Here is a 61,061-nt window from a genome sequence, read left to right on the forward strand (position 1 = left end):
ACAACAAGGAAACAGTTGTTCCCTCATTTTAAAAAGTGAAAGAAAATTCAGTCTTACCTACAGCATTGAGGTTCCTGTAGTTCTCCAACATCACATCTTTGTAGAGACTCTTCTGTGAAGGATTCAGCAAAGCCCATTCTTCTTGAGTGAAGTTCACATACACATCATCATAGGTCAATGCATCCTAAAATATTCCATACATGTGTACAACAGAAACCATGACACTGACATTACTGTAAATGTATACTTCACTGACAACATACTTGTATGATTCTGGTGCTTCCCCCACTTATTTCATGGCCAAGAAGTTCTAATGCAATTACCAAGTCATCTTAGAAGGAAACTGAGTAATAAGGTTCAATTCTGTCATTTCTTTGCTCTTTGAATAGGATATAGTCTTGCAAGAGAAATGCTAATTAACAGAGAGAAACAAAGAGAAGGGGAACAGGCAAGCAGTACTGAGCATACATCAGAGAAATTGTATGAACAATTACTAACTACAAAAAATGATGGGCAAACTGAGCATATTAGTTCATGCCTTTAATCGCAGCACTGAGGAGGTAAAAGCAAGTATATCTGGTTTATTCAGGACAGCTAGAGGTACATATTAAGACCCTGTATCACCTGTAATAATCAAACAAACAAGAAAAATAGAAAGAACTCAGAGGTTTTTTTACTGGAATTCCTACAAAGAATTACACATTCGGGCTGGTGAGATGGCTCAGTGGGTAAGAGCACCCGACTGCTCTTCCAAAGGTCCAGAGTTCAAATCCCAGCAACCACATGGTGGCTCACAACCATCCATAACGAGATCTGGTGCCCTCTTCTGGAGTGTCTGAAGACAGCTACAGTGTACTTACATATAATAAATAAATAAATAAATCTTTTTAAAAAAATTACACATTCACTCCAGTTCTCTATTCATCTTCCAGAATCCTGAAGTGTCCCAGTTTAATCTGTAACAGTAATGAGATCTTACAAAAAGAGGATGCATCTTTAAACAGATACAAATGGACAGATGAAAATATTGGCAATGTAAATGTAAATAGGACAGGAGATGGCTCAGCAGTGAAGAGCTCTTACTGGTCTTGCAAATTGGGCTCAATTACGATTAGTTACAAGGAGGCTTTACAACTATCAATTACTTCAAGTTCAGGAATTCTGAAGCCATTCTGACTACTTTGGAGACCAGAAATACATGATGTGCATATACATGCATACAGTCAAATACTCATATTCATTTAAAAAATCAAAACACACACAACAGGTAAGAAGAATGCTATGCACCTGCAATCCAATGAATCAGAAAGCTCAGGCAGTAAAGCTCAGGCAGTATTAATGTCATGAATACATGCCAACCTGAGAAACATAATATTCTCTCTGCCAAATTTCAAAATTCAAAACGTGCATGAAGATCAACACAACAGCATATGCTTGACATGTACCAAAACCTACATTGCAAGCCCATCAGTCAATGATATAAAAACAAATAAAAAACAAAACAAACAAAAAGCTAGTCATGTTGGCCCATATTTAGTCCCTGTACTCGGGAGCAAGTCAGGTGGACCTTTAAGTTTGAGGCCACATGTTCTAAACACCTACTTTCAGGACAGCCGGGGCTATACAAAGAAATATTGTCCTCAAAAAGAAAAACAACAAAATTAAAAGTATAAAAACACCAGGCTTGCAAAATAGTTTAACACTGAATAACAATTGCTTCAACTGCATATTATGCGACTTAGGGATAGAGTCTATACTGGTGAAGGCAAAGCAACATAAGAAGGAAGCTGACCAGGTCCAATCACAACACAGTAGACACACACACACACACACACACAGGAAATGGGTTGAGTCTACAGACACTCAAATTTCATCCCCAATAAGCAATTTAGAAAGGTTCATCCTACCAAAGCCTCGACTGAGAAGACTGAGTTGGCCAGAGCCAGACTGACTCCATGACAAGATGCAAACTGAGAATAGAAGACTAGGCCTAAGTTTCTGTTTCTCAGAACTGGAAAAGTCTAAACAAGACAATTCCAGGAAAACCACCCTCACAGACTGCCAATCAGGAGCTTCCAGGAGCTGCCCCTGCCACCAGGCCTGAGCCAAGCCTAAACCAAGAATACTTAGCATTGGTTCCGGAAAGTCTCCCAAATGCCCCAAAACCTTAACCAATCCCAAAGACACCCATAGCCCTGTAAATTGAGTCAACCAATCAAAATAAAGTTCACCTACTGCTCTCTAGAGCATAGGGAAGGAAAAACAGTGCTCAGGATTTATTGTATGAGAACCTACCTTCAATTTAAAAATTAATTCAATATTGCTTAAATGAAAATGCAAAAGAGGGAAGCAATAATGGGTAAAAAAAAAAAAAAGCAAAATAGTGAAGACAGGACAATATGATTGTGACAGAAACAGTTTTCTTTCTGTTTTAATAGACGGTGACCCTCACACAGGAGTGTAAACATATCATCTTGGAGGCTCAATTCCTCCTGATCTTTTAGACCTAGTCCTGAAAGCTTCTAACCTCTGTACAATCTTATCTAGGTCTAGAATGTTTTGAGTATCTGAGACTTAACTGCTGAATAAAATCACCCTTTATTTTTCTTTCTGAACTTTGACTGGCTGGTCACATCAGTTGTTCTGACTCTAACTCCTCTTCATGGTAACCGATTCAAAAGGGTATCTTTTACTTCTGACTGAATTGCTGTGCTTGGCATCAAATGAACTCCAGCAATCTGTTCTCATCTTCTGGCACATTCTCATTCTCTGGCTAATTCTTACTTCACCTGTGACAAGTTTGTTTTCTCTTTAGCCTGACTCTGTAAAACTCTCCAGGTAAAACTGCCTCAGCCTCTCACCCTCTGAGAGGGTGCTGCTTCCTCTTATGTTGCCTCTCTTCTCTCTTCTCTTGAGAGTTGAGCATATCCTATTCTGTCAGATCTTTCTGTGATTCATCATTTTTTCAGCCACTCAATTAGACATTGCTTTCAAACATGACTTCTTCCTTCTGAAAGTAACTTTATCTTCATCCTTTGGGAGCAAATGTGTATATTAAGGGCTGAGCCACCCCACAATTACAAACAGTTTCCCACACCTCATACCAAATTGGATACACTGTGGTTTCACAGTGTGATCAAATACATGGCAAATAAGGAGTTCATGATAAGCTCTTCTTGGGCCCAGTCTACATCTATGAAGTCAGAAGTTTTCCTCTCAATAATGTGAAATATATATCATGTAGGAAACAAAAGCAGTCATTTTCTTGTATTAGCTTCACTAGTTTAGAATGTGGAATTACAATGCTTCTCATTTCATCCCAAACAAATAATCTTGGTTGTTTTCAAGAAAAACTAATGTTTAAATAAGTATTCAATAAAAATAAACATGTGATGTTGTACAAAATTGCTACAATAATGATATTATGCATTAAGAATAAACCAATGTATAAAAATGTTAAGTGTTTAAACACATTCTCCAAAGCAAAAATGAAAGTGTTACTATCTAAGATAAGTGACAATGCAGAGAAAACAAAGAGATGATTCAGTTATTTAAGATAACTGTGTGTTCATTTGTGTGTTCAACTGTAATATATCATCAGTATTTAAATTCAAACAAAACAGTCAGTCTGTTTCTTAAACTCATTTTTACTTTTTCATGGAGCATGACTCATAGACAGAAAGCTCTCATACCATCCAAATACAGCCCCTCTCTGCATTTTGACAGTATACTATAATACCACATTTGCTTCCCATCTATAACAACTCTTGCTACAGAAAACTTGCGAGTTCATTTCTCTTCTCCACATAATGATCTAAATAAACATTAGAAAAAATCTTTGAATGTGATTTCTTCAGCTAGATTCTGTGCTTTCTGCCCTTCTGTAGGAATTTGGCAGGAATTGGACATTAAGCTAGGACATGGAAGTAGGCTCAGAAAATAATATTTACATTTGGGCTAATACAAAGCTCAAGCTAGGCAAACTCAGCCAAGGAATGTGTGGCATTCCTTTTATCTTGGTCATCCTACTAAGCCCCTAAAAACAACCATCCCTGGACTTTGTTTACTGTCTTCTCAGTTCCTTGACCTAGAACTGACCTTATTACTGCTATGGACTTAAAATGGTATAAGAGCAGGCTTAAGAAAAATAGAACCACTTCAGCCTCAGCAATGGCTGGAGTAATGTTATCGTGTTGTCTAATGGTCTTCTTCTTTTCAATCCTTGCTCTCCCTTGAGATCCTGTTGACTTGACTGAGCTGAATGGTCACCCTTCATTTTCCATTCCTACATGCAAGGTAGACAAGATGGTTCAAGTTCTCATATCCATAAGAGAACACTAAAGATTAAAATTATATGGAAAAAGAAATGCATTGACAATGCTTAAGCTGTAATTACATGCCGTTTTTAAGACCAATACAGCACTGACTATGAGAGTCTTTACAAGTACCTAGTCCTTTAACCATTACTATTGTCTTCATTCCTTTAGCACAACTTCTCCTTGAGGCAGCCAGTTTGTCCTCAACAAATGAGCACTGAAGTAATTCTCATATTTAGGCTACCATGAATACAACTGCAATGAACATGAGAATTCTGATTCTTCATAAAACTAATTTCAAGTGCATGGAAACTATACTGAGAAAACTGTTGGGATCCATGGCAACTCTGTCATTTTTATAAGAACTAGGTACAATGGGGTTGCTTGAGTGTAGGTATTATATCCAAATGTATCAAAATACATATATTAGCGTATAGTTTTATATCAACTATAACAATGTGGCCTAAACTAATTTTAGTTCATATCTATGGAAAATCCCAACCTGCTGCTATCAGAATTTATTCCTAATACACAATCATGTGCCACATTCATATTCAGTGTTCAATACTGGACAATGTCGTATTTACACTCTCTTTGTTTTCTCAAGTAAGTTATAGTTAGTGAGATATCATTTATGTGACTCTAATACTGTATTCTGATGTATTCTGTGTCACTAAAGTCTATGCTAAAGTCCTCTTTCTATAGCCTTATACATTATTTCACATCAGCTTCAATTTCACACACTTACAACTGTAAACAACACCATTATAGTGATGTTTAAAAATTGGGGTGGGGGGGGTTGGGTAGGTTTAATTTGCAGCATTAATTCTAAACAATCTTAAAAAAAAAAAAAAAACTCCTAACAGGAAAGCTGATTCCAAAGCTACCTGCCATGTGAAAAAATCTCAGAATTGTCACTAGGATGATAAAGAAATAGTACACATTTTGGCACAATGTAAATTCCATCCCTACTTATCACAATAATCAAAAGCTTTACAACATTTGTGAAAAAGTAATGAAATGTACAGAAAAAAAAAGCCAAAAAAATAAGCCCTAAATTATAGTCAAGTTTCAATTAAAAGACCTAAGGAAACTCAGCCAGGAAACATGTGAACATGACTAATATTACCAATGATTGCATGTGTATACAAATGGAATGAACACGAACTTCACAAAACTCCACAAAACTAACTAAAAGTGACCCCTAACTGTTATATTTCTGACCCTCCAGCCACTACTGACCTCACTTATAAACAGAGGCTCTAGAGCTCTCTCTGTATGGAGGTGATCAGAAAGCTGGGCTATGGTTCTGCAGCACCTAATACCCACTAGAGATCTCACACAAACCCAGTCCCAATGAGCCCACAAACAAACCAAGGTTGAAGAATAATTTAATGTCTGCTTCCTGCCACATGGATTATAGCACATGATGTAGTATCTGCCCTACCCACCTGCACACCACCAGGCACACTTGAAAATCCTCTGCATCTCAGAAACTCCTTGGCGACCCTGGAACTGAATTTCCCTGAATCACTCCATTCATTGTGACTGGTGATGGTGGAGAAGAAAAAGGATTTTAATCAAATATGGCCGAAGGAGGATCCCCATAACTTCATCTCTAACAGTTTCTAAACTATTTGTAAAATTTATCACACAAAACTGAATTTGCAATGAAATGTTCAGAACTTCTACAAACCAGATTTTCAGTTTTGAAATTTATCTTCTGCACACCAAAAGCACTGCTCTGTGTGCACAGCGGGCAGTGAGATTATAAGCAACACAGCTTCCTATGGCCAGAGCTGCAGAACCTCCTCCTCCCCAGGGAATCCACACAGAGGCCAAGGCCTTTTGCCCAGGTCACCACATGTACCAAAAGAAACACAGTCTGGTTCACAGTCCAATCAGATTGTTTAGCCAACCTATTCTTCCTGGTGGCTGCCACAGTCACAATGTGGTCTCCTCAAAGCTCTCTGATGAACTGCATCAGAAGAGAATTATGGAAAGAACTTGCAAGCTACTACTCCTGATTGCTAGGCTGCCCAGAGGACAATAGCAGCCCTCCTACTGGAGAAGTAGAGATTAAATGACTCAAACAGCACAGACCTTCCCAGCCTCCCCTTCCAGCCCACCCTAGGGGCAGACAGAGCCCAAGCATTGAAAATGTGTATTTTATTAGAATCTTCTACTCTCCCAGGTGTGGAGTATTCTTGGTAACACTTCTAGGAAAAAATGGCAAGATTATTTGATACTGGGCTAGGTCAAGGAAGTAAGCTCAAAAAAAGTACAGCTGAGGAATGTATTCCTCATATCTTGTCATATCTTCATCCTCTTGATAAGACCCTGAATACAGCGACACTGGGAACTTTGTTTACTCCCTTTTTCTTACATTTCTACTTTGTTTATGCCTTTGAACTAACCCTAATCTTTGTTTGTACCCAGGCAGTCAAGGTGGATTAGGGTCAGTTGGCAGATTTCCCTGTCTGATGAGGCATGGAATAATAAGAACGTATACCTGAGGCTCAAAGGAGGTGCCTCTGGAAAAGAATGGATAGTCTGTGTATATTTCAGGAAATTGTTTCTGTAAGCTTGTGGCTTTGCTTTCCACGGTACTGTGGGGTATAAAAAGAATATGAAAAATAAACACAAGGCTGGTGGTTGCTGCTGGTTGCTGCAGCAGCAGTATTAACCAGCAGTTCTCCCAACAAATCTAATTCTTGGCTTTGCATCTTCCTTCTGCCTTTCCTATTTTTAATCCTTATTCCCCCATCAAAGACTGTTTGACTCATGCTGGGTCATGGGTTAGGGGGTGAAACAGTGGGAGGGGTGTGTCACTGAAGGGGACTAAGGGAGGGAAAAAGAAGAAACCATAAAGTAGCAAAGACCAGCTACACTGATTAAGGCTAAAAGAGGAGCCAGACTAGGATGGATTTTGCATTCCACATATGCTGCCACCTTTAAGTCTCTTTTAGGTTCAGGTTCCAGGTTAAGTTTTGAACAACTTAAATACAGACTGGAGACTGCAAGTCTAGCCACTAAGACACATGGGAAATTTGCACAGCAAGCATATTGCAGGATCGTTTATTAAGGACACCAGTGCCCTACCACAGCAGGTTAGTGACAGTGTCCTAAGTGGAAGGTTCCAGATGATGAAAAACATCGGAAAAGGAAAAGGTAGAGAGTATGAAAGCTGGGGTGGGGAGGTCATACACAAGCTATGGCTTATGCTAAGTCAGCTTCTTAAGAATACCATCTTGTACACGATTGACATAAGGGAAAAGGAAGGAGATGGGAGACACCTCTGAAGTCAGCAGGAAGATGAAGAAAGTAGGAAGTCCGCAGAAACATCAGACAATGGGACGCACTCAGGAGAAGGCTAATCAAACACTGCTGCAAGAGGGGAACTCAGTGTAAATCAAAAACATTTCTGACCAAACTTCTAGTGGCCTTGGAACTGATAACCACAGCCCCATATGGTGTGAAGTTGTGCTCTCAGAATCTGATTCAACCCCTCCCAAAGCCCTGGCCCCAGACCATTAACCACCCTCCCAAGCACATTCCTGAATTTAGAGAAGGAGCTCTGCAAATACACCCAAGAGGAGGAGATGTCAGGAAACAGTCAAACTCGGGGCTGAAATCAAACTAATAGAAACAAAAAGAACTATATACAGAATCAACAAAACCAGGACCTGTTTATTTGAGAAAATCAACTAGATAAACCAGACTCACTAGAGGGCACAGAGACAGTATCCTAATTAATAAAATAAGAAATGAAAAGGAGGATATAAAAGTGAAATATATCTTAAAATAAGTATTCTCTTTTGAAAATATTAACAATTGAAAATATTAAAATCATGTTCTACAAAACAAAAACAAAAAACGAAGTAAAGGAGCCCTGTTTTCTCTCTATAACCAGGGCCTCAGGGAAAGCTCCCAAGGACTAGGCCCAGGCTGTGACTGGCTCTGCCAAGCATGTTCCTGGGTTTCAGAAGGAGCTGTGTCCTGCTCCAGACATGGGGACCCCAGGGAAAGTGTAGCTGGATCAGGCCTGCACTCAATGCACTGGTAGTGGGTTGTTTTGTTATTTTAAGTTTTCAAATGGTTGTCACTAGATGTCATCTAGCTAGTGTGGCAGAACTATGCTTTTCTCAAGAAGAAAACTGAACCTTATGGCACAAGAGGCCTTGCTGGTGGTTGTGATCCTGTAATGCCCCATTGAGCAGCTGGTTAGAGGCCTGCTCTTCGATAAGGAGATGGGCCTAGTGGCAGATTATAAATCAAGTTTGTTTCCTTTGTTATGATTTCTGGACAATGCTGGTGAACAAGCATGTGTATCCTAGCATCCTAATCTCTAACTGCCCTGGTTGGCATAGTACTTATCTGTGAGGTGTGAGGCAGTCCTCCCTCAGCTAAATTGTACTTGGTGTGCCTTACTATTTCCTAAGCTTTACTAAATCCTTTACATCATCAATTCTACTCTTTAACATCACAGCTTGACACTGATTTGCTACCCAGGACATGAGATATCTTTTACAACCTCCACAAAATTAACTCCAAATGGATTGTCCACCTTAATCTCAAGTGCTAAGAACAGAACTGGTAGAAAGTCCTGGACTCTGAGTTTGGGATCACGCCAAAGATCTTTCTACACACAAGCCAAATGCTCTGCACACATGCAGCCCCCACAGTGAAGTTATTCAGACGCTACAGCTGGGTCCCACAGGTGGCTAAGACTTCAGGGGACCTCACAGGTGGCCGCGGATTCCCACGCAGCCCCCCGGGAAAGACCCACCACAGCAGCTCGCGCCGCTCAGACCCCGGTTTCTCCCCATTGTTTTCACTGACCCTGTACTCACCATGTCCCAACTTCGGAGCATGTAGAGCACCCTCCACAGCATTCAGCCTCAGGAGAGAAGAGCACAGACAGGGGAACGATCTAGTCTGCTCTGCAACTAAGGGAAACAGAAGCCACTGCACCCGGAAAAACCCGCCTTCCTTTTGATTTGCAGGTCGGCCGAGAGTTCTGATTGGCCCATAAGTCTTGAGTGACTGGAGCTCCTCCCTTAGGGTTAGGGTGTGCTGAAGGTACACAGTGTAGAGGTTCTCAGCCCAACAAACTGCAAGTCCAGACCTGCAGGGATTTCCAATTCTGTAGTATTTTGTTGGTCCTCCAATAGGCTACCCATCTGTCTCCCCGCGCAGCCCCAGGGAGGCCCCACCACTCCCCTGCCACTGCTCCGCCCCTTGCTCCTCCCCTAGGTGGGCAGTGACCTTGTGATCGCCAAGGCCTGACATCAGCCAGAGCTTCCCTCACTCACTAGCTTGTTTGCCTTCTTCCTCCTTGAATCTAGGTAGGGAGCTTGCATAGCCCATTCATTACTCAACTTGCAGAGGATTTATCAATCTGTCCCACAAGCGGAAGGGTGCCCAGGATATTAACAATTAAAGAGTGTCATGGGCAAACAATAGTTCTGTTTTCTTGCTGTTGGGATTCAGACCCAGGATCAGAGGCTGATCTGCATATTATTAACACACCAAAGGAGTCATCCACCTGCAATGGGCAAACTGGGTTTACCTGAAACAGGAACTGGAAATGAATAGGTATTGGGGTGAGAGAAGAATGAAGCCAATCAAAGATTCTGATCAAGGCTCAAAGTTTAATAATAAGGTTTGCGTTTATAAAGGGAAAACCTACAAACCCCCTTCTTCAGCTGCAGTATGTTGTAGAGCAAAGTCAGTGCAGGCAGCCAAAACAGCTAAGTTCCCATGAGAACCTGCAACTGCAACAAAGACAGATGTCTCTGTCCTGGGTTGTCATGGTGAATGTGCAAGGTCTGCTCAGTCTGCTCAAGGCTGGGAAGGTTACAGCTGGGCCTCCAGGTTCTCCCAGCACTCCTCACTCTCCACCTGTTACAGGGCAAGGTGGCAGACCCCACCTTGTACCTTGAACTTCCAGCCCAGAGGCCAGGCTTTCTCTTTCCTAGAAGCCCTTCCTACATAATCCAGACATTTTTGTACTCTGTCTCTCTGTTTCTCTGTCTTGATCTCTCTCCCCTTTCTTCCCTCTGCAGTCTTTCTCCCTCCTTCTCCCTCCACTTTCCCTCCCAATCCCTACTCCCCTGCATTTTTCTCTCCCAGCTTGCCTTGCTGGCTCTTTCTCCCCACCTCTGCTCCTTATTCTCCCATCCCATAACTTCTCTGACCTCCTTGGGACTAGTGAACTCTCTGCTTCCTTGGGATCAGTGAATCCACTAGAGAGCTGCCCCTAATAAACCCGAAAATACTCTAATTTCACTTGGGTTGTGTCCTTCATGCTGGGCTTAGGTAAACTGCAGCTAGTTTTCAGCTGGTAGGTATGTGAAGCCTGGGAGACACACAAGAACCACATGACAAACCCTGTGGAGCACTGTTGTTAGGCAGCACACCTTCCTCCGTGGGAAGGTGAACACACATTCACACATAGAACTGTATTAGTGAAGGTTCTCTAGATGAACAGACCTGATCGGGTGAATCTAGGTATGTACAAAGTGGATGTATTGGAATATTTCACAGGCTGTAATCCAACTAGTCCAACAATGGCTAACATAGCATATGCAGGAAGAGGAGTAGGTGTAGGAAAACCTAGATGTGAACGTATCCAGACTCCCTCTGTTCTTTCATCTTGTCCTGCATTGAGGCTTTTCCTGTAGTCAAACTGACTACACGTGGAATTAACTAAAACTGAAAGAGTTTGGGTACTCTGGAGGGTTTTTCTTTATTATAGCTTTTGAACTGGGAAAACCCGTCTTTAATCTGGATTTTTTTGAAGTGCTAAGACCCCCCTTTACTCTAGGCCACAGCTTCTGGTGGTGGGCTACATAGAGAAAAGACACTGAAGATGGGAGCTGGTTCTCTTTGTCTACTTACCTTACATCTGGCTAACAACTAGCTTGCTTCCTTCCTTCCTTCCTTCCTTCCCTCTTTCCTTTCTTCTTCTTCTTCTTCTTCTTCTTCTTCTTCTTCTTCTTCTTCTTCTTCTTCTTCTTCTTCTTCTTCTTCTTCTTCTCCTTCTCCTTCTCCTTCTCCTTCTCCTTCTCCTTCTCCTTCTCCTTCTCCTTCTCCTTCTTTTTCTTCTTCTTTTGTGTGTGTGTGTGTGTGTGTGTGTGTGTGTGTGTTTCGAGAAAGGGTTTCTCTGTGTAGCCTTGGCTGTCCTGGAACTCACTCTGTAGAGTGGGATTAAGGGATTAAGATTTCTGCACAATAGCATTCTTTCTTTTTTTTGTTTTGTTTTGTTTTTGTTTTTTGTTTTTGTTTTTTTATGTTTTTGTTTTTTTGAGACAGGGTTTCTCTGTATAGCCCTGGCTGTTCTGGGACTCATTCTATAGACCAGGCTGGACTCCAACCCAGAAATCCACCTGCCTCCCTAGGTCTGGCATTAAAGAAGTGTGCCACCACTTCCTGTCTCACAAAAACAATCTTGACTCTCATAAATTGCCCCTCTCACTAAACTTAGCGATGTTACTACAAGCATATAAGTAAACTTAGCTTTACTATGGACTCTTTGGGTATTATAAGAGTTTGGACATCTATTTATCACCTAGTCAGTGTGATTGACCTTTTGCAACCTGAGTTGTATGAGACTAAACAGACTGGCAGATCTTCAGCATAGCTTTAATGGGACTGTGATACAAATGGTGATATCTGTTAAGGCATTGCTTCTTTCTTAAAAGAATGCCTTACAAACACAAGTCAGATATCTGACATTGAGGTACATGGCTTTGTGAGAACTTAGTAATCACCAATATACTTATAACAGTACTTTTTACACTGATGCTTTCCTTTTAAACTTCCAGAACACATTGAAATTTCATCAGAGGCATATTCATATCAACTTGCACATGAAAATTACCTTCCATGTCTTCTGGAACTTTGACAATGTTCTTCAATATTACAGTCTTCCCAATTGTAGCCTAAAATATAGTGCCAGAAAATGTATGATATATTATTGGAAATTAGGAAAAATTTAAGTTACTATCTTCAGTGAACCTTAGAACAATGACTAGCTTATTCACTTACTCTTCTTCACTCTCAACTGAATTTGCAGAAAAGCATCAATAACAAAGAAACAGTCATGCCCTTATTTTAAAGAGTGAAATAAAATTTACTGTGTCATCTAAGCAGTCAGGTTCCTGTAGGTCTCCAGCATCACATCCTTGTAGAGACTCTTCTGGGAAGGATCCAGCAAAGACCACTCTTCCTGAGTGAAGTTCACATACACATCCTCATATGTCACTGCATTCTAGAACATCCCATACATGTGTATGAAAAAAAAGCACAGTACAACAACACAATACATGTATACTTCATTGACGATATTGTCATTTAATTCTGATGTATCCTCCACTTATTTGCTAAGCAGAAGTTTTATGTAATCCATGACATTTTAGAAGAAAATTAAATGAGGTTCATCTCTCTCATTTCTTTGCTCTTTGAATAGGATATAGCCTTGCAAAAGAAATGCCAACTAATAGACATAAAAAGAGAGAGAGAGAGAGACGCAAACAGATCAATAGTACTAAGCACACATCAGGGAAATTGTAGGAACAATTACTAATCACATAAAAAGATGGGTAATCTGGGTACATTGGCTCATGCCTTTGATCTCAGCACTCAGGAGGCAGCAGCAGGTGTCCCTCATCAACTTGGATGTGAGCATGGGCTGCGCAATGAATTCCAGGACAGTCAGTACCTACATTAAAACCTGACTCCGCAGTCGTGGATTGGTACACTGCACCCCACCCCACAACACCACCTGCCTCCTAAGAGGTCTCCTCTAACCTGAGACACACACATGGGACATCCTCTCACCCCCACCTGCTGGAACTCTAGCAAGTCCACTAGTAATGGGCTCTGCCCTGCCCTATGGGAGCTCCATCCTCCTTCTGGTCTGCACCTACACCTGCAGTCATGATTGGTGCACTGCTCTGAACCTCACCCTATGGCTCTTCCTGCCTCCCAGAAGGCCTACTCACACCCTGGACACATGGCTCTACCTACATCCCAGGAGGCCTGCTCTAACCCGGATAACCAGGCTAGCCAACACCACTGAAAACCAGACGGCTAAAGGCAAGTACAAGAACATAATCAACAGAAGCCAATGTATTATGGTACCATCAGAACCCAGCTCTCGTACTACAGCAAGCCCCAGATATCCTTACACCTTAAGAGCAAGACTATGACTTTAAACCCCATCTCATGAAGATGATAGAGGCCTTGAAAGAAAATAAATGATTCCCTTAAAGCAATACAAGAAAATATGATTAAGCAGGTAGAAGAATTTAAAAAGGAAACAAATAAATCCATTAAAGAACGGCAAGAAAATACAATCAAACAGGAAAAGGATATGAATAAAATGGTTCAAGACTGAAAAATTAAAATAGAAGCAATAAACAATATGCAAACAGAAGCAACCATGGACATAGAAAACCTAGGGAAGAGTCCAGGAATGACAGATGCAAGCATCGCCAACAGAATATAAGAGATGGAAGAGGTACTCTCATGCATACAATATACCATAGAAGAAATTGATGCATTGGTTAAAGAAAATGCCAAATGTAAAACATTCCTAACTCAAAACACTTAGGAAATTTGTGACATTATGAAAAGATCAAACCTAAGAATAATAAGAATAGAAGAGGGTGAGGATTCCCAGGATGGAAGGCCAGAAAAATTCTTCAACAAAATCACAGAAGAAAACTTCCCTAACCTAAAGAGATGCTTAACCTAAAAAGAAGCTTACAGAACACCAAAGAGATTAGACTAGGAAAGAGAGTCCTTCCTCCCCATAACATTCAAAACATTTAATGTACAGAGCAAAGAAAGAATATTAAAAGCTGTGCTGGAGAGATGGCTCAGCAGTTAAGGGCACTGACTGCTCTTCCGAACGTCCTGAGTTCAAATCCCAGCAACCACATGGTGTCTCACAACTATCCGAACGAAGACCACAATGTGGATACTTTGGTCCTTTTTAGAAGGCGGGTTAAAATACCCATGGGAGGAGATACAGAGACAATGTTTGGAGGAGAAACTGAAGGAATGGCTATCCAGTGACTGTCTCACCTGGGGATCCATCCCATATACAGTTACCAAACCCAGACAATATTGTGGATGCCAATAAGTGCTTGCTTACAGGAGCCTGATACAGCTGTCTCCTGAGAGGCTCTGCCAGTGCCTGACAAATACATAAGTGGGTGCTCATAGCCATCCATTGGACAGAGCACAGGGTCCCCAATGAAGGAGATATGGAAAGTACCCAGGGAGCTGAAAGGGTTACAACCCTTGAAAGAGCAATCCTCAATTTCTTATAGAAAAATTCTAAAAACCCCAAGATAGCTAAAACAATCCTGAACAATAAAAGACCATCTGAGGGAATCGCAATCCTTGACTTCAAGCTGTATTACGTAATAGATAGCTGTACTTGTCATAAAAATTGCATGGTATTGGTACAGAAACAGACAGATTGATCCATGGAATCCAATTGAAGACTCAGAAATAAATCCATACACCTATGGAGACTTGATTTTTTTGACAAAAACAAACAAACAAACAATATATTGGAAAAGGGAGAGTATCTTCAACAACTAGTGCTGGTCTAACTGGATATCTGCATGTAGAAGAATGCTCAGGTCCAAGTGGATCAAGGACCTCAACAAGCTAGATACACTAAATCTCATAGAAGAGAAAGTGGGAAATAGCTGTGAATGCCTTGGTACAGGAAACAAATTCTTTTGGGGGGTGCTCCCTCTGTCTTCCCTTGTCCCTCTTGCTCTGGCCCTACTTGCTCCAGTCCTGCTCTCTCTGCTCTACCACCCACACTCTGGCCTGTTTACTAAGGAGACAAACTCTTTGGTTTTTCTTTTCTTTTTTTCAAGACAGGGTTTCTCTGTATAGCCCTGACTGTCCTGGAACTCACTCTGTAGACCAGGCTGACCTCAAAGACAAATTCTTAAAGAGAACACCTGTGGCTCAGGCTCTAGGATCATGAGACCTCATGAAACTGAAAGTTTCTGTAAGGCAAAGGACACTGTCAATAGGACAGAATGGCAGCCTATGGATTGGGAAAAGATTTTCATTAACCATACATTTGGCAGAGAGTCAAAAGTATAGAAAATATAGGCAAAAGATAGAAAGAAATAAAATATTAAACCAACAAACCAAATAACCCAATTAAAAAATTGGCTACAGAGCTAAACAGAAAATTCTCAACAAAGGAATCTCAGGTGGCCCAGAAGCACTTAAAGAAATGCTCAACATCCATAGTCATCAGGGAAAGGCAAATCAAAACAACCTCTCCACAGCAACTTTAACAGTTATAGCTTCTTTTTCCATTGTCTGGGATCCACAAGTGATCTTCTGTCCTCCTACAAAGGCTTTGGGTCACACCCCCAGCTCTGTCCTCTGTAGCACTCTAGGTCCTAGTTGACCCTTGACCCTTACCCCTAACTCTTAACCCATAACCCTAACTCTTAATTAACTCTTACCCTAACCCCCAACTCCCTAATTCTCTAACACTCTAACCCTAGCTCCTAAACCTAACCTCCTACCCTAACTCCTAACCTTAACCCAATCCCTCAAACCCTAACCCCAACCCAACCCTAACCACAATCGTAACCCTAAACCTAAGCCTAAACCTAACCTGTAGTCCTTAACCATAACCCTGTAACCTCTAACCTTATCCCTAATCCTAACCATAACTCTGTAACCCTAAATTAATCCTTTGTTACATCTGAATGGAATTCATTATTTATATTTATACCATAAATAAATTTAAAAATAGGTTCTACATTTTCTAAACACAGTTTCTGGACTTTGAAAAATGGCTGAGCACCCACCCCAATTGTCAGTTTTTCAAAACCTTACCTGCTGATATTAGCTAAGAATGAGAAAACACCTGACAGAGTGAAATCATAGTCAGACACATGTCAGGACATTTTCATCAGTCTCTCATATGAGATCTGAGGACTTAGAGGACTTGGAAGAAAGATCAAAAGCAATAGAGTAGGGGGAAGAGGGCTTACCTGGAAAAAGGACATGGATTCAAGAACATGAACATTTTTACAACATACTTTAAAATGCAAGCCCACACAGAGTTCTGCAATATTTATTTTAAACACCAGAGGCAGAACACCTGTGGATCCAGCGCTTTCCAGTAGGATCATAAGCTGTTGTAGTCACATGATTCATTTCCTTGTATTATGGGAGCCACTGCATTTATGGTTTACTACACCTTGGCACATGTCCAACATCAAATGCATAGTTAATTATGTTTTGTTTTATGTTGTACTCATTTGCATAAAAGCATGTTAGTTCCTTTTATTTCAAATGTAACTAGCCTTTTATCATCATCCCACCTTATTATTATAATTATTGTTTATTTTATAAGAATTTTTACTTGTTTACAAGACATTAATTTCTGATTTGTTATATTCATAGTGTAAGCTATTAAAGTGCTTTATATTTTTAATTTGCAGATTTATTTATCTTTTTAACATTTTATGAGTTTTTAAGTTATGTAGCTGGTATCAATCTTAATTTTTAAAGTTTATCAGCAATTGCTTCTTCAAATATTTCATATATGTATATATTAAATGCAAGTTTATTGGGAAGATGCTTTCTGGTGGGCAAGTTCACTGGCCCCAAGGACCAAGGCCAAGGAAGTTGTCATGGGGAAAGAAGGCATGGGGGGGGGGGGCGTGGAGAGACACAGAGGGAGAGAGAGACAGATTGGGGGGGCATGTGCACTGAAGATGAGAGCAGAGGTGAGGGGAGGGGAGGAGAGGAGAAAAAGAGCTCCCCCCTATTTTTTTCAAATAAGTCTTTCTTCTGTTCCTTTATATTCCTATTGTGAATGTATATAATCTATTTGGGGAGGCCAAAGAAGGGACAGACTGACACAAGCCTCACCTCTGTACTGCAGATCTGTGAGAAAGCAATTCAACTCTCAAATGAGAGACTCAAGGTGCTTGCCATTCACTCTCATCACCATGAACTCCTACCGCTCTATTCTGTCTTTATAATATCCCAACATCGACTTTAGTTTTACACAGAGCCTTGTGTGTACAATAACCTTTCAAAGTAGACCATGTCACCTTAACTTTGGTAATAGGATAAACCATACATTATACACATTAAGTTGTCTTTAACTCTCAAAAACATTTATTTTATGTGTCTCAGTTTAACACTAAACTAATAAAAAATATTATAAATCCCTTCTTGAAAGACTCCCAGGCTAAGATCCAAGCATACTGAACTAAAATGAAGAATTTAGTAGTTAAGATAACAGATTTTGGGGCTGACGAGTTGGCTCAGCATGTAAGAGCACTGATGGTTCTTCCAAAGGTCCTGAATTCAAATCCCAGCAACACATGGTGGCTCACATCCACCTGTAATAACATCTGACATCTTCTTCTGGTGTGTCTAAAGATAGCAATAGTGTACTTATCTATAATAATAAATCTTTGGGAGAGAGCGAGCAGGGCCTGAGCAAGCAGGGCCAACAGAAGCGAGTGCGGTTGACCTGAGCAAGGTCCCAAATGCAATTCCTAAAAACCACATGAAAGCTCACAACCATCTGTACAGCTACAGTGTACTCGTATACATAAAGTAAATTAAATGAATAAATAGATAGATACATTGATAAATAAGATCTTTTTTTTTAAAGGAAATCAGATTTTCTTTTTTAAAAAATTATTTTATATATGTGAGTGCACTGTCACTGTCTTCAGACATACCAGAAGGCGGCACTGGATCCCATTACAGATGGTTGTGAAATGTGAGATGGTTCTCTTAACTACTGAGCCAGCCCCCAGATTTTCATTATAGGTTTATTCTTCAGAATATTTTTTTGGTCAACATTTATGTTCTGGCAAGTTTTATGTTAATTTGACACAAACTGGAGTCATAAAATGTTCCATAGTGGCTGGAGAGATGGCTTAGCGGTTAAGAGCACTGACTGTTCTTCCAGAGGTCCTGAGTTCAATTCCCAGCAACCACATGGTGGCTCACAACCACCATGGATCTGATACTGCTGTGTCTGAAGACATTGACAGTGTACTCTCATATATAAAATAAATAAAATCTTAAAATAAATAAATAAATAAATCTTTTTTTAAAAAAATGGGGGGCTGTGGCAGCTGGATAGATTGCTCAGTGGTTAAGAGCACAGACTCCTCTTTCAAAGGTCCTGAGTTCAATTCCTCACACCCACATGTTAGCTCACAACCATATATAAAGGGATCTGATGCACTGTTCTGGTGTGTCTGAAGACAGCAACAATGAACTCATATACATAAAATAAATAAAGCAATCTATTAAAAAAATTCCATAAGATTGGGCTGTAGGCAAGCCTGTAAGGCATTTTCTTCTTCAGTCACTGATGTGGGAGATCCCAGACCATTGTGGATGGTGGTCCTTTGGGCAGAAAGAAAGCAGGCTAAGCAGGCCACAGTAAACAACGAAGTAAGCAGCCCCCTTACTTGCCATTTAGGAGACTTGGTTAGGTTCATTTTCTCTACCAATTAAAGAATTAAAAGACTGGAACAACATTGAGAGCCTGCTGGTGGAAGAATGCATTCTACAAAAGCTTTGTTTTAAGCTGCCAGTCTTTTGTCTAAGGTCAACAAATTAGCGGGACTGAAGAGATGGCTCAGTGGTGAAATGAGTTTTGTACAAGCATGAGGATCTGAGTTCAAATGCCCAGAACCCACCTGTAAAACCAGAACCCACCTGTAAACTAGGCATGGATCCAATGTGTTTGTAATCTCAGTTCTGTGGAGTATGAGGGAGACAGACAGATCTTAGAGCTGGCTGGACACCAGTCTCACAGAATCAAGGTGTATACACATGTGAGTTTTGTGAGTCTGTGTGTGTTTGTGTGTGTTTGAGTGTGTATGAGTGTGTGTGATGTAGGGTGAATTTGGGTATAGAAGCAAATGGGTGTGACCTGCCTGAAAGGCAAATGGGCTAACAGTAGGGAGCACTAGATTTCTGCCATGTCCACAAAGTGAGAGCTCCTAGGAAAGCTTCATAGCTTCTGTGTGCATGCAGCCAGCAATGTGGAAAGACATGATACACACCTGAGCCACAGCATCCAAGACAATGGCCTCTGATGAGACTGCCTTTCCAAATTTCATGAGGTTTCTTATTATTCAAGTCCACCCCAAGCAGAAAAAATGAGAGGGTCCAAGTCTAACACAAACAACCCAGGCATAGTTTGGACATTTTTATGGGACAGACCTTGAGTTGATTCAAATGTGAGTGCATAGCATCCGCCATTAAGTCATCTCACCCCTACTTAGCTACAGAGCTCATACAGTCTTCCACATTAAAAATCCACTTAATAGAAAATGCTTCTAGCATGATTACCGAAAATATGACCACTGTCCTGTCAAGTTACAGTCTATTTTTATGTTTTATTTTTTTACCTTTTTTAAAGATTTATTTATTTATTATATGTAAGTACATCATACCTGCCTTCAGACATTCCAGAATAGAGTGTCAGAACTCATTACGGAGCGGTTAAGAGCACCTACTGCTCTTTCCAAGGTCATGAGTTCAAATCCCAGCAACCACATGGTGGCTCTTTTATTTTTTAAAACAGAAATGGATTCCAAGTAGTTGGTGGGCATCTATTAAAATGAATTACTAATGCTGCAGTCTACGATATGCACAGAGAGGATGGTTAAGTACCTGACACAGTAATTCACAGCTAGAAGAGGCATTGTTAATTTTATTTAAAATAAAGAATGCACCAGGGGGTTGCCTTCAGGCCATTTGCCTTATGAATTATTTTGTAATGCACCTCTTGGGGCAGCCTAATTGCCATGACCCTGGTGTATCTGGGTTTATTGTCTAGACGGTCATCCTTCTGCTATCAAAAGCCCATGTGCTCTGACCCTCAGATATATGATGATTGCTTCTCACGAAACTTGACAACCCCTTATCGAAAACTGGACTAAGCTTGAACAATTGAATCTGGAACGAATGGATACATGCTGTAGAGTCTTTTTGAAGGCAAAAACAAACAAACAAAAAAAAACAATATAATGGAAAATCGAGAGCATCTTCAACAACTGGTGTTGGTTTAACTTGATATTTGCATGTAGAAGAATGCTCAGGTCCAAGTGGATCAAGGACCTCAACATAAAGCTAGATACACTAAATCTCATAGAAGAGAAAATGGGAAATAGCCTTGAATGCCTTGGTACAGGAAACAGATTCTTTTTGGGGGCGGTTCCCTGTCTCTTCCCTTCTCCCTCTTGCTCTGGCCCTGCTTGCTCCAGTCCTGCTCTCTCTGCTCCACCACCCTCACTCTGCCTGTTTACTAAGGAGACAAACTTTTGTTTTTTCTTTTCTGTTTTTTCAAGAAAGGGTTTCTATGTATAGCCCTGGCTCTCCTGGAACTCACTCTGTAGACCAGGCCGGCCTCAGGAGACAAATTCTTAAAGAGAACACCTGTGACTCAGGCTCTAGGATCATGAGACCTCATGAAACTGAAAGTTTCTGTAAGGCAAAGGACACTGTCAATAGGACAGAATGGCAGCCTATGGATTGGGAAAAGATTTTCATTAACCATACATTTGGCAGAGAGTCAAAAGTATAGAAAATATAGGCAAAAGATAGAAAGAAATAAAATATTAAACACCAACAAACCAAATAACCCAATTAAAAAATTGGCTACAGAGCTAAACAGAGAATTCTCAACAAAGGAATCTCAGGTGGCCCAGAAGCACTTAAAGAAATGCTCAACATCCATAGTCATCAGGGAAAGGCAAATCAAAACAACCTTTAAGATTCCATGTTACACCAATCAGAATGGCTCACATAAAAAACTCAAGTGACAGCACATGCTGGCAAGGATGTGGCACAAGGAGAACAATCCTCCATTGCTGGTGGGATTGCAAATGAACAACTACTCTGGAAATCAATCTGACAGTTTCTCAGAAAATTGGTAATACTTTTACCTGAAGACCCAGCTATACCACTCCTGGATATACACCCAAAAGATACTCTACCATACAACAAGGACACTTGCTTAACTATGTTCATAGCAGTTTTAATCACAATAGCCACAAACTGGAAACAACCTTGATGTCCCTCCACCAAAGAATGGATACAAAAAATGTGGTTCATTTACTCAGCTATGAAAAACGAGGACTTCATGAATTCTGCAGGCAAATGGATGGAATTAGAAAATATCATCCTGAGTGAGGGAACCTAGATCCAAAAGGACATGCATGGTGTGTAGTCACTGATAAGTGAATACTAGCCATAAAGTACAGGATACCCAAGATACACCCCACAGAAACAAAGAAGTTAAACAAGGAGGGCTGAAGTGGGGATGCTTGAATCTCACTTAGAAGAGGGAACAAAATAGTCATAGAAGGCAGAGGAAGGGAGGGAAGTGAGTGGGAGAGGGGAGGAGGAGGGGAATGGGGGCCAGGATCAGGTGTGCTTATAGACAGGAGAGAGACCCAGAGGGCTAGGAAGATAAATTAATGATCCAACTACTATCCTCAGAAAGAACTTAGAGGTGTAGATTGTTATTAATAATCACCACCTTTTCAAAGAGTTTGGTTATGCAGATGGTTAGTAAAGTTATAGTAAGATATTTTTGCCAGTGACTTGGATGTAGAAAATATTGAGGAAAATTTAACAGAAAAGCACACTCTTGATAGCCTAGCTAGGGCTTTTCTGAAGTCAGGGAGCAAGAACAATGGCAGCCTGGCTAGTACTAGCAGACAAAACTTGCTTGCCTAAGATGGGTTGGTGATCAACATGATGACTGATTTTTTTAATACTCATTTTTGCCCTCAGCTTCTTGATACGATTCAATAAAAAATTGCTAGCACGAGGCCAATTGACCTGTCAGGGTGGGAGATTGTGAAGGGCTCGCTTTCTCACGGTATGGTCTCTGAAAAATAAGTGTTACTGAGTATTTTGTTGTTGTTGTTGTTGTTTTCGAGGCAGGGTTTCTCTGTGTAGCCCTGGTGAAGGAAGATGAAATATTGTAACTTGTGAGTTGTTTAGGAGTCCCTGCCCCGGCCTGGGGCTGAGAACAAAGCAGAGCAGGCCCAGGCATGCCAGGGCAGGGGCAGGGCTGTTGTTAAGGCATTCCTAAGAACATCTTGACTGTAAAGATGGAAAGGTATGCAAGGACAAACAGGGCTATATTATCTGAGTCAACACCATCTGGCCGGAACCTCCCCTCAACCCGAGGACAAGCAGGGTTATCTTGTCTGAGTCAACACCATCTGGCCGGAACCACCCCTCTGTCTATTATGTGAACAAAGATAAGCCCCAAGCCCACCACAACAAAGTCCTGATGCCCCTTTTTGCTGACATGTAATCTTTCTGTTAATATTTAAATGAACCAATCCCGTACCTTTGTCAAAATTCCTCGTTCCCCTAACCCTTTGCTTCTTTAAAAAACCCTAGCTTCTGAGCCCCAGGGTCGACTCCCCTGCCTCCTGTGTGAGGTACCTGTCGGCCCAGAGCTCTGCCAATAAAGCCTCCTGCGTCTTGCATCAAGAAGGATTCTTGTGTTTGTGGGTGCATCCTGTCCCTGGACTAGAGTGGTGGTCCCCATATCTGGGGGCCTACACTGGCAGTCCTGGAAATCACTCTGTAGACCAGACTGACCTAGAACTCAGAAATTTGCCTGCCTCTGCTCCCCAAGTGCCACCACTGCTCGGCTAAAATTAAAGGTTTAAGTATTAGTGTTTAAAACTGAGGTTGAAGCAGGGCATGGTGGCCCACGTCTTTAATCCCAGCACTCGGGAGGCAGAGGCAGGTGGATTTCTGAATAGGAGGCGAGCCTGGTCTACAAAGTGAATTCCATGACAGCCAGGGCTATACAGAGAAACGCTGTCTTGAAAAACCACTAAATAAATAAATGAATGAATAAATAAATAAATAAATAAATAAAACTGAGGTTGACCCCTCTGAGGTTCAAACTCAGGACCTTCAGATTATGAGACTGACGCACTGCCTACTATGCTAAGGAGGCACCTGTAGTAATTTTTAATGTGAATTAAGTGTACTATAGGTCGGTTCATTAATGAGGGTATGAGCACAAGGACATCTTGGAAGTGACCAGGAATTCTGGGGTTGTTGGCACCCGCACAAAACAGCTCCAATGTGAGGGATGTTTAATGGTGAGAATGGCTGTCAGCTAAGTACTACTCACGCCATCAAGCTGTCAGTTCTTATGGCTGTCAATGTGCCTGCACTGGCTATTTCAAACCTCACAATTTCCTAACACTAAGCATCTTTGAGCTGAGACACAGAGGCCCCATAGAGCCGTGCTAGACTTGTGGTAAATGCTTGCCTAGTGAAACCTTTTCTCTTATTCTTTCAGCCACATCCTTTGAATGTCATTCCTGAGAAAAGACTTAGGCATTTGATTCTGATTCTTCTGATATCACACAGGCTCATGCAGGAAGGAGGAAGGGCACTGGTGGCTGCCAGTGGAGAACAGGCCCATTATTGATGGCAGGAGTGGTGTGGGGCCTCGTCATTTCTGTTCCTCCTGAGGATGCTATTTTAAAGAAAACTGTTCCTCATGACTGAAGATTTTCTCACATAAGACATAGACCAGCAGCAGGTGTGCCAGTGACATGTCATGACATCACTCTCCACATAGGCATAGGGGAGTTCACACATTGTGGATATGGTAGAAGAGACTGTTGCTGGGTAGGAGGTGTGAGAATTGCAGTTTCTTGTTTTCACCAGGATCTCTATTTCTCTTCCACAGTACTGAATGACTCATTCTGTTTCATTTTCTCTTTGTTAAAGTTTATGGGTTTTTTTCCTGTTGAATTTGTCAAATAGCAGGCAGTATTCCTAGAGAAGTCTATTTTCTAGTGTCACCTTGTGTCCAGGACCTTGTTTGCATGACCTTAAGTAGGACACAAGTGGAAGACAGCATTGAGGGTACCCCCTGGTGGCTTCTACTGAACCAATTTCATATAATAAGATGATGATGAAAGACGAACTCTAAGAAAGGTGCTATACTGTGTACAGTAAATTTCCTTTAAACAAATATTCATGTGTGGTGCTTATTTTATTAGAAATATTTTATAATTGCTTTATAAAAAAATTAATAGTTATATAATATGTATAAATACATGTTAGAAATAAAAAAGTTAAAATAAAAATTAAATTAAAAAAAAGTATTTGAGTCTTTAATTTAAAAAAAAAAAAAATTGGCCGGGCGGTGGTGGTGCACGCCTTTAATCCCAGCACTTGGATGGCAGAGGCAGGTGGATTTCTGAGTTCGAGGCCAGCCTGGTCTACAAAGTGAGTTCCAGGACAGCCAGGGCTACACAGAGAAACACTGGCTTGAAAATCCAAAAAAAAAAAAAAAAAAAAAAAAAATTGTTTCACGGTGAGTCTTTGAAGCACATTTTCAGTAGCCTATTCCCAATGTGATCAGTCCTCTAGCTGGAGGATATAATGTGCAAACTCACCCAATTCCATGTATTTTGAATGACTGCCCTCCCACACAAAAGTGAATATTATGATCTGTATTTTGGATGCTAATTTAAGCATCTGGGTAACATGTCATCTTCTTCAAATACCCATAGAGCCTTTTGCCATCTCAAATAAATTTCACCTACCTTCTTAGGAAGACGAGACAAGCATTCTCCCTTTTTTGGGGGGCAAGGGTTTTGCATTTTCTTTTTTTATTATTATTAAAGATTTATTCATTTATTCTGTAGAGTGTTCTGCCTGCACGCCAGAAGAGGGCACTAAGATCACATTACAAATAGTTGTGAGCCACCGTGTGCTTGCCGGGAATTGAATTCAGGACCTCTGGAAGTGCAGTCAGTGCATTCAACCTCTGAGCCATCTCAACAGTGCAGTTTTCTTCTTCACGTAACTTCACAGTATAACTGTATCCATAATTTAGCTAATTACTTAAATTAAATTTTCTAATAATGAACAAATTTGTAGTAGATCAAGATGACTAGACCGAAGAAATATACATTGCCCTTAAAAACAGGTTTCAATACCATACTCTGTTAACAATGAATGTGTGCGTCTGAAAGCTGCTCTCTTAATTTGCTAATACACAATTAATTGTTGAGCACACTCTAGAGAAATAACACTTTTTAGTTTAAGGTTTGCTAGGGCAAATTTCAGGAAATAACACACTGTAAAGTTAGTTTCAAGCCAATCACAAAAGAACTCACTTGATATGCACTCACTGATAAGTGGATAGTAGGCCAGAAACAGAATACCCAAGATACAATTTGCAAAACACAAGAAAATCAAGAAGGAGGAAGATCAACACGTGGATCCTGCATTCCTCCTTAGAATAGGGAACAAAATACCCATGGAGGAGTTACAGAACAAAGCTTGGAGCTCAGATGAAAGGATAGACCATCCATAGACTGTCCCACCCGGGGATCCATCCCACAATCAACCACCAAACCCAGACATTATTGCATATACCAGCAAGATTTTGCTGACAGGACCCTGATATAGCTGTCTCTTGTGAGGCTATGCCAGTGCCTTGCAAATACAGAAGTGGATGCTCACAGTCATCTATTGGATGGAACACAGGGCCCCTAGTGAAGGAGCTACAGAAAGTACCCAAGGAGCTAACAGATTCTGCAACCCTATAGGAGAAACAACAACATGAAATAACCAGTACACCCCAGAGCTGTGTCTATAGCTGCATATGTAGCAGACAATGGCCTAGTCGGCCATCATTGGGAGGAGAGGCCCCTTGGTCTTGCAAACTTTATATGCCCCAGTAAAGTGGAATGCCAGGGCCAAGAAGTGAGAGTGGGTGGGTAGGGTAGCAGGGTGGGGGGAGGGTATAGTGAAATTTCGGGATAGCATTTGAAATGTAAATAAAGAAAATATCTAAGAAAAAAAAAGAAAAGTTAGTTTCATTGTATAATGTGCTTTCTGGTAGTTATATGGTCAATAAATAATACTGAGCAGCCAAAACAATGTAGTGAAGTTAAACTACCCTCAAGCATGTAGAATTGTGTAGTAACAGCACAGAACCCAGACACATCCTACTTACACTGTAAATCAGTTTAGATGTTTTACATATTCAATACAATGTTGACTCTAAGAAAACACACTGAATTGTTAGGAAATCATGATCTCTGCATGCACAGTAAAGACCAGAATTCATTACCTGCTAGCACATCAGGCAACATTACCAAGGAGAAACAATGCAAGAACTCAGAGACCAATCATAGTTCAGGCTTTGCATGATGTAGAAGAACCCAGGCGGGAAACCTTTTAGGAAAACTCACAAGACTTTTCTTTCCCTTTTTAATCACTAAAAAGCCAAAGGAATTCTGGTCATTATGTGTTTGTTCTTCCTATGAACCTTACAAATTGTGAAGAAGCTTGGGATTAAACATTTCAAAACCTAATAGTCACATAACAGTGATCTTTCTCGAATTGCTTCAATGCATCAGCAACACATCCCATGGAACATTTTGGAACTTTCTCTTAGACCTTATAACACAATGGGGTGGTCCTCTTCAGAGAAGGATCATTTAATCTGTTAGAGCATCTACTGGACTCCTTGTATGGCTTAAGAGGCCTTCACGGTGCTTCAATCTCTAGTCCATCTTGGTCACCTCTTATTGTCTCAAGTGAAACAAGCTGCTTTATAATTAATGCCTAAGCTTACTCCATATCCCTACAGTAGTGGGATTGCCAGAGCTAACAGAAGTAGAGGCATGATTGTACTTTCTGAGTTTACTCATCAATATTGTCATCACCTTAGCAATTTCCCAAAGATTAGACAGTTATTTTCTAGCTCAGGGTTCAACATCCATGAAAAACCTAGGCATGACACACACAACTATAATCTTAACCTTCAAGAGGTAGACGTAGGAGGACTTTTAATTCAAGACAACTCTCGACTACATGTGAGATTCTATCTTAATATATACTGTCCTCATGGGGGCCGGGAAATGGAAAGGGAAAGGAGATATAGAAGAATATACATGTGGAAAATGGAAGGAGAGGGGAAGGAAAAAAGAGACTATTTAAAACATGTTATTTCTGTTATCAAACATGCAGAGAAATATCTGCTTGTCAGTTTCTCTCCAATCTGTTATCTTTTATGCTATATATGTATATTGGTTTTTCAAAACAAGGTTTCTCTATGTAGCCCTGGCTGTCCTGGAAATCATTCTGTAGAGCAGGCTGACCTTGAACTAAAAAATCCACCTGCCTCTGCCTCCCAAGTGCTGAGATTAAAGGCATGTGCCACCACTGCCTGGCTATGCAGTTCGTCTTAATTTGGGTTTTATTGATGTGAAAAAAGACACCAAGACCAAGGCAACTCTTATAAAGGACATTTAATTGGGGGTAGTGTACAGATTCAAAGGTTCAGTCTATTATCATCAAGGCAAAAAGAACAGCAGTGTCCAAGCAGACATGGTGCTGGAAGAAAGGAGAATTCAACAACTTGATCAGAAGGCAGCCAGAAGACTCTTCTGCCCTGGGTGGAGCTTAAGCATAAGATCTCAGAATCCAAGCCCACAGTGACGGACTTTCTCAAATGCCACATCTATTCCAGAAAGGCCATACTCACTAATACAGCCACTTGTCACAGGCCAAGTATATTTAAACCACCACACCTTTCAATATCACTGTAAAGGCTTTACCACATTGTCTACATTAATAAGTTTTCTCTCCAGTATGAATTCTTTCATGTTTTCCAAGTTGACCACGAGAAGCAAAAGATTTACTACATTGCTTACATTTATAGGGTTTCTCTCCAGTATGTATTCTTTTATGTACTTGGTAATAATTTTGATATGCAAAGGCTTTACCACATTGCTTACATTCATAGGGTTTCTCTCCAGTATGTATTCTTTTATGTATTTGGTAATAACGTTGATGTGCAAAGGCTTTGCCACATTGCTTACATTCATAGGGTTTCTCTCCAGTATGTATTCTTTTATGTACTTGGTAATAATTTTGACATACAAAGGCTTTGCCACATTGCTTACATTCATAGGGCTTCTCTCCAGTATGTGCTCTTTTATGTACTTGGAACCTTCTATGATGTGCAAAGCCTTTACCACACTGATCACACTTGTAAGGTTTCTCTTCAGTATGTGTTGTTATTTTATGCACTTTGAGATTGCCGTGTTGTGCAAAGGCTTTGCCACACTGATCACATTTGTAAGGTTTCTCTCCAGTATGAATTCTTTCGTGTATTCGAAGTTGACCATGAAAAGCAAAGGTTTTACTACATTGATTACATTCATAGGGTTTCTCTCTAGTATGTGTTCTTTCATGTATTCGAAGATGACCATGAGAAGCAAAGGTTTTACTACATTGATTACATTCATAGGGTTTCTCTTCAGTATGAATTCTTTCATGTATTCGAAGTTGATGATAAGAAGCAAAGGATTTACTACATTGATTACATTCATAGGGTTTGTGTTCAGTATGCATTCTTTTATGCATTCGAAGATTACCAGGGTATGCAAAGGCTTTAGAACATTGATCACATTTGTAACATTTCCCTCGAGTATGAATTCTTTCATGTTTTCGAAGTTGACCATGAGAAGCAAAGGATTTACTACATTGCTTACATTCATAGGCTTTCTCTCCACTATGTGTTCTTTCATGTATTTGGAGAGTATGGGGTCCTGCATAGGCTTTACCACATTGACTGCATTTGTAGCGTTTCTCTCCAGTGTGTGTTATTTTCTGCATTCGGAAACTACTGTGATGAACAAAGGCTTCACCACACTGAATGCCTTCATAGGGATTCTCTCCAGTAAGACTTCTGTCATTCCTGCAAAGGTAATTGGCACATGTGAAAACGTTGTCACATTCACTGTACTGGCTATTTTTGTGTCAACTTGACACAGCTGGAGTTATCACAGAGAAAGGAGCTTCAGTTGAGGAAATGCCTCCATGAGATCCAACTGTAAGGCATTTTCTCAATTAGTGATCAAGGGGGAAAGGCCCCTTGTGGGTGGGACCATCCCTGGGCTGGTAGTCTTGGGTTCTATAAGAGAGTAGGCTGAGCAAGCCAGGGGAGGCAAGCCAGTAAAGAACATCCCTCCATGGCCTCTGTATCAGCTCCTGCTCCCTGACCTGTCTGAGTTCCAGTCCTGACTTCCTTTGGTGATGAACAGCAGCATGGAAGTGTAAGCTGAATAAACCCTTTCCTCCCCAACTTGCTTCTTGGTCATGATGTTTGTGCAGGAATAGAAACCCTAACTAAGACAAATTGGTACCAGCAGAGTGGGGTATTCCTGTGACAACCTGACCATGTTTTGGGGAGGACTGTGGAAGGACTTTGGAACTTTGGGCTTGAAGATCCATTCGTTGTTAAGGGCTCTGTCAGATGTTGTGTAGGAGCTTGGAAGATAATGCTGAGAACAGTGCAGAAGATGGAGGCCTGGTTTGTGAAATTTCAGAGGGAAAATTAAAGACTCTCTTCAGGGCCATTGCTGTTTTTATTGTGAAGATTTTGTAGTTCTGGTTAGCTGGGGCTGAAGAATCAGCTGTGATTAACAAGATACTAGAACTACTAAAGCAAAAACTTTGCATTACTGGGACTATTGATGCTGGTTAGCTGGAGCTAAGAAATTAGCGGTGATTAAGAAGAGACCAGCATCGTTGAGGTGACATCTTGTGGGAAGTGTTTTCTGAAAGCACAAAGAGGCTGTGATCCAGAGATAGGGAAGGTTGTACTCCTTCTGCAGTGGGACTTGGTAATGTGTAAGGGTCACCCAGGTGGTACTGGTTTTGAAGGCATGAAGGGGTCATGCAGAGGAGCTGAGGCTCGGCACTGTGAGAGGCCATGGAAGGCCATTGGTGAAGGTGCAGCCCCAGTTGTAATTGAAGGCCCAGGACTGAAGGGTTCACGCAGTGATTTGGAGATGCCAGTACCATGAGATGACCACCAAGAGCAGCAGCAGCAGTGGAGTACAGGCATCTGGAGCCCAGAGGACGACGTGTGTGCTACAAAGGGCATGGCTGGAGAAGTGACCCAAGCCCTTGGAGGAGCCCAGAAGATCGTGAGTTGGATCCCAGACGTTGGACGGTTGGAGATTGATTTTTGCTTTGATTGTGACTGTGCCCTGATATTTTCCCTCTTGAAGGAAGAAACTGTTTTAGTGGAGCCCACAGTTAAGAGACTTTTAACTGTAAAAAGACTTTGGATTTTAAAAGAGATGGATATTTTAAAGAGATTGAAAATTTAAGAATATGTAAAGACTGTGGGACTTTTAAAGTTATTTAGATCTTGGGGATGAATAAGAATGTAAGGGTTGAGGCTTACTAGTGATGTGTTTGTGTGTCAAGTTGACAAGGGGTCAATTGTACTGGCTATTTTTGTGTCAACTTGACACAGCTGGAGTTATCACAGAGAAAGGAGCTTCAGTTGAGGAAATGCCTCCATGAGATCCAACTGTAAGGCATTTTCTCAATTAGTGATCAAGGGGGAAAGGCCCCTTGTGGGTGGGACCATCCCTGGGCTGGTAGTCTTGGGTTCTATAAGAGAGTAGGCTGAGCAAGCCAGGGGAGGCAAGCCAGTAAAGAACATCCCTCCATGGCCTCTGTATCAGCTCCTGCTCCCTGACCTGTCTGAGTTCCAGTCCTGACTTCCTTTGGTGATGAACAGCAGCATGGAAGTGTAAGCTGAATAAACCCTTTCCTCCCCAACTTGCTTCTTGGTCATGATGTTTGTGCAGGAATAGAAACCCTAACTAAGACATTCACTATAACAATGAATATTTTTTATCTGTAGGAATTAATTTTACACTTTGGTCTAATTGGAAAGAAGAATCACATCTTAAGATTTTTATCACTTTGTTTACATTCATGGGTTCCCCTTCATTATGCTTCGTTTTGCATGCCTGTAATGGTACGAGTGTTATTGCATGGCTTACATTTGTAGAATCCTTCTTCTCTATAATATTTTTCACAAATTTGAAGAGAAATGGAAGAACTCAGACCTTTACCACACTGAGTACATTCATAAACTCTCTATATTGAGAAACACACTACATTTTCACACTACATTAAAAAGAGTAAACCAGGACAAACAGAAAAGAATTTCTACAATCCTAGTACTCATACGGATTTTCTGCAGTGTGAGTTTGGGGATATATTCCCACTGAAATTGGAAAACAAACGTATTGTAAACTTGTATCACACTGAGAAAGGTTGCTCAAGTGTGGACTACTACATACATTTCAATTGTTCTGTGAGAGAGAGAGTTACATTGCTTACTTCAATATCCCTATGCTCACACGGCTTGTATCCATTGTGACCCAGGATATACGTATTAAAAAAGGAATAACAAATGAAAGATTTCGACATTACATTCATAAAGTTTGGTTGTTTGTCCATCATAGTCAGATGGTATAAGCATTAAGTTTTCTCCTCAACAACATTCCTGACTCTCATAAACTGCCCCACTCACTTAAACTTAGCAATGTTACTATAGGAGTAATCAGCTTTCCTATGAAACATTTGCTTATTACAAACATGCACTCATCACCTAATATATATCTTGGCAGTATGTGAATGGTATGAGACTAGATGGGCATTTCCACAGAGTAGCTGGAATGTGGCTATGATTCAAATGGTAATATCTGTTGAGGCATTGTTTGCTTGTCTTCTCTTTCAGAAAAATGCCTTGAAAACACAAATCAGACACCTGACATTGAGGTATGGAGATTTGTGAGAATTTAAACAACACACTTAAAGAACTACTTTCTTTTTTTTTTTTTTTAAACACTGTTGCTTGTCTTTAAAAGTTCCAGGACACATTAACTTTTCTTTAGAGGCATATCCATACCAACGTGAACATGAAAATTACCTTCCATGTCTTCTGGAACTTTGACAATGTTCTTCAATATTATGCTCTTCCCAATTGTAGCCTAAAAGATAGTACCAGAAAATGTATGATATATTATTGGAAATTAGGCAAATTTAAGTTACTATCTTTAGTAAATCTGATTTATTCACCTCACTCTTCCTCATTCTCAAGTGAAATTACAGAAAAGCATCAACAACAAGGAAACAGTTGTTCCCTCATTTTTAAAAAGTGAAAGAAAATTGAGTCTTACCTACAGCAATGAGGTTTGTGTAGTTCTCCAACATCACATCTTTGTAGAGACTCTTCTGTGAAGGATTCAGCAAAGACCATTCTTCTTGAGTGAAGTTCACATACACATCATCATAGGTCAATGCATCCTAAAACATTCCATACATGTGTACAACAGAAACCATGACACTGACATCACTGTAAATGTATGTTTCAATGACAATATGTTTGTATGATTCTGGTGCTTCCACTCTTATTTCATGACCAAGAAGGTCTAATGCAATTACCAAGTCATCTTAGAAGGAACCTGAGTAATAAGGTTCAATTTTATCATTTCTTTGCTTTTAGAATAGGATTTAGCCTTACTAGAGAAATGCTAATTAACAGAGAGAGAGAGAGAGAGAGAGAGAGAGAGAGAAGCAGTACTGAGCATACATCAGAGAAATCTGGCAACCTGAGCATATTAGTTCACGTCTTTAATCGCAGCACTCAGGAGACAGAAGCAAGTATATCTCTGATCTACCCAGGACAGCCAGAGGTACATATTAAGACCCTGTCTCACCTGTAAGAATCAATCAAACAAACAAGAAAGATAGAAAGGACTCAGATGTTTTTACTGGAGTTCCTACAAAGAATTACACATTCACTCCAGTTCTCTATTCACCTTCCAGCCTCCTGACGTGTCCCAGTTTAATCTGTAACAGTAACAAGATCTTACTAACTAAAAAGGGATGCATCTTTAAACAGATACAAATAGACAGATGAAAATATTGGCAATGTCAATATTGATGCTACATGGGACAGGAGATGGCTCAACAGTGAAGAGCTCTTCTTAGTCTTGCAAATAATTGGGCTCAAATGCCAGTACCTTCAAGGGGGCTTCACAACTATCAATTACTTCAAGATCGGGAATTCCGAACCCATATTCTCACTACTATGGGTACCAGGATACATGATGTGCATATTCATGCATAGACTCAAATATTCATATTCACTTAAAAAATCAAAACAAACACAACAGGTAGGAAGAATGCTATGAACCTGCAATCCAATGACTCAGAAAGCTCAGGCAGTAAAGCTCAGGTAGTATCAATGTCATGAATACACGCCATCCTGAGAAACAAAATATTCTCTCTGCCAAATTTCAAAATTCAAAACGTGCATGAAGATCAACACAACAGCACATGCATGACATGTACCAAAACCTACATTGCAAGCCCATCAGTCAATGATATAAAAACAAACAAACAAAGAAAAAGCTAGGCATGTTGGCCCACATTTAATCCCAGAACTCTGGAGCCAGAGTCAGGTGGACTTTTAAATTTGAGGCCACATGTGCAATACACTTACACTTTCAGGACAGCCGGGGCTACACAGAGTAATGATGTCCTCAAAGACAAAAACAACAAATTTAAAATTATAAAAACACTGGGCTTATAAAATAACTTAGCACTGAATTACAACTGCTTCAACTGCATCTTATGTAATTTAGGGGATAAAGTCTATAATGGTGAAGGCAGGACAACAAAAGAAGCAAGCTGACTAATCACATCCAACCACAACACAGTTCACACACACACACACACACACAGAGGAAATGGGTTGAATCTATAGACACTCAAATTTCATCCCCAATAAGCAATCTAGAAAGGTTCTTCCTACCAAAGCTTCAACAAAACTGAGTTGGTCAAAGCCAAGCTGAATGTATGACAAGCTGCAAACTGACAATTTGGAAGACTAGGCCTAAGTTTGTTTCCCAGAACTAGAAAAGTCCAAACAAGTCAGTTCCAGGAAAACCACCCTCATAGAACACCAATCAGGAGCTTCCAGGAGCTGCCTCTGCCACCAGGCCTGAGCCAAATCTGAACCAAGATTACTTAGTATTGGTTCTGGAAAGTCTCCCAAATTCCCCAGAACCTAAACCAATCCCAAAGACACCCATACCCCTGTAAATTGAGTCAACCAATCAGAATTAAGTTCACCTACTGCTCCCTAGAACTCCCCTAACTGGCTTTAAATTGAGCTTGCAAAGCTCATGTCTGTATCCATCCCAGTGAATGGTAGACCCCTGTACGATAGAATTCTGCAGAATAAAACACTTTTGCATACTATTTGAGTTGGGGGCTTCCTTCAGTGATTTTTGGACCCTAACATTATAAGCTCTCCCAAAGAAAGCTATAAAGGAAAAACAAGTGTTCAAAGACATCACCCTATCTGGGAGCTTTTTGACTCAAATCAACTACATTCTGGTCACGGTCATTCATGATGAAAATGCACTGAGTTTAACTTCAATGATCCTAATAGTCTGCAGGAGTCCATACATTCTTCAAATGTCCAAAGTCTATTACGACTCTTTTTTTAAAATCAAGATTTATTTATTACATTTATATGAGTACACTGTATCTGTCCTCAGACACACCAGAGGAGTGCATCAGATCCCATTACAGATGGTTGTAAGCCACCATGTAGTTGCTGAGAATTGAACTCAGGACCAATGGAAGAACAATCAGACAGTGCTCTTAACCACTGAGCCATCTCTTCATACCCTCTTCTGATACTCTTGATTGCTATATCTTGTAAAATCATAAAGTAAGCCCGTTGTGGTGGGACACGCCTTTAATCCCAGCATTAGGGAGGCAGAGGCAGGTGGATTTCTGAGTTCGAGACCAGCCTGGTCTACAAAGTGAGTTCCAGGACAGCCAGGGCTATATAGAGAAACCCTGTCTTGAAAAAACCAAAAAATAAAATAAAATAAATTAAGATAAGGCAAAAACCATGGACGAACATTGTTTCTTGCCTTGCCCTCTGGCTTGGTCACTGTCTCATGCTCAGCTAGCTCTCTTATGTAGCCCAGGCCCACTTGCTTAGGGATCCTGCCACCCTCAGTGGAAGACCCTTCCCACATCACTGATCATAATCTCTTACTAACATAGCATCAATTTATTTTAATGAGGGCATGAGCTCAAGTGAGGCTCCCTCAGATGCCTGTAGGCTCCAAAATGTTGACAACTTAAGCTAATTGGAACACACAGACAATAATATATCAGAAAGTTTCAAAAACCCTAATCTAATTTGTTAACCATATCAATCACTTAAGTAGCAAAACCCCAAAAATAGCTGATTGCAGCGACTGGAAGCCAGAGTTGCCAAGCCTTCAGAATCAAGAAGAGGAAATTAAAACTGTTTCACAAACTATCAAAAACTCAAGAAACTCATAGTAAATTTTTAATAGACAACAGTAAGTGAAGGTCTATCATTTCCCAGAGAAACAACAATATAATTAGATATTAATGAAAATAAATCACACAACATAAAGAGTACCACAAATAAAAAGAGACAGAAAGACTGACAGACATATAAGTCTTTTAAAAATGAAGTACAAGACTATAAAGAAAAAATTAAGAAATTACAAGCCAATACTCATCCTGTATATTCTGTTTCTCCTCTTTGCCAATAATAGAAAATAGATTAAAAGTGGCAAAAACTTGGTCAATTGGATATAGAGGCAGCCAAAGGAATGGGAAAAGATTTTTTTTTTAACCAAATCCACATCTTACAAAGGCCTAATATACAAAATATATAACAACCTCAAGAAACTAGGCTTTCCAAAGCAAAAAATTCCATTTATAATGGGGTATAGATCTAAACAGAGAATTCTCAACAGACAAGTCTCAAAAAGATGAGAAATACTTAATGAAATCATCACCATCTTAGTCATGAGGGGAATGCAAATCAAAACTACTTTGAGTATCTATCTGTACAAGTCAGAATGGTTAAGATCAATAATACAAGTGGCAGGGCATGCTGACAAGGATGTGGAGAAAGGGGACCAAAACACAACTCCTTGTGGGATACAAACTAATACTGTCACTAGAGAAATCACTATTTCCTTAGAATCGTAGTTCCTCACAACAGTGAGAATCCCTCTACCCAAAACCCAGCTACACTGTTCTTGGGAATCTATCCAAATGGTGCTCCACTGTAGCACAAGAACATTTGCTCAACTATGTTCCTAGCATATTTATTCATACTAGCCAGAAACTGGAAACATCCTAGAGGTACCTCAAATGCAGAATGAATAAACAAAAGATGTGGTATGTTTATACAATAGAGTATCACTCAGATATTTTTAAAAAAATGACATAGTAAAGTTACAGCCAAATGAATGCAACAACAACAACAAAATACACACACACACACACAAAAACAAAAAAAAACCCCACCCTAAGTGAAGTAACCCACACCCAGAATGACACACATGGCATGCATTCACTTATAAGTGGATATTACCTACTGGGTAAATAATAATCAAGCCGTACTCCACAAACCCAGAAAGGCTAGGTAGAGATGGGCTATACGGGGAAGCACAGATCTCCTACTAAAGGGGAAATAGAGTAGTTTCTGTGAGTAGACTGGGGTTTGATGGGAAGAGGAGTGGGAGGGATCAGTTAGGGGAATGCAGGGGTAAAGTACAATGCAGGAAGAAACAGCTGGAATTAGGGGGCATTCGGTGTTTAGAGTAAAAACCAAGTACGATAGAAACGTCCTGGATGCTATATGGTGATCCTAATGAAGACTCGGAGTAATGGAGAATATGGAGTCTGAACTGACCATCCTTGTAGCAAGCCAGGGCTTCAACGTTGGAAATGAGTTACATTTGGTTGGACTGTTGGCCAAGGTGGTTTTGGAGATCCTTAAACAATCCATGCTGATGCTAGCACAAAACTTTGCTCTCAGATAACTGACAGCAGGGCCCCATCAGGACAAATTCCACACATTTCACTGAATGCAGAAATCAAGCTGGTGCAGGCTTGGAACATTAACCTCCATGTTCTAGTCTCTTTGAGGAGAGAAGGCTAGAGAAAGAGAAACCTGGACCACTATCCCTTACACACACACACACAAACACACACACACATACATCCCTACAATTGGTCCTTCCTACAATTTGTGCTGTGGCATGATGGTAAGAAACATGTTTGAGTGGCCAACCAATGTTTGGTTTAACCTGATACCCTTGACATGAGAGGGAACCCATGACTAACACTGACTGGATTTCTAGGAACCTTACAGAGACTTAAATGGCAAGCATAGAGACAGCATGGGTCTTTGTCAGGTCCTCTGTTGACATGTTATGGTTGTTAGCTTGGTGTTTTTGTGGAATTCCTAACAGTGGAAACAGGTGTAACTCAGATTCTTTTCTTTGAGCTTGAGTCTTACTCCTATCAGGTTGCGGCTATGCACACTCCAGTGAAGCCTGCTTGGCAGGCTGAGAGGCCTGGAAGAACTCACGAGGCAAAGAGTTTCACAGAAATTCAACCTCCTGGAACCTTGGCATTCTCATAACCCATATACTCATACCCTATGCCCCTGTTAGTCGGGTGTATGGATCCACGTGCTCTCTTTCAGTATTATTTTATAAGTGCCTTTAAATATTGAATTCTGACATAGCTAAGCCTTCACCAGTGTTCCAACATCCTAGAAAATCCTTGAAGCCTACAAACTTGGAATTCAGTAGGAATTCAGTGAGAAGGTTATCTATTCAGTAACATTCAAATTTACTTCTAGTAGAGACACATTACAAAGAAAGGAGCTGGAGCTGGGAATAGCTCAGGGCTGGTCTGTAGAGTGTTTACTTAAGACAATAGCCAGTCTTACCCAGACAAAGGAATTCACAAAGGCCTAGCAAATAGGTGAGTTTACCATGAAAGAGTTAGGGATTCCCCCAGAGACAGGTTTCTTCACTAGGCCCAAGAAAACAGCAGAAATCAGGCTTTTACTAAGAACCCCTGGTGGTGGGCTTAACAATAGACTAGCATTACACCTAGCTCCCATCTTAGTGGCAGTGGCCTGGTCCCCACCTTCTTTTGATGTATACATTCCTTATGTTTTGTGTCACTGTAACTCAGCAGATGTATCTCACCTGGTTTCTCGTTATTCTTCGGTATAAAAAGTTAAATGCTCGACTTGACAAATTACATTCAGATTCTACACAACCTCTCGTGTTGATCTGTCTCTCATTGCCGACTCCTTGTCCACCTGTAACCATAGACCCGTTCTATACAGACAAGGGACCAAGAGGGTCTGTGGCAGCTTGCCTTCTGCAATATGAAGGTTTTCACCTTTTTCTAACAAATTTTGTCCTGTTAGGCTGTCCTCTTGTGGAGGTCTGCTCCATTTTGAAGAGAAAATGGGGCAAGGGGGTGTTGGACCTTGGGGAGAGGAGGATAGGTGAATTGTGGGGGCAGTAGCTGGGTGGAGTGTAGGGAAGGAAAAACAGTGCTCAGGATTTATTGTATGAGAGAGAACGTATCTTCAATTAAAAAATTAATTCAATATTGCTTAAATGAAAATGCAAACGAGGGAAGCAATAATGGACAAAAAAAAAAGCAAAATAGTGAAGACAGAACAGTATGATTGTGACAGATACAGTTTTCGTTCTGTTTTTATAGACGGTGACCCTCACACAGGAGTGTAAACATGCCATCTTGGAGGCTCAATTCCTCCTGATCATTTAGACCTAGTCCTGAAAGCTTCTAACCTCTGTACAATCTTATCTAGGTCTAGAATGTTTTGAGTATCTGAAACTTAACTGCTGAATAAAATCACCCTTTATTTTTCTTTCTGAACTTTGGCTGGCTGTTCAATTCAGCTGTTCTGACTCTAACTCCTCTTCATGGTAACCGATTCAAATGGGTATCTTTTACTTCTGACTGAATTGCTGTGCTTGGCATCAAATGAACTCCAGCAATCTGTTCTCATCTTCTGGCACATTCTCATTCTCTAGCTAATTCTTACTTCACCTGTGACAAGTTTGTTTTCTCTTTAGCCTGACTCTGTAAAACTCTCCAGGTAAAACTGCCTCAGCCTCTCACCATCTGAGAGGGTGCTGCTTCCTCTTATGTTGCCTCTCTTCTCTCTTCTCTTGAGAGTTGAGCACATCCTATTCTGTCAGATCTTTCTGTGATTCATCACTTTTTCAGCCACTCAATTAGACATTGCTTTCAAACATGAGTACTTCCTTCTGAAAGTAACTTTATCTTCAGCCTTTGGGAGCAAATGTGTATACTAAGGGCTGAGCCACCCCACAATTAGAAACAGTTTCCCACACCCCATACCAAATTGGATACTCTGTGGTTTCACAGTGTGAACAAATGCACGGCAAAACAGGAGTTCATGATAAGCTTTTCTTGGGCCCAGTCTACATCTATGAAGTCAGAAGTTTTCCTCTCAATAATGTGAAATATATATCATGTAGGAAACAAAAGCAGTCATTTTCTTGTATTAGCTTCACTAGTTTAGAATGTGGAATTACAATGCTTCTCATTTCATCCCAAACAAATACTCTTGGTTATTTTCAAGAAAACTAATGTTTAAATAAGTATTCAATAAAAATAAACATGTGATGTTGTACAAAATTGCTACAATAATGATATTATGCATTAAAAATAAACCAATGTATAAAAATGTTAAGTGTTTAAACACATTCTCCAAAGCAAAAATGAAAGTGTTACTATCTAAGATAAGTGACAATGCAGAGAAAACAAAGAGATGATTCAGTTATTTAAGATAACTGTGTGTTCATTTGTGTGTTCAATTGTAATATATCATCAGTATTTAAATTCAAACAAAACAGTCAGTCTGTTTCTTAAACTCATTTTTACTTTATCATGGAGCATGACTCATAGACAGAAAGCTTTCATACCATCCAAATACAGCCACTCTCTGCATTTTTACAGTATACTATAATACCACATTTGCTTCCCATCTATAACAACTCTTACTATAGAAAACTTGCGAGTTCATTTCTCTTCTCTACATAATGATCTAAATAAACATTAGAAAAACTCTTTGAATGTGATTTCTTCACCTAGATTCTGTGCTTTCTGCCCTTCTGTAGGAATTTGGCAGGAATTGGAAATTAAGCTAGGACATGGAAGTAGGCTCAGAAAATAATATTTACATTTGGGCTAATACAAAGCTCAAGCAAGGCAAACTCAGCCAAGGAATGTGTGGCATTCCTTTTCTCTTGGTCATCCTACTAAGCCCCTAAAAACAACCATCCCTGAACTTTGTTTACTGTCTTCTCAGTTCCTTGACCTAGAACTGACCTTATTACTGGTATGGACTTAAATGGTATAAGAGCAGGCTTAAGAAAAATAGACCCGGGCTGGTGAGATGGCTCAGCGGGTAAGAGCACCCGACTGCTCTTCCGAAGGTCCAGAGTTCAAATCCCAGCAACCACATGGTGGCTCACAACCATCCGTAACAAGATCTGGGGCCCTCTTCTGGAGTGTCTGAAGAGAGCTACAGTGTACTTACTTATAATAAATAAATAAATCTTTAAAAAAAAAAAAAAAAAAAAAAAGAAAAATAGACCCACTTCAGCCTCAGCAATGCCTGGAGTAATGTTATAGTGTTGTCTAATGGTCTTCTTCTTTTCAATCCTTGCTCTCCCTTGAGATCCTGTTGACTTGACTGAGCTGAATGGTCACCCTTCATTTTCCATTCCTACATGCAAGGTAGACAAGATGGTTCAAGTTCTCATATCCATAAGAGAACACTAAAGATTAAAATTATATGGAAAAAGAAATGCATTGACAATGCTTAAGCTGTAATTACATGCCGTTTTTAAGACCAATATAGCACTGACTGTGAGAGTCTTTACAAGTACCTAGTCCTTTAACCATTACTATTGTCTTCATTCCTTTAGCACAACTTCTCCTTGAGGCAGCCAGTTTGTCCTCAACAAATGAGCACTGAAGTAATTCTCATATTTAGGCTACCATGAATACAACTGCAATGAACATGAGAATTCTGATTCTTCATAAAACTAATTTCAAGTGCATGGAAACTATACTGAGAAAACTGCTGGGATCCATGGCAACTCTGTCATTTTTATAAGAACTAGGTACAATGGGGTTGCTTGAGTGTAGGTAGTATTTCCAAATGTATCAAAATACATATATTAAATGTGTAAAATACCTAATAAAAAAAAATTTAAAAAATGTGTATAGTTTTATATCAACTATAACAAAATGTGGCCTAAACTAATTTTAGTTAATATCTATGGAAAATTCCAACCTGCTGCTATCAGAATTTATTCCTAAAACACAATCATGTGCCACATTCATATTCAGTGTTCAATACAGGACAATGTCGTATTACACTCTCTTTGTTTTCTTAATTAAGTTATACTTAGTGAGATATCATTTATGTGACTCTAATAATGTATTCTGATGTACTGTGTGTCACTAAAGTCTATGCTAAAGTCCTCTTTCTATAGCCTTATACATTATTTCACATCAGTTTCAATTTCACACACTTACAACTGTAAACAACACCATTATAGTGATGTTTAAAAATTGGGGGCGGGGGGGTTGGGTAGGTTTAATTTGCAGCATAAATTCTAAACAATCTAAAAAAAAACTCCTAACAGGAAAGCTGATTCCAAAGCTACCTGCCATGTGAAACTGATCTCAGAATTGTCACTAGGATGATGAAGAAATAGTACACATTTTGGCACAATGTAAATTCCATCCCTACTTATCACAGAGCTCCAACAATCAAAAGCTTTACAACATTTGTGAAAAAATAATGAAATGCACAGAAAAAAAAGCCAAGAAATTAAGCCCCAAATTATACTCAAGTTTCAATTAAAAGACCTAAGGAAACTCAGCCAGGAAACATGTGAACATGACTAATATTACCATTGATTGCATGTGTATACAAATGGAATGAACACAGACTTCCCAACTCCACAAAAATAACTGAAAGTGACCCCTAACTGTTATATTTCTGACCCTCCAGCCACTACTGACCTCACTTCCAATCAGAGGCTCTAGAGCTCTCTCTGTATGGAGGTGATCAGAAAGCTGGGCTATGGTTCTGCAGCACCTAATACCCACTAGAGATCTCACACAATGAGCCCACACACAAACCAAGGTTGAAGAATAATTTAATGTCTGCTTCCTGCCACATGGATTATAGCACATGATGTAGTATCTGCCCTACCCACCTGCACACCACCATGCACACTTAAGAATCCTCTGCATCTCAGAAACTCCTTGGCGACCCTGGAACTGAATTTCCCTGAATCACTCCATTCATTGTGACTGGTGATGGTGGAGAGGAACAAGGATTTTAATCAAATATGGCCGAAGGAGGATCCCCTTAACCTCATCTCTACCACTTTCTAAACTGTTTGTAAAATTTATCACACAAAACTGAATTTGCAATAAAATGTTCAGAGCTTCTACAAACCAGATTTTCAGTTTTGAAATTTATCTTCTGCACACCAAAAGCACTCCATGTGTGTGCACAGCGGGCAGTTAGATTATAAGCAACACAGCTTCCTATGGCCACAGCTGCAGAACCTCCTCCTCCCCAGGGAATCCACACAAAGGCCAAGGCCTTTTGCCCAGGTCACCACAAGTACCAAAAGAAACACAGTCTGGTTCACAGTCCATCACAGTCCAATCAGATTGTTTAGCCAACCTATTCTTCCTGGTGACTGCCACAATCACAATGGCATGGCTTCTGGTCTCCTCAAAGCTCTCTGATGAACTGCATCAGAAGAGAATTATGGAAAGAACTTGCAAGCTACTACTCCTGATTGCTAGGCTGCCCAGAGGACAATAGCAGCTCTCCTACTGGAGAAGAAGAGATTAAATGACTCAGACAGCACAGACCTTCCCAGCCTCCCCTTCCAGCCCACCCTAGGGGCAGACAGAGCCCAAGCATTGAAAATGTGTATTTTATTAGAATCTTCTACTCTCCCAGGTGTGGAGAGTTCTTGGTACTGCTTCTAGGAAAAATGGCAAGAATATTTGACACTGGGTTAGGTCAAGGAAGTAAGCTCAAAAAAATTACAGCTGAGGAATGTGTTCCTCATATCCTGTCATACCTTGATCATCTTGATAAGACCCTGAATACCTCGACCAGGAGAACTTTGTTTACACCCTTTTTCTTACATTTCTACTTTGTTTATGCCTTAGAACTGACCCTACTCTTTGTTTGTACCCAGGCAGTCAAGGTAGATCAGGGTCTGTTGGGAGATTTCCCTGTCTGATTGAGGCATGGAATGATAAGAGAAGGTATACCTGAGGCTCAAGGGAGTTGCTTCTGGAAAAGAGCAGATAGTCTGTGTATATTTCAGGAAATTGTTTCAGTTACCTTGTGGCTTTGCTTTCCAAGGCTCTGTGGGGTATAAAAAGACTATGAAAAATAAACTCAAGGCTGGTGGTTGCTACTGGCTGCTGCTGCAGCAGTATTAACCAGCAGTTCTCCCAAATCTAATTCTTGGCTTTGCATCTTCCTTCTACCTTTCCTATTTTTAATCCTTGCTCCCCAATCAGAGACTGTTTGACTCATGCTGGGGGGTCCAGTACAAGGACAGAAACTAGACTCAAGGATCTCTTTCTCCTCCATCTCTGTTTCTCTCCTGTCTGGTGTTAGGGGGTGAAAGATTTGGGGGGGGGGGTCAGGGAAGGGGTTTAAGGGAGGGGAAAAGAAGAAACCATAAAGTAGCAAAGACCAGCTACACTGATTAAGGCTAAAAGAGGAGCCAGACTAGGATGGATTTTGCATTCCACATATGCTGCCACCTTTAAGTCTCTTTTAGGTTCAGGTTCCAGGTTAAGTTTTGAACAACTTAAATACAGACTGGAGACTACAAGTCTAGCCACTAAGACACATGGGAAATTTACACAGCAAGCATATTCCAGGATCATTTCTTAAGGACACCAGTGCGCTACCACAGCAGGTTACTAACAGTGTCCTAAGTGGAAGGTTCCAGATGATGAAAAACATCGGAAAAGGAAAAGGTAGAGAATATGAAAGCTGGGGTGGGAGGTCTTACAAAAGCTATGGCTTATGCTAAGTCGGCTTCTTAAGAATACCATCTTGTACACGATTGACATGAGGGAAAAGGAAGGAGATGGGAGACACCTCTGAAGTCAGCAGGAAGATGAAGAAAGTAGGAAGTCCGCAGAAACATCAGACAATGGGACACACTCAGGAGAGGGCTAATCAAACACTGCTGCAGGAGGGGAAATCAGTGTAAATCAAAAACATTTCTGACCAAACTTCTAGTGGCCTTGGAACTGATAACCGCAGCCCCATATGGTGGGAAGTTGTGCTCTCAGAATCTGATTCAACCCCTCCCAAAGGCCCTGGCCCAGACCAGTACCAGCTCTCCCAAGCACGTTACTGAATTTAGAGAAGGAGCTCTGCAAATACACCCAAGAAGAGTAGATGGCAGGAAAGAGTCAAACTCGGGGCTGAAATCAAACTAATAGAAACAAAAAGAACTATATACAGAATCAACAAAACCAGGACCTGTTTCTTTGAGAAAATCAACAAGATAAACCAGACTCACCAGAGGGCACAGAGACAGTATCCTAAGTAATAAAATCAGAAATGAAAAGGAGGATATAACAGTGAAAAATATCTTAAAATAATTATTCTCTTTTAAAAATATTAACAATTGAAAATATTAAAATCATGTTCTACAAAACAAAAAACGAAGTAAAGGAGCCCTGTTTTCTCTCTATACCCAGGGTCTCAGGGAAAGCTCCCAAGGACTAGGCCCAGGCTGTGACTGGCTCTGCCAAGCATGTTCCTGGGTTTCAGAAGGAGCTGTGTCCTGCTCCAGACATGGTGACCTCAGGTAAAGTGCAGCTGGATCAGGCATGCACTCAATGCACTGGTTGTGGGTTGTTTTGTTTTTTTTAAGTTTTCAAATGGTTGTCACTAGATGTCATCAAGCCAGTGTGGCAAAACTATGCTTTTCTCAAGAAGAAAACTGAACCTTATGGCACAAGAGGCCTTGCTGTTGGTTGTGATCCTGTAATGCCCCATTGAGCAGCTGGTTAGAGGCCTGCTCTTCGATAAGGAGATGGGCCTAGTGGCAGATTATAAATCAAGTTTGTTTCCTTTGTTATGATTTCTGGACAATGCTGGTGAACAAGCATGTGTATCCTAGCATCCTAATCTCTAACTGCCCTGGTTGGCATAGTACTTATCTGTGAGGTGTGAGGCAGTCCTCCCTCAGCTAAATTGTACTTGGTGTGCCTTACTATTTCCTAAGCTTTACTAAACCCTTTACATCATCAATTCTACTCTTTAACATCACAGCTTGACACTGATTTGCTACCCAGGACATGAGATATCTTTTACAACCTCCACAAAATTAACTCCAAATGGATTGTCCACCTTAATCTCAAGTGCTAAGAACAGAACTGGTACAAAGTCCTGGACTCTCCGAGTTTGGGATCACGCCAAAGATCTTTCTACACACAGGCCAAATGCTCTGCACACATGCAGCCCCCACAGTGAAGTTATTCAGACGCTACAGCTGGGTCCCACAGGTGGCTAAGACTTCAGGGGACCTCACAGGTGGCCGCGGATTCCCACGCAGCACCCCCCCCCCCCCCGGGAAAGACCCACCACAGCAGCTCGCGCCGCTCAGACCCCGGTTTCTCCCCATTGTTTTCAGTGACCCTGTACTCACCATGTCCCAACTTCGGAGCATGCAGAGCACCCTCCACAGCATTCAGCCTCAGGAGAGAAGAGCACAGACAGGGGAACGATCTAGTCTGCTCTGCAACTAAGGGAAACAGAAGCCACTGCACCCGGAAAAACCCGCCTTCCTTTTGATTTGCAGGTTGGCCGAGAGACTCTGATTGGCCCATAAGTCTTGAGTGACTGGAGCTCCTCCCTTAGGGTTAGGGTGTGCTGAAGGTACACAGTGTAGAGGTTCTCAGCCCAACAAACTGCAAGTCCAGACCTGCAGGGATTTCCAATTCTGTAGTATTTTGTCGGTCCTCCAATAGGCTACCCATCTGTCTCCCCGCGCAGCCCCAGGGAGGCCCCACCACTCCCCTGCCACTGCTCCGCCCCTTGCTCCTCCCCTAGGTGGGCAGTGACCTTGTGATCACCAAGGCCTGACATCAGCCAGAGCTTCCCTTACTCACTAGCTTGTTTGCCTTCTTCCTCCTTGAATCTAGGTAGGGAGCTTGCATAGCCCATTCATTACTCAACTTGCAGAGGATTTATCAATCTGTCCCACAAGCGGAAGGGTGCCCAGGATATTAACAATTAAAGAGTGTCATGGGCAAACAATAGTTCTGTTTTCTTGCTGTTGGGATTCAGACCCAGGATCAGAGGCTGATCTGCATATTATTAACACACCAAAGGATTCATCCACCTGCAATGGGCAAACTGGGTTTACCTGAAACAGGAACTGGAAATGAATAGGTATTGGGGTGAGAGAAGAATGAAGCCAATCAATGATTCTGATCAAGGCTCAAAGTTTAATAATAAGGTTTGCGTTTATAAAGGGAAAACCTACAAACCCCCCTTCTTCAGCTGCAGTATCTTTTAGAGCAAAGTCAGTGCAGGCAGTCAAAACAGCTAAGTTCCCATGAGAACCTGCAACTGCAACAAAGACAGATGTCTCTGTCCTGGGTTGTCATGGTGAATGTGCAAGGTCTGCTCAGTCTGCTCAAGGCTGGGAAGGTTACAGCTGGGCCTCCAGGTTCTCCCAGCACTCCTCAGTCTCCACCTGTTACAGGGCAAAGTTGGCAGACCCCACCTTGTACCTTGAACTTCCAGCCCAGGGACCAGGGTTGCCCTTCCTAGAAGCCCTTCCTACATACTCCAGACATTTTGTACTCTTTGTCTCTCTGTTTCTCTGTCTTGATCTCTCTCCCCTTTCTTCCCTCTGCAGTCTTTCTCCCTCCTTCTCCCTCCACTTTCCCTCCCAATCCCTACTCCCCTGCATGTTTCTCTCCCAGCTTGCCTTGCTGGCTCTTTCTCCCCACCTCTGCTCCTTATTCTCCCATCCCATAACTTCTCTGACCTCCTTGGGACTAGTGAACTCTCTGCTTCCTTGGGATCAGTGAATCCACTAGAGAGCTGCCCCTAATAAACCCTAAATACTCTAATTTCACTTGGGTTGTGTCCTTCATGCTGGGCTTAGGTAAACTGCAGCTAGTTTTCAGCTGGTAGGTATGTGAAGCCTTGGAGACAAACAGGAACCACATGACAAACCCTGTGGAGCACTGTTGTTAGGCAGCACACCTTCCTCCATGGGAAGGTGAACACACATTCACACATAGAACTGTATTAGTGAAGGTTCTCTAGATGAACAGACCTGATCAGGTGAATCTAGGTATGTACAAAGTGGATGTATTGGAATATTTCACAGGCTGTATTCCAACTAGTCCAACAATGGCTAACATAGCATATGCAGGAAGAGGAGTAGGAGTAGGAAAACCTAGATGTGAACGTATCCAGACTCCCTCTGTTCTTTCATCTTGTCCTGCATTGAGGCTTTTCCTGTAGTCAAACTGACTACATGTGGAATTAACTAAAACTGAAAGAGTTTGGGTACTCTGGAGGGTTTTTCTTTATTATAGCTTTTGAACTGGGAAAACCCGTCTTTAATCTGGATTTTTTTGAGGTGCTAAGACCCCCCTTTACTCTAGGCCACAGCTTCTGGTGGTGGGCTACATAGAGAAAGAACACTGAAGATGGGAGCTGGTTCTCTTTGTCTACTTACCTTACATCTGGCTAACAACTTCCTTCCTTCCTTCCTTCCTTCCCTCTTTCCTTTCTTCTTCTTCTTCTTCTTCTTCTTCTTCTTCTTCTTCTTCTTCTTCTTCTTCTTCTTCTTCTTCTTCTTCATCTTCTTCTTCTTTTTCTTCTGCTTCTGCTTCTGCTTCTTCTTCTTCTTCCCTTTTTTTTTTTTTTTTTTTTTTTTGTGTCTGTGTTTCAAGAAACGGTTTCTCCGTGTAGCCTTGGCTGTCCTGGAACTCACTCTGTAGGTTGGGATTAAGGGATTAAGATTTCTGCTCAATAGCATTCTTTCTTTTTTTATCTTTTGTTTTGTTTTGTTTTTGTTTTTTGTTTTTGTTTTTTGTGTTTTTGTTTTTTGAGACAGGGTTTCTCTGTATAGCCCTGGCTGTTCTGGGACTCATTCTATAGACCAGGCTGGCCTCCAACCCAGAAATCCACCTGCCTCCCGAGTGCTGGCATTAAAGGAGTGTGCCACCACTTCCTGTCTCACAAAAATAATCTTGACTCTCATAAATTGCCCCTCTCACTAAACTTAGTGATGCTACTACAAGCATATAAGTAAACCTAGCTTTACTATGGACTCTTTGGGTATTATAAGAGTTTGGACATCTATTTATCACCTAGTCAGTGTGATTGACCTTTTGCAATCTGAGTAGTATGAGACTAAACAGACTGGCAGTTCTTCAGCATAGCCTTAATGGGACTGTGGTACAAATGGTGATATCTGTTAAGGCATTGCTTCTTTCTTAAAAGAAAGCCTTACAAACACAAATCAGATACCTGACATTGAGGTACATGGCTTTGTGAGAACTTAGTAATCACCAATATACTTATAACAGTACTTTTTACACTGATGCTTTCCTTTTAACCTTCCAGAACACACTGAAATGTCATCAGAGGCATATCCATACCAACTTGCACATGAAAATTACCTTCCATGTCTTCTGGAACTTTGACAATGTTCTTCAATATTACAGTCTTCCCAATTGTAGCCTAAAATATAGTGCCAGAAAATGTATGATATATTATTGGAAATTAGGAAAATTTTAAGTTACTATCTTCAGTGAACCTTAGAACAATGACTAGCTTATTCACTTACTCTTCTTCACTCTCAACTGAATTTACAGAAAAGCATCAATAACAAAGAAATAGTCATGCCCTTATTTTAAAGAGTGAAATAAAATTTACTGTGTCATCTAAGCAGTCAGGTTCCTGTAGGTCTCCAGTATCACATCTTTATAGAGACTCTTCTGGGAAGGATCCAGCAAAGCCCATTCTTCCCGAGTAAAGTTCACATGCACATCCTCATATGTCACTGCATTCTAAAACATTCCATACATGTGTACGAAAGAAAGCACAGTACGACAACACAATACATGTATACTTCATTGACGATATTGTCATTTAATTCTGATGTATCCTCCACTTATTTGCTAAGCAGAAGTTTTATGTAATCCATGACATTTTAGAAGAAAATTAAATGAGGTTCATCTCTCTCATTTCTTTGCTCTTTGAATAGGATATAGCCTTGCAAAAGAAATGCCAACTAAAAGACATAAAAAGAGAGAGAGACGCAAACAGATCAATAGTACTAAGCACACATCAGGGAAATTGTAGGAACAATTACTAATCACAAAAAAAGATGGGTAATCTGGGTACATTGGCTCATGCCTTTGATCTCAGCACTCAGGAGGCAGCACCAGGTGTCCCTCATCAACATGGATGTGAGCATGGGCTGTGCAATGAATTCCAGGACAGTCAGTACCTACATTAAAACCTGACTCCGCAGTCGTGGATTGGTACACTGCACCCCACCCCACAACACCACCTGCCTCCTAAGAGGTCTATTCTAACCTGAGACACACACATGGGACATCCTCTCACCCCCACCTGCTGGAACTCTAGCAAGTCCACTAGTCATGGGCTCTGCCCTGCCCTATGAGAGCTCCATCCTCCTTCTGGTCTGCACCTACACCTGCAGTGATGATTGGTGCACTGCACTGAACCTCACCCTATGGCTCTGCCTGCCTCCCAGAAGGCCTACTCACACCCTGGACACATGGCTCTACCTACATCCCAGGAGGCCTGCTCTAACCCGGATAACCAGGCTAGCCAACACCACTGAAAACCAGACGGCTAAAGGCAAGCACAAGAACATAATCAACAGAAGCCAATGTATTATGGTACCATCAGAACCCAGCTCTCCTACTACAGCAAGCCCCAGATATCCTTACACCTTAAGAGCAAGACTATGATTTTAAACCCCATCTCATGAAGATGATAGAGGCCTTGAAAGAAAATAAATGATTCCCTTAAAGCAATACAGGAAAATATGATTAAGCAGGTAGAAGAATTTAAAAAGGAAACAAATCCATTAAAGAACGGCAAGAAAATACAATCAAACAGGAAAAGGATATGAATAAAATGGTTCAAGACCGAAAAATTAAAATAGAAGCAATAAACAATATGCAAACAGAAGCAACCATGGAGATAGAAAGAGTCCAGGAATGAAAGATGCAAGCATCACCAACAGAATATAAGAGATGGAAGAGGGACTCTCATGCATACAAGATACCATAGAAGAAATGGATGCATTGGTTAAAGAAAATGCCAAATGTAAAACATTCCTAACTCAAAACACTTAGGAAATTTGTGACATTATGAAAAGATCAAACCTAAGAATAATAAGAATAGAAGAGGGTGAGGATTCCCAGGATGGAAGGCCAGAAAAATTCTTCAACAAAATCACAGAAGAAAACTTCCCTAACCTAAAGAGATGCTTAACTTAAAAAGAAGCTTACAGAACACCAAAGAGATTAGACTAGGAAAGAGAGTCCTTCCTCCCCATAACATTCAAAACATTTAATGTACAGAGCAAAGAAAGAATATTAAACGCTGGGTTGGAGAGATGGCTCAGCAGTTAAGGGCACTGACTGCTCTTCAGAAGGTCCTGACTTCAAATCCCAGCAACCACATGGTGTCTCACAACTATCCGTAATGAGTTTTGATGCCCTCTTCTGGTGCATCTGAAAACAGCCACAGTGTAGATATAATAATAAATAAATCTTTAAAAAAAAAAAGAATATTAAAAACTGCAAGGGGGGGGGGGGAGGCGGGTGTGGTGCTGCACGCCTTTAATCCCAGCACTTGGGAGGCAGAGGCAGACGAATTTCTGAGTTCCAGGCCAGCCCGGTCTACAAAGTGAGTTCTGGGATAGCTAGGGCTACACAGAGAAACCCTGTCTCAAAAACCAAAAACAAAACAAAAAAAACAAAATCAAACAAACAAACAAAAAACCACCACCACCAACAAACCTGCAAGGGAAAAAAAGCTAAAGGCAGACCTATCAGGATTACACCTGACTTCTCAAAAAAGACTCTAAATGCTAGGAGATCCTACACAGATGTCTTGCAGACCCTGAGAGACTACACATGCCAGCCCAGGCTAATATAACCAGCAAAACCAAACCCAAGAAAACACAAGAAATTAATCATCTCACAGCAAAACTAAAAGTAGAGAATAACAGACAAACACACATACCACCTCCAATATCAAAATAATAGGAACTAACAAACATTGGTCATTAATTTCTCAGCATTAATGTACTCAATTCCTCAATAAAAAAACACAGGCTAACAGACTGGATACCTAAACAGGATCTATCATTCTGCTACATACAACAAATGTACCTCAGCAACAAAGTTAGACACTACCTCAGTATAAACGGCTGGAAAAAGGTTTTCTGCTCAAATTAGAATAGCTACAAGCTGCAGTAGCTATTCTAATATGTAACAAAATAGACTTTCAACCAAAAGTTATCAAAAGAAATGGGGAGGGACATTTCATACTCATGAAAGTAAAAACCCACCGTGATGATATCTCCATTCTGAATATCTATGCCACAAAATGCAAGGGCAACCGACATTCATAAGAGAAACATTACTAAAACTCAAACCATACATTAAACCAACACAATAATAGAGGACGTCCCCATCCCACTTTCACCAGTGGACAGGCCATCAAAACAGAAACTTAACAGAGAAAGAATTATAATAAACCACATGGATTTAACAGCTATCTACAGAATCCTTAATCCAAAAACCAATGAATGTGCCTTCTTCTCAGCACCTCTCAGAACCCTCTCTAAAACTGACCATATAATCAAAACTCAACAGATACAAGGAGATTGAAAGAACCACATGAACTCTATCAGATCACCATCAATTAAGGCTAGATTTCAACAATAAGAGAAACAACAGAAAGCCCACATAGTCATAGAAAAAGAATAACTCTCTACTCAATGGTTACTTGGTCAGGGAAGAAATAAAGAACAAAATTAAAGACTTTCTAGAATTCAATGAAAATGAAGGCACAACATACCAAAACTTATTTGACATGCTGAAAGCAGTGAAGAAAGGAGAAATTCATACCACTAAGACCCATCATGAGGAAATTGGGGAGATCTCATACTAGCAACTTAACAGCACACCTGAACAAAAAGAAGCAAACAAACCCAAGAGGAGTAGACAGCAGGAAAGAATCAAACTCAGGCTGAAAATCAATTAGAAACAAAGAAATCAATACAAAGAATCTGCAAAATCAAGAGATGGTTCTTTGAGAACAATCAACAAGATGGACAAACCCTTAGCTAAACTAACTAAAAGGCACAGAGACAGTATCCAAATCAGTGAAGTCAGAAATGAAAAAGAAGGATCACAAAAGAAATTGAAAAAAATTAAAAAACCATTAGGTCATACTTCAAAAGCCAGTACTCCACAAAACTGGAAAAGATAAATGAAAAGGATGACTTTTTAGACAGATACCACATAGCAAAGTTAAATCAAGATCAGGTAAACAATATAAAAAGTCCCATAACTCCAGCTTGTTTCTTGGTACCATTTGCTTAGAAAAAATTTTTCCAGCCTTTCATTCTGGGGTAGCATCTGACTTTGCCACTGAGATGGGTTTCCTGTATGCAGCAAAATGTTGGGTCATGTTTATGTAACAAGTCTATTAGCATATGTGTTTTTACTGGGGAATTGAGTCCATTTATATTAAAATATATTAAGGAAAATAAGGTGATTGTTGCTTCCTGTTATTTTGTTGTTAGAGGTGGAATTAAGTTTATGTGGCTATTTTCTTTTTGATTTGTTAAAAGATTATTTTCTTGCTATTTCAAGATACAATTCACAGACCAAATGAAGCTCAAGAAGAAGGAAGACCACAATGTGGATACTTCGGTCCTTCTTAGATGGGGGATTAAAATACCCATGGGAGGAGATAGAGACAATGTTTGGAGGAGAAACTGAAGGAATGGCTATCCAGTGACTGTCTCACCTGGGGATCCATCCCATATACAGTTACCAAACCCAGACAATATTGTGGATGCCAATAAGTGCTTGCTTACAGGAGCCTGATACAGCTGTCTCCTGAGAGGCTCTGCCAGTGCCTAACAAATACATAAGTGGGTGCTCATAGCCATCCATTGGACAGAGCACAGGGTCCCCAATGAAGGAGATATGGAAAGTACCCAGGGAGCTGAAAGGGTTTGCAGCCCCATAGGAGAAAGAACAATATGAACCAACCAGTACTCCCAGAGCTCCCAGGGACTAAACCACCAACCATGGCTTGTGGGACATCAATGAGAGGAGAGGCCCTTTGTATTGTGAAGGCTCTATGCCCCAGTGGAGTGGAATGCCAGGGCAGGGAAGCATTAGTGGGTGGCATGGTGAGCAAGGGAATGGTGGCCGTGTTGGGGGGTTCAGAGGAGAAACGAGGAAAGGGGATAAAATTTGAATTGTAAATAAAGAATATAACTAAGAAAAGAAAAAAAGTCCCATAACCCCTAAGGAAATAGAAGCAGTCGTTAAAACCCTCCCAAACAAAATTGAGCTAATACCAATACTCCTCACACTATTCCACAAAATAGAAACAGAAGAAACTTGGCCAAATGAATTCTGTAAAGACATAGTGACTCTAATATCTAAACTACACTAAGACTCAAGAGAGGAAGAGCATTTCAGATCAATTTTGCTTATGAACATTAACGCAAAAATACTCGATAAAATTCTCACAAGATAAATCTAGGAACACATTGAACACATCATTCACCATGCTCAAGTAGGCTTCATCCCAGGGATGCAGGGATGGTTCAGTATATGAAAACCAATCAACATAATCCACCCTATAAACAAACTGAAAAGAAAAAAAAACCCACATGATCACTTCGTTAGATGCTGAATAAGCATTTGACAAAATTCAACACCCCTTCATGTTAAAAGCCTTGGAGGGATCTGGGATGCAAGGCACATACCTAAACATAATAAGAACAATATACAGAAAGCCAATAGCCAACATCAAATTAAATGGAAAGAAACCTGAAGCAATCCCACTAAAATTAAGAACAGGACTTACCTAGTGAAACCTTTTCCCTTATTCTTTCAGCAACATCCTTTGAATGTCATACCTGAGAAAAGACTTATGTATTTGATTCTTCTGATATCACCCAGGCACAGGAGGAAGGAGGAAGGGCAGTGCTGGCTGCCAGTGGAGAACAGGCCCATTATTGATGGCAGGAGTGGTGTGGGGCCTCGTCATTTCTGTTCCTCCTGAGGATGCTATTTTAAAGAAAACTGTTCCTCATGACTGAAGATTTTCTCACATAAGACATAGACCAGCAGCAGGTATGCCAGTGACATGTCATGACATCACTGTCCACATAGGCATAGGGGAGTTCACACATTGTGGATATGGTAGAAGAGACTGTTGCTGGGTAGGAGGTGTGAGAATTGCAGTTTCTTGTTTTCACCAGGATCTCTATTTCTCTTCCACAGTACTGAATGACTCATTCTGTTTCATTTTCTCTTTGTTAAAGTTTATGGGTTTTTTTCTGGTTGAATTTGTCGAATAGCAGGCAGTATTCCTAGAGAAGTCTATTTTCTAGTGTCACCTTGTGCCCAGGACCTTGTTTGCATAACTTTAAGTAGGACACAAGTGGAAGACAGCATTGAGGGTACCCCCTGGTGGCTTCTACTGAACCAATTTCATATAATAAGATGATGATGAAAGACGAACTCTAAGAAAGGTGCTATAGTGTGTACAGTAAATTTCCTTTAAACAAATGTTCATGTGTGGTGCTTATTTTATTAGAAATATTTTATAATCGCTGTATAAATAATTTAATAGTTATATAATATGTATAAATACATTTTAGAAATAAAAGAGTTAAAATAAAAATAAAATTTTAAAAAGTATTTCAGTCTTTAATGTAAAAAAAAATTGTTCATGGTGAGTCTTTGAAGCACATTTTCAGTAGCCTATTCCCAATGTCATCAGTCCTCTAGCTGGAGGATATAATGTGCAAACTCACCCAATTACATGTATTTTGAATGACTGCCCTCCCACACAAAAGTGAATATTATGATCTGTATTTTGGATGCTAATTTAAGCATCTGGGTAACATGTCATCTTCTTCAAATACCCATAGAGCCTTTTGCCATCTCAAATAAATTTCACCTACCTTCTTAGGAAGACGAGACAAGCATTCTCCCTTTTTTGGGGGGCAAGGGTTTTGCATTTTCTTTTTTTATTATTATTAAAGATTTATTCATTTATTCTGTAGAGTGTTCTGCCTGAACACCAGAAGAGGGCACTAAGACGACATTACAAATCGTTGTGAGCCACCTTGTGCTTGCTGGGAATTGAACTCAGGACCTCTGGAAGTGCAGTCAGTGCATTCAACCTCTGAGTCATCTCAACAGTGCAGTTTTATTCTTCACATAATTTCACAGTATCACTGTATCCATAATTTAGCTAAATTAAATTTTCTAATAATGAACAAATTTGTAGTAGATCAAGATGACTAGACCAAAGAAATATGTATTGCCCTTAACAACAGGTTTCAATAGCATACTCTGTTAACTATGAATGTGTCCATCTGAAAGCTGCTCTCTTAATTTGATGATACACAATTAATTGTTGAGTACACTCTAGAGAGAGAACACTTTTATTTTGTCTTTTTTTTTTTTTTTCCACAGCTGAGGACCAAACCCAGAGCCTAGCGCTTGCTAGGCAAGTGCTCTACCACTGAGCTAAATCCCCAACCCCGAAATAATACTTTTTAGGTTAAGGTTTGCTAGGGCAAATTTCAGAAAACAACACATTGAAAAGTTAGTTTCAAGCCAATCACAAAAGAACTCACTTGATATACACTCACTGATAAGTGGATATTAGCCCAGAAACAGAATACCCAAGATACAATTTGCAATACACAAGAAAATCAAGGAGGAGGAAGATCAATGCATGCATACTGCCTTCCTCCTTAGAATAGGGAACAAAATACCCAATGAAGGAGGTACAGAACACAGTTTGGAGCTGAAACGAAAGGATGGACCATCCATAGACTGTCCCACCCGGAAATGGAAAGGGAAAGGAGATGTAGAAGAATATACACGTGGAAAATGGAAGGAGAGGGGAAGGAAAAACGAGACTATTTAAAACATGTTATTTCTGTTATCAAACATGCAGAGAAATATCTGCTTGTCAGTTTCTCTCCAATGTGTTATCTTTTATGCTATACATGTATATTGGTTTTTCAAGACAAGATTTCTCTATGTAGCCCTGGCTGTCCTGGAAATCATTCTGTAGAGCAGGCTGACCTTGAACTAAAAAATCCACCTGCCTCTGCCTCCCAAGTGCTGAGATTAAAGGCATGTGCCACCACTGCCTGGCTATGCAGTTCTTCTTAATTTGGGTTTTATTGATGTGAAAAAAGATACCAAGACCAAGGCAACTCTTATAAAGGACATTTAATTGGGGGTAGTGTACAGATTCAAAGGTTCAGTCTATTATCATCAAGGCAAAAAGAACAGCAGTGTCCAAGCAGACATGGTGCTGGAAGAAAGGAGAATTTGACAACTTGATCAAAAGGCAGCCAGAAGACACTTCTGCCCTGGGTGGAGCTTAAGCATAGGATCTCAGAATCCAAGCCCACAGTGACAGACTTTCTCAAATGCCACATCTACTGCAAAAGGCCATACTTCCTAATACAGCCACTTGCCACAGGCCAAGTATATTTAAACCACCACACCTATCAATATCACTAGAAAGGTTTTACCACATTAGTTATATTCATAGGGTTACTCTTTAGTATGTCTTCTTTTATGTAGTTTTAGGCAAGTTGATTGTGAATAGGCTTTACTACATTGTCTACATTAATAACTTTTCTCTCCAGTATGAATTCTTTCATGTCTTTGAAGTGAAGCATGACGAACAAAGGATTTACTACATTCTGTACATTCATAGGGTTTCTCTCCAGTATGTATTCTTTTATGTACTTGGTAATAATTTTGACATGCAAAGCCTTTGCCACATTGCTTACATTCATAGGGCTTCTCTCCAGTATGTGATCTTTTATGTACTTGGAACATACTATGATATGCAAAGCCTTTACCACATTGATCACACTTATAAGGTGTCTCTTCAGTATGTGTTGTTATTTTATGTATTTTGAGATGACTGAGTTGTACAAAGGCTTTGCCACATTGATCACATTTGTAAGGTTTCTCTCCAGTATGAATTCTTTCATGTTTTCGAAGTTGACCACGAGAAGCAAAGGATTTACTACATTGCTTGCATTCATAGGGCTTCTCTCCACTATGTGTTCTTTTATGTTCTTGGAAGATACTATGATATGCAAAGCCTTTACCACACTGATCACACTTGTAAGGTGTCTCTTCAGTATGTGTTGTTATTTTATGCATTTTGAGATGACCGTGATGTACAAAGGCTTTGCCACATTGCTTACATTCATAGGGTTTCTCTCCAGTATGCATTCTTTTATGTATTTGGTAATAATGTTGATATGCAAAGGCTTTGCCACATTGCTTACATTCATAGGGTTTCTCTCCAGTATGTATTCTTTTATGTACTTGGTAATAACTTTGACATGCAAAGGCTTTGCCACATTGCTTACATTCATAGGGCTTCTCTCCAGTATGTGCTCTTATATGTACTTGGAACCTTCCATGATATGCAAAGCCTTTACCACACTGATCACATTTGTAAGGTTTCTCTTCAGTATGTGTTGTTATTTTATGCATTTTGAGATTACCGTGATGTGAAAAGGCTTTGCCACACTGATCACATTTGTAAGGTTTCTCTCCAGTATGAATTCTTTCATGTAGTCGAAGTTGACCATGAGAAGCAAAGGATTTACTACATTGATTACATTCATAGGGTTTCTCTCTAGTATGTGTTCTTTCATGTATTCGAAGCTGACCATGACAACCAAAGGTTTTACTACATTGATTACATTCATATGGTTTCTCTTTAGTATGAATTCTTTCATGTATTCGAAGTTGACGATGAGAAGCAAAGGATTTAGTACATTGATTACATGCATAGGGTTTGTGTTCAGTATGCATTCTTTTATGCATTTGAAGATTACCAGGGTATGCAAAGGCTTTAGAACATTGATCACATTTGTAACATTTCCCTCCAGTATGAATTCTTTCATGTTTTCGAAGTTGACCATGAGAAGCAAAGGATTTACTACATTGCTTACATTCATAGGCTTTCTCTCCACTATGTGTTCTTTCATGTATTTGGAGAGTATGGGGTCCTGCATAGGCTTTACCACATTGACTGCATTTGTAGCGTTTCTCTCCAGTATGTGTTATTTTCTGCATTCGGAAACTACTGTGATGAACAAAAGCTTCACCACACTGAATGCCTTCATAGGGATTCTCTCCAGTAAGACTTCTGTCATTCCTGCAAAGGTAATTGGCACATGTGAAAGCTTTGCCACATTCACTATAACAATGAATATTTTTTATCTGTAGGAATTAATTTTACAATTTGGTCTAATTGGAAAGAAGAATCACATCTTAAGATTTTTATCACTTTGTTTACATTCATGGGTTCCCCTTCATTATGCTTGGTTTTACTTGCCTGTACTGGTAAGAGTGTTATTGCATGGCTTACATTTGTAGAATCCTTCTTCTCTATAATATTTTTCACAAATTTGAAGAGAAATGGAAGAACTCAGACCTTTACCACACTGAGTACATTCATAAACTTTCTATATTGTGAAACACACTACATTTTCACACTACATTGAAAAAAGTAAACCAGGACAAACAGAAAAGAATTTCTACAATCCTAGTACTCGTACGGATTTTCTGCAGTGTGACTTTGGGGATATATTCCCACTGAAATTGGAAAACAAACGTATTGTAAACTTGTATCACACTGAGAAAGGTTGCTCAAGTGTGGACTACTACACACATTTCAATTGTTCTAGGAGAGAGAAAGTTACATTGCTTACTTCAATATCCCTATGCTCACACGGCTTGTATCCATTGTGACACAGGATATACGTATTAAAAAAGGAATAACAAATGAAAGATTTCCACATTACATTCATGAAGTTTGGTTGTTTGTACATCATAGTCAGATGGTATAGGCATTAAGTTTTCTCCTCAACAACATTCCTGACTCTCATAAACTGCCCCACTCATAGGAGTAATCAGCTTTACTATGAAATATTTGCTTATTATAAACATACACTTATCACCTAATATATATCTTAGCAATATGTAAATGGTATGAGACTAGATGGGCATTTCTACAGAGTAGCTGGAATGTGGCTATGATTCAAATGGTAATATCTGTTGAGGCATTGTTTCCTTGTCTTCTCTTTCAGAGAAATGCCTGGAAAACACAAATCAGACACCTGACATTGAGGTATGGGGATTTGTGAGAATTTAAACAACACACTTAAAGAACTAGTTTTTTTTGTTTGTTTGTTTGTTTTGTTTTTTTTTTTAAATACTGTTGCTTTTCTTTAAAAGTTCCAGCACACATTAACTTTTCTTTATAAGCATATCCATACCAACTTGAACATGAAAATTACCTTCCATGTCTTCTGGAACTTTGACAATGTTCTTCAATATTTTGGTCTTCCCAATTGTAGCCTAAAACATAGTACCAGAAAATGTATGATATATTATTAGATATTAGGCAAATTTATGGTCCTATCTTTAGTAAACCTAATTTATTCAATTCATTCTTCCTCATTCTCAAGTGAAATTAGAGAAAAGCAACAACAACAAGGAAACAGTTGTTCCCTCATTTTAAAAAGTGAAAGAAAATTCAGTCTTACCTACAGCAATGAGGTTTGTGTAGTTCTCCAACATCACATCTTTGTAGAGACTCTTCTGTGAAGGATTCAGCAAAGTCCATTCTTCTTGAGTGAAGTTCACATACACATCATCATAGGTCAATGCATCCTAAAATATTCCATACATGTGTACAACAGAAACCATGACACCGACATCACTGTAAATGTATGCTTCATTGACAATATGTTTGTATGATTCTGGTGCTTCCCCTACTTATTTCATGACCAAGAAGGTCTAATGCAATTACCAAGTCATCTTAGAAGGAAACTGAGTAGTAAGGTCCAATTTTGTCATTTCTTTGCTTTTAGAATAGGATTTAGCCTTACTAAAGAAATGCTAATTAACAGAGAGAGAGAGAGAGAGAAAGAGAAAGAGAGAGAAGCAGTACTGAGCACACATCAGAGAAATTGGGCAAGCTGAGCATATTAGTTCATGTCTTTAATCACAGCACTCAGGAGACAGAAGCAAGTATATCTCTGGTCTATTCAGGAAAGCCAGAGGTAGATATTAAGACCCTGTCTCACCTGTAAGAATCAATCAAACAAAAAAGAAAGATAGAAAGGACTCAGATGTTTTTACTGGAGTTCCTAGAAAGAATTACACATTCACTCCAGTTCTTTATTCATCTTCCAGCCTCCAGACGTGTCCCAGTTTAATCTGTAACAGTAACAAGACCTTACTAAAAAGGGATGCATCTTTAAACAGATACAAATAGACAGATGAAAATATTGGCAATGTCAATATTGATGCTACATGGGACAGAGATGGCTCAGCAGTGAAGAGCTCTTCCTGGTCTTGCAAATAATTGGGCTCAATTGCCAGTACCTTCAAGGGGGCTTCACAACTATCAATTACTTCAAATTCGGGAATTCTGAACCCATC

General features: G+C 40.2%; 2 protein-coding genes, 1 non-coding gene and 2 pseudogenes across 4 annotated transcripts in view; all 5 read right to left on the minus strand.

Moving 5' to 3' along the window:
* Nucleotides 1-9,335, minus strand: part of LOC110287615 (uncharacterized) — a 13,748-nt gene extending 4,413 nt beyond the window's left edge. The window contains exons 1-2 of the mRNA XM_085837001.1: nt 9,170-9,335; nt 58-184 (exon numbers count right to left, since the gene is read on the minus strand). Coding sequence (XP_085693127.1) covers nt 58-184; nt 9,170-9,211 — 169 coding nt within the window. The 5' untranslated portion in view covers nt 9,212-9,335. The remainder of the gene's footprint in view (nt 1-57; nt 185-9,169) is intronic.
* Nucleotides 9,336-23,285: 13,950 nt separating this feature from the next.
* On the minus strand, nt 23,286-23,358 carry Trnam-cau (transfer RNA methionine (anticodon CAU)). The gene has a single exon. It is a non-coding gene; the product is annotated as a tRNA-Met (tRNA).
* A 4,318-nt stretch (nt 23,359-27,676) lies between these two features.
* Nucleotides 27,677-60,729, minus strand: LOC110288794 (uncharacterized). Its single transcript, XM_085837003.1, is given in 6 exon segments — nt 27,677-28,046; nt 28,049-28,702; nt 57,218-58,654; nt 59,332-59,375; nt 59,912-59,972; nt 60,161-60,729. Coding segments are annotated over 6 exon segments (2,397 nt in total). The 5' UTR covers nt 60,324-60,729; the 3' UTR covers nt 27,677-28,008.
* Nucleotides 30,930-46,068, minus strand: LOC110289089 (zinc finger protein 431-like; annotated as a pseudogene). Its single transcript, XR_015046970.1, has 3 exons — nt 45,929-46,068; nt 32,438-32,613; nt 30,930-32,248 (listed from the first exon to the last, which is right to left on the minus strand). The product of XR_015046970.1 is annotated as a zinc finger protein 431-like (transcript).
* Nucleotides 48,926-49,349, minus strand: LOC110288795 (zinc finger protein 431-like; annotated as a pseudogene).
* Nucleotides 60,730-61,061: the final 332 nt, after the last annotated feature.

This window comes from Mus caroli, unplaced genomic scaffold (genome assembly GCF_978045245.1).
Source record: "Mus caroli unplaced genomic scaffold, Mus_caroli_1 scaffold_4, whole genome shotgun sequence".
Classification (NCBI taxonomy): Eukaryota; Metazoa; Chordata; class Mammalia; order Rodentia; family Muridae; genus Mus; species Mus caroli.